The following is a 72,089-nucleotide window of genomic DNA, read 5'->3' on the forward strand; positions in this document are numbered from 1 at the left end:
TCAGTTCAAGCCCCATGGGTAACCCCCTCAAATAAAAACACCCCACTAAACCATTAGATGTGAACTTGTGTGGTTTGTGAAATGTTCCTCAAAGAATGGTGATATTGATGAAAGCACTCTAATTCTAATGACAGCATGTGGAATAGAGCTGTGTTGAGTTCTTCATAGGGTGCTCTGTGCTGAGTTTTGCACAGGGAGCTATGTGCTGAGTCTTTCACAGTGTGCAGTGTGTTGAGTCCTGCATTGAGTGCTGTGTGCTGAGTCTTTCACAGGATGCTGTGTGCTGAGACATGTGAAGAGTGTCATGTGCTGTGTCCTTCTCACGATGCATTCTTTCATTGGGTCCTTGTAAGAGCTACACCCTGAGATGATTATGCAGACAAGAATTTTGAGGCTCAGATATATCTCCATGGCGGGGACAAAATTATGTATTACTGAAGACCAGTGAGTTGTCTCCTGCAGACAATTGTTTTGTTTGTTTTGTCTCAGTCAAGGTCTAGGCAATGACCCTTACCTCTTGCACTCCACCACATGGAGCCATGGACCCACTTGCAGGAGAGTGCCATGACCTAGGGATCTATAACTGAGATCTGTCATCCTGCCTTCTCAGGAAGCTGATATCTGAGGATCTGGCTTTCAAACTATCCCAAACACAAAAGGTCCCATGAGACTATTATCTCCAATTGACCACTAAGAAACCTGAAGTGGAAGCTTGGTACTTTTGACTCATGCCTGTCATTCTAGGTACTCAGGAGGATGAGAGCTGAGGATCATGGTTCAAAGCTAGCCTGAGCAGGAACATCCTTGAGACACTTAGCTCCAATGGACCACCAGAAAACTTGAAGTGTCTCTGAGTCTCAATTGGTAGAGCACCAGACATGAGCTGAAGAGCACAGGGACAGTAACCAGGCCCAGACTTCAACTCCTACAACCGAAAACAACAACAAAAGACAGACACAAATAAACAAACCTGAAGTAGAGGGCTGGGAACGTGCCTTATGGATAGAGTGCTTTGCATATGTGAAACCCCAGGCTTGATTTCTCAGGACCACCTAGCTAGAAAATAGCCAGAAGTGGCTCTGTGGGTTAAGTGGGAGAAGGCTATACTTGTACAAGAAAAACTAGGTAAAGTTCTGAGTTCAAGCTCCAGGACTGGTGTATCCACTCACACACAGGGACACACACACAGGGACACACATACACACACACACACACACACACACACACACACACACACACACACACACACACACCCTAGAAATGAAACTGTGACAAAGAATTGTAAAGCACTGGGCATCTGCACTGAACACATTTCAGCACCCAGGCCCTGTGTTCAACTCCAAAACCTAGCCACCCAGGGCCCAACTAGGAGAGGTCAAAGGTTTCAAACCCTGATGAGCTTCACCAGGCCTAGATGACAGGAAGTTTGTGATATCTGACATGTGCTTGGATTTCCCAAGCTCCCGGAAACCGAGGAGAGGCATTATAGGACCATCATCGCCTGCAATGAAACATTTCATTAGGTTCAGTGCCTTAGTTGTCTGCCAGAAGGACTCCTGAATTATATTGAACAATGTATCTGGACACCGGAATATAGTCTCACAAAGACAGGATAAGTGCAGGGAACTTGGCCTGCCAAGGGAGGTGGCACAAATGAAGGCATCCTGTCAAAACAGAGAACTGGGGAGAAAGATAGCTTGGAGTACAAAGAGGCCTTTTTCTCCTGGCCTTCAGAGCCCACACACACTCATCTTCAGTAATTGGCCCAGATGGAGTTGTTTACTACACAGCTGTACAGGAGTGAAGCTTTTTGTCTGCCTGTTCAGACAATGGGTGAGACTTCTTCCCGCAGAATGGGGTGGGGAGAAACCCTCAGGCTATACTGGGAACATTGAGGGGAGCCCCTGAACATGCACTGTTTTGAAAGCACTCTCTGTGCTATGAAATCATTGTATTAAAAACAAATTTCCTAGTTTGGTGCCGTTCATCATAACTACTCTGGAGCTTCACATAAAGGAAAACATCCATACATACACAAAGACGTGGAGGTACAAGCCCTTGTTGAGGGGCAGATCCTGGGGTTGGATTATGAGCCTAGTCATTTTCCCTGATCTGCTTTTGCTTAAAGGTATTGCATTAACCTTCAGTCACAGCCCCAGATCTGGGCTTTTCTGCGATCTCTTAGAAATAACAGTGTCATGGACTTTCCAATGCTGGCTGGATTAAAACTAAGGTTCTCTACATCTCAGCCTCCTCAGGACCTGGGATTACAGTCAGCAGCCACTGGCACCTCCCTTTCTTTCCTTCTTCATTTTTTACTCTGGACAATTTGACTTCTTAACAGGGTCATTTCAATGCTTTGAATTTATAAGTTAACTACCCAATGTTCTTTATAGCTGCTTTATCTGAGAACGATTTTGTCTCCTCATCTTCTCCACTGGTCGCAGGTTTGCAGCCAAAAGTGAGAAATAAGTGTCCCAGGATTTGGGAGCAAATGTCCACAGGACATGCCAGTTCTGTCACTTAGCATTGAGCTGCAGTGAAATTACTGTCTCAGGATGAGTGGCTCAAAAGCTTGAGCGATCCTCATACAGTCTGCATAGCTCCTGCAATGACCTAATAATTATGAGTGTTTTTGTCCAACCTTAAGTATCTAGAACACACTAGAAGCATCTTCTTTTTTCTGTTTTTCTTTAGTACCTCTCAAGATTTAGACTAAAGGTTTGTGTGGAGAGGTTCCCAGACAAATCCCTGAGGAAAGCCGCTTGAATCCCCCTCAGGAGATCGCCATCCAAAGCTAGCCTGAGCAGGAAGTCTGTGAGCTTCTTTTCTCCACTAAACCACCAGAATACCAGAAGTGGAGCAGTGGTCCAGAGGGTAGAGTTCCAGCTTTGAGAGAGAAAGCTGAGCAGGAGATGCATGCCAGAATAAGCAGGAAAGCCTGGGAGGCACTTATGTCCAATTATCCACCAGATGGCTGGAAGTGGAGCTGTGGCAGTGGTAGGGCCTGAGCCTTGAGTAAAACAACAAAGAAAGGCAAAGGGCCCAGAGGTTAAGCTCTGGGATGACCCCAAAAATTCGAAGTGAGAACGCCAAGTTATGTATCAGTGCCTTACCTACTTATGTGTGTATTAGCTCCCTGAGTGCAAACAGATATATGCAATGCTTCTGCTTTTATTTACTGATTTATTTTTCAGATATGCTCATAGCAAATACTGCATCATTCTCTTCATTTCAGGCCCATCACTTTTCTCTTCCAGGGTTCCAGGCCTGTGTCCTTATATGATGCACACTTAGGCTCTCAGCAGGGTTTTTTGCATTTTATTATGAGGCCAAGGAAAGAATAATCACAAATCAGGCAGGGGAAGAGAAGATCAAGGTTCATAGTTATAACAGGTATTCAGAAAAATTAACTTGGGGACTTAAAATGGAATTATACTTATTTAAAAACTACCATTAAGAAAAAGATGAGGGGGCTGGGAATATGGATTAGTGAGAGAGTGTTTGCCTAGCATGCAAGAAGTCCTGGGTTTGATTCCTCAGTAGTACATACACAGAAAAAGCCAGAATTGGTGCTGTGTCTCAAGTATTAGAGTGCTAGAGACAGTGCCCAGGCCTTGAGTTCAACCAAAGAACTGGCAAAGAGATAGGTAGGTAGGTAGGTAGGTAGGTAGGTAGGTAGGTAGGTAGGTAGATAGGTAGGTAGGTATGTAGGGTGGTAGGTAGGTAGGTAAGTAGGTAGGTAGGTAGAAAGATAGATAGACAGACAGACAGACAGACGGACGGACGGACGGACGGACGGACGGACGGACGGACGGACGGACGGACGGACGGACAGACAGACAGACAGACAGACAGACAGACAGATAGATAGATAGATAGATAGATAGATAGATAGATAGATAGATAGATAGATAGATAGATAGATAGATAGATTGATTGATGGATGTATACAAAGCTGATAGCTGAAACTGGTCTTGGATGTCAGGAGGGAACAAGGGAATAATTAGCAGTCATGAGGCCTTCTGCAGTGTGCCAGGATACCAGCATCGCCTTCACACAACCACAGAGCAGGAAGACTGTCTCTGTCCCACTTCTCAGGCAGCTGAGGGCCCCAGAGCCAAGAGGGAAGAGCCAGGTTTTAACTAAGGTGCTTGGAGGCAGAAGAGAAACAGCCCTGCCTCTCCTTGGACCAGGGATTGGCATTAATGACATGCAGAATGAAAGGAGGAGAATGGACTCGCCAAGGTAGAAGAAAGGCATTCAAATCTAACAGATGGAGAGTGAAAAACCCACTCCTTAAGACCAGAGATCAGGGTTTGCAACTCTATTCCTCCCCCCCACACACACACACATACACACTAAACTGGCTCTCTATTGGTAACCAAAAAATAGCTTGAGGCTCCCTTCACCTGAGGGAGGAAGGTTAATTAGTCATTGTTTGAAGAGGCTGAGAAAAGCCTGACCTTGGTGTAACTCTAACAAGTGTTTCAAGTTTCCCCACTCCTCCCCCCCTGCCATTGCTGGCTGTGACTGGAATTAATGAAGTGGTTTTGCAGCTTACTTCCCTGTTGAGTGTGTACATTCTGCCTCCTAATCCTGCAGGCCTGGGTCTCTTCACCTAGCATGGCTTTTGCAACTGTTTTCTGTCCTTTAAAAACAGTGTTACAATGGAGTTCTTTCTGCTAAGAGGGCTAGGGCTTGGATCCTGAGAACTTCATTTGAACCCAGGATGGGTCAATAATGTTTCTTTCCTGCTTCTATAGCTCAAGAACTCTAAGAATATTTAGAGTGCAAGTAACTTCTCATTACCAAGGAAAGCTCAGGAAGCTCTTGAACATCTAACCTTCCAGAAGTGGAAGTCAGAGTGTTACAGACTTTTCTACTCCGGATGGCTTCACCCTGTAATCCTGAGACCTCAGTCTCCTAAACTAGGTGGATGGGCATGAGCTACTGGTGCTCTGTTAGTTTCAGAACTGTAATGACACTGTCAATACAAGTTACCTACTTATCACAAAGGGCTTGGGGAGCATATTAACACTTTCAACATTGTACCTTTCAGAACCTTGTTGCACACAAGGTTTAGAACCTTGTTGCACACAAGGTTTTAATGCTAGAGTCGGAGAGGCTGGGCATATGGATTTGCTAAACTTGAACCTTGAGCTCTGACTCCAATTCTAGTATACATCAGTGTTCATTTTCCAGAGAATATTCTCTTAATTAGCAAATAGGAAAAGTATTTTGATTAACCTTCATTTTTTCCAGGTGTATGTCTTGAACTCAAGCCTGGCACGGTCCCTGAGCCCTTCAGCTCAAGGCAAACAGTTCTACTTGAGCCACAGTGCCACGAGGGGTCTTTTGGTGGTTCATTGGAGAAAAGAGTCTAACAGGCTTTCCTTTACAAGCCTTTCTTTGAACTGTGGTTTTCAGCTCTCACTCTCCTGAGAAGCTAGGTTTCAAGATGTGAGCCATCATCAACTGGCCTATTGTTTTTGACAGAATGTCCTGGGGCTTGATCTTAAGGTCTGGGTACTGTCTCTGAGCTTCTTTTTCTCAAGACTTGAGCTCTACCAGTCGAGCCACTCCAAAGCTTCTGGGTTTTTCTGAGTATGTGGCACTGAGGATTCAAACCATGACATTCATGCATGCTGAGCAAGCTTCTTACCACTAAGTCACATTTCTAGCCCCACCCTTACAATTTTATCCCTCAACTTGCCTAACCTCAAGAAAAGGCCTCTGATTACAAATCATCTAAGGAAATCCCCATAGGAAGGTGTCCAAAGATAAAGAAGAAAAAGCTCATCTGTGGGAGAGACTCTAAACATGTGAAGACTGTGAAATTTATGTCAAAGTATCATGTTTCAACACTTAATAAAGTATTAATGTAAATGAGTCAATGTCCTAAATTATTGTGAATAATTTTATAATAGATGTAAAACATGCACTAAATATTATGTGTATAATAATACTAAATATAATAAATAAATGAATCAAATAAAAAATAAAATACAAAATCAATAATAAAAATCATAATATGTAATAAACATACATATGTAAGTATATATCCTATATTACACATGTATAGAAATATTTTTTCCATTTAGGCCCTTCATTTGAGCCCTGGGAACACTAGCCTGAATTTCTTCTCCTCAAGGACAGTGAACTTCGCCTTCACCCTTGGTGCAAATGAGTTACCTGGATGGTGAGATCAAATCACAGCAATGGCAGAAATACTAGCCCCATTTCCAAGACAGTGGCTTAATTTTTTAATGAATGCAGTTATGTTCATTCAGTTCCGTACAGAACATTAAAAAAAAGCAGTGTAGAATTTTGTACAGCTATACACACATCCTTCCCTTACCCCAAAGTGCTTCTCTGAGCACTACATTGTTTCTTTTTTTGTGCGTTTTTAATTGTAAAAACATTGTACACAGGGATCACAGTTACATGAACAAGGTAATGAGTACATTTTCTATTGAGTATTGTTGCCTCCACCTTTGTTTTCCCTCTATCATCCCTTCCTTCCCATCTCCACAAGTACTCCCCCTGCCGAACACAGTAACTTAATTTTTTTTTTTTTTGGCTTGACACAGGGTTTGAACTCAAGTACTGGCAACTCTGCACCTTCCCTCACATGGCTACAAATTTACCAAGATCCTTCCCAGGATATCGAAGAAAACTGACAGAAATTCCAAACCAAAGAGTTTTATTTCTTTTTAACTTAGATCAATAATTAGTTAATTTTTAATTTATTCTTTATTTTTCCTACCACGGGGCTTGAATTCAGGTCATGGCAACTCTGACTCAGCTTCCATCACCCTAGGCTGGGTGCAGCCTCAGGACCCATAGCCGATCCTGTGATCCTAGACCCTGAGGGCTAGTAGGAAGAAAAAAATAGTAGGATACCACAAAAAGTGGCGAGCTTCAGAGGGCTGGGGGTTTTACGTTTTTTTCTTTGCACCGTGGGTCTGAATGACAAGGCTGCAAAGTGGACATGAGCTGCCATTGCTGAAGGTTGGCGTGCTATCAGGGAACCATTAGCCAACCTATCAACATAGGCCCGGGTTTCAAATCCCAGTCCTGACACCTACCATTGGCAGCAGATCACAAGAGACTCATTCCTATGCATAAGAATAACAATTGAAAGAGTAGTTTGTGCATTGATCTAGTCTGAAATTTTATGCAATAATCTTAGGGCGTTGATTCATTATAATTGATATTATATGCATGAAAAGAATAATATTCCTTCAATGGTGGTATAATAAATGCCTAAGAGTTGGTAAGAACGTAGTAGGTGTCATTCAATCATAGAAAGATGGCTCTAGCGCTATTTACCAATATATATTTAATTGTATACCACCATCTGCCTATCCATGTATCACTGTTTGGGCCAAACCTGGGGCTGGATCTCAGCACCTGGGAACCACCTGACAGCTTTATTGGCTACAGGATGCTGTGCTCAATCTTATCCAAGCATGACTTGGGCCTGCTAGGCCCTGAGTTCAGATCCCAGGACTTCCAAAAATTTAATCTTGGAGTAAGAAGCCAAGTGTGACACATGTTTTCCTTTTCTGGGAAATTCCTGTGTGTCCGGCATGATGGAGAACATATCTACAAATCTGGATGCTATGTGATATGATGTAAACAATGTAATAAATGATAGAAGTGTTATCAGAGTCAATAAAAAATGGTAAATAAATGAATAAAACAAGACATAAAATGAATAACCACACCAAACACAATATGGACTGAATATCTGTATGGAAGTATAAATCCTATCTTTAAAATATATATAAGGAATATGTTTTCGAAGACTGAGGCTTGAATTCAAGCCTAGGGAACAGGCCTGACTTTCTTGTCTTCAAGCATGGTCAGAGTCTCCTTTCCCAACAATGCTGCATATTTACTCAGACTCTGAGTTCAAATCCCAGGCCTGGCAGAAAAAAATGGCACGAATTACAAACCAGGGAGCTAAATATTTTTTTAATTGCAGGCTATTGGGGAAGCCATAGTCCCACACGGCAACATAGGCCTAGATTTCGAATCACACACATTTCACTTCCAGATGGAGAGAGATCCAAAATGACTAGCTCCCATCCATAGGAATAACGATGGAATATTTTCAATGTCAGAGTTCAATGAGTTACATGTGAATGATACTTGTATAAAATTAGGCAACATGATTTCAGTAGGCTGATTGGTTTTATTTAATATATTATGAGGCATTAAAAGAATACTATATCTTAGAGGGACACAATAATTTCAGGACACTGATTTACTTAAAGATTTATTAAGGATGAAAATAATAACATTAATTACATGGAGGCATAATAAATACCCCAGAATTTGTATGAATGTAGTCTATAAAACTGAATAATGGATAGACATATCTGGCACTCTATAAAGACATATACATATTTATTAGCATGCTACCATCTGTGTGACAATCTGTTCTTGTTTTGTCAACCCCTGGGGCTCGAACTCAGGTCCTGGGAACTGCCCCAGGATGGCATGCAGACACTCACCCATTCATGAATTTGGCTCTGTAGTCCATGAGTTCAGATGCCAGCACTCGCAAACAATGAATCATGGAATAAGAAGCTGATGGTGACACATTTTTTCCTTTTCTGTGAAAGTCCTGGGTGTCAGGTATAAAGTGGAAGACATATGCAGACCTATATCTTATGTAATCAATGTTCTATGTACCATAAAATAAATGGTCAATACATGAATTAAACAAAAATAAAATGAATAACTTCACAGAATGTGATATGGAGTCAACCTATGTATGTAAATATAAATCATATATTTAAAATGTACATGAATAGGATGTTTTCTAGTACTGAGGATCGATATCAGGTCTAAAGAAAAGACTTGAATTTCTTGATTTCAAGAAGGTGAGCTTCCCACACCGTGGAACAGAGTTACCCAGACCATGAGTTCCAATTCCAGTCCTGGCAGAAAAAAATGGCATCTCTAAACTATGTGATGCCAATTCTTAGGTATTTCATTATGCCTCCATTTAATGAATGTGATTGTTTAAATGCTTCATTAAGTATTGAATAAAATCATTCAGTGTCCTATAATAAAATTGTGTATAATTTTGCCCTAGAATCCTTCAAGAACTTCCCATTCAATCATGACATACATCACATTCCATTGGTATTCATATGGATAGGTATTCATATGGAAAAGATTGAGTTTCTCACTTCTCTGAAGAAGAAAGAAGGATGGCCAATAGACACATGAAGAAATGCTCAACCTCCCTAGCCATAAAAGAAATGCAAATCAAAACAACATTGAGATACCACCTTACCCCAGTTAGAATGGCTATAATCAAGAACTCTAACAACAACAGATGTTGGAGGGGATGTGGACAGAAGGGAACCTTACTTCATTGTTGGTGGGAGTCTAAACTTGTTCAACCACTTTGGAAAGCAGTATGGAGGTTCCTGAAAAGACTTCACATAGAGCTCCCCTACGACCCAGCAATCCCACTTTTGGGCATTTACCCAAATGTTTACAAACAAGACCACACTAAAGCTACCAGCACAACTATGGTTATTGCAGCATTATTTACCATAGCTAAGATATGGAACCAACCCAGATGCCCCTCAGTAGATGAATGGATCAAGAAAATGTGGTATATATACACAATGGAATTCTATGCCTCCATCAGAAAGAATGACACTGCCCCATTTGTTAGGAAATGGAAAAACTTGGAAAAAATTATATTAAGTGAAGTAAGCCAGGCCCAAAGAAACATAGGTCCCATGGTTTCCCTTATTTGCAATATCTAGTATATGTATGAGTCAAGCGGAAAAGGTCAGATAATGTGATGTTAGGAAAATGAACCCTTAGATACGTATTTTAATGCTTTTTTATTTCATGCATTTGTTTCTAATGCATTTATAAGATTATCTCTTTGTTGCTTTGTATGTCCCTCCCCCACAGTATAATCCCTGCTATCACTATATTTGATGTCAGTATAAATTGTGGAGGAGATGGGGAAAAACAAGTCGTTTAAGGATACAGATGGACCTGTTGCAACAATTAGAAGTACAAGGTTATGTCGAAAACGAGCTTTACAACGTTGGTGCGGGGGGGGGGGGGCGGGGGAGGGGGGAGGATTGGGTGGTGGGGAGGTAGGGGGGAGGTAGGGAAGGGATGTGAACGGTAAACAAAGGAGGAGGCTGCAATGCTTGGTAAGAAATGTGTGCATTATCCTGCCCATGTAATTGTAACCCCTCTGTACAGTATGTTCACAAAAAAAAATAAAATTAAATTAAAAAAAAAAAAGATTGAGTTTCTTAGGATCTCCTGCCATTTGGAGGTGGCAGGACAAGAATGTGAACTGCAGGCTCCAGCTCCCACCACTTCAACAGAGGATAGAGAACTCACCGGTCTGTGCCAGAATATCAGAAGACCAATGATTAGGCAGGCACCAGTGGTTCTCAGCAGTCCTCCATGATACTTCCAAGTCTGTGAAAGAGGATTATGGTCAAAGTCACCCTAGGCAGGAAAGTGTTAAGAGCCCTGTCCAACTTCAGAGCCAACAAAGTCAGAAGTAGAGCAGTGTGGCTCCAGTGGTAGAGGGCTAGCCTTGAGCAAAAGCAGTTCACAGACCGTGCCCAGTTCCTGAGTTTAAGGTCCGGGACTGGCAACAAACAGAAATACACAACAATCTGTGCAGCCATCTGGCTAAAGCAGGTCACCCTCTTGTCCCCAACTGAATTGGACAGAATTCCCTGGGAAAGCGGCTGGAGGAGCTGCTGTCATTTGACTGCGCCCATGCTGCCTGCATCACAGTATTCTGGCCACAGCTCCATTCTTTCCTGGTTCTTTCTGACAAATGGGATACAAGAATGGTGGACACACCCACATTCTGTGCTCCCTGGTAGCACTGGGATTCCCTGTTGGTTGACACCATTTCCAGCAATTGAGGAAGGTAGAGGTGGCTGAGTGTTGAGCAAGAGTCTAGAGGCAACTTTGGACTAGAATAGGGGAATTGATGTCCTAGTCAGTGAGGGGGAGAAGAGAGGATTTCCCAGATCCTGGGAACATGGACAGCCCATCTTTCCCATCCCAGTGCTCAGATGACTGAAACAACGTGACTCCTTGAGAGAGCTGCAGGCAAGAAACTACTGCCAGAACACCATCAGAAGAATCCTCCCAACAGACCTGCCACATTTAAGAAAACGAAGAACATGATAAAGGGAGGGATCTCTAAGACAAACACCACTGGGGAGTGTGATTCAACGGAGGGTCTGGCCAAATGTGATGCTGACCGCGGGCCTCCCCTGCCTTTGGACACAATCATAGCCACCAGGGTGCAGAGTGTCAAGGGTCCCCATACCACCAAGCATCTGCTAGAACCAAGGAGGTGCTAGCGATACGTGGTGCCCACCCGGGACTGCAGCAAAGAAGATACCAGATGCTCTGTGCCAAGATCCAACCACTGAAGCAGGAAAAGATTGCAGGATCCATTGGAGAAAGACAGGGAGAAGATAGCCAAGGTGCATGAAGCACCAAAAACAGAGCTAGAGATCTACAAGCCACCCATACAGTGGTTGGCTTTGGCAGAAAGCGATTTACAGTCTGCACCAGCCTATGTGCAGCAGGTGGCCAATGACAGAGAAATGGAGCACGAAGCTCTCAGCAGCTGCCTACAGGCCACAGGCACGTGTCAGAGCTGGAGATGGCAGATTCAGCAGTCATTGCTGCACAGAAGGAGACCAAAATGTTCTTTGAACAGCTGAATGATATTACCTTTCAGCTCGAGGAAAAGACCAGAAGTTTCAATGACCTGGAGGAAGTGAACACAGACTTGCAGGAGAAGCTGGAAGTGCTCTGGACACAGAAAAGCAACATGAAGAAGAGAATCTGTAATTTCCAACAAGCGCTGGTGAGGCGTGAGTTACTGAAGAGATGACTGGACAACCTGTTCTGGCAGGTGACCACAGCGAATCTGGAGAGAGACACCTACAGAGAGGACTTGAGCATTGAGTGTGGAAGGAGGAGTCCCAGTGGCTGACTGAGCAGGTGAACCAACTTATAGAGGAGAAGGAATGAGGGGCAAGGCAGGTTCTGGACCTATAGAATGAGCTAGAGGAACTGAGAAGGAAGCTCGCAGAGCCATGGTCCCCCGTGGGACCATCTCAGATGGAGCTGCAGAAGTAGGCCCAGGCCTACCACACGCAGATGGAGTTGAAAAACCTGGAGGAACAACTTCACATCCAGATCCAGGAAAACCAGAAGCTCCATCTCCAGAATGCGGAGCAGCAGGAACAATTGCCGAGACTGGAGTAGAAGGCCAAAGATTTGCAGGAGATGACTGAGACCCAGCATCCTGGGCTCAGAGCAGCAGGTGAAAAAGCATCTGTTGGAAAGGCGGGACTGCCCAGAGGAGACAATAGAGGAATGGAGAGAGGTAGCTGAGAGAGAGAGAGCCAAGTGGCTTGGGAACTGATGGAGCAGCAGGAGCAGTCTCTGGCCCAGCTGCAGGAGCTCAAAGCCACCTGTGCGTAGCACATAGCCTCCAATAAGTGGCTGAGCTCTGAGAAGGAGGCCCTGCAGCAGCACCTGCAGAGGCAGACCCAGCTGCTGGAACAGCTGAAGCATGTACAGGGCCCGACCAACTGGGGGGACCAGGTGGTGCCTCAAAGTGGCAGGAAACAAAACAATCCCTGGCACGTGGTGTTTTTCAAATAAGCCAGTTCCTTGTACTCCAGACGTTAACAGAGTTAACTTGCAAATGAACATGGATGTGCATTTGGGCGATGGAAATATTCTACTGATACAGGTGTAAATTAGATTTTTGGGGGTAGATTGTAGTTCTTTAACTAAGAGCTGGTTGATGTCCCTGAGCTTTTTCTCTCAAGGCTACCCCTCTACTATTTTGAGTCACAGTTCCAATTCTGATTTCTTGTTGGTTGTTTGGAGATAAAAGGCTCATGGGCTTTCTTGTCCAGGATGGATTCAACCCATGGTCTTCATATCTCAGCCTCCCAAGTAATCAGGATTCCAGGCATAAGCTGTTGATGTTTTTTTAAATAATTTAGTAAATTTTACAGTCACAGAAGTTATAAATTATCATTATAACCTGTGTAATAGATGTGTGTATGTATATATCAATGCATACACATAGAAATATTTTAATGTATTTTTGTATCTACAGTAGATTTATGAACAATGATCCTTCGTTGTAAAATAAAATGGAAATAAAAGTTAATAAGGAGCAAAACAAAGGAATTGTCACATGTTTCTTGTTAAATGGAATATGAATTGATATAATCAGTTTGGAAAAACCATCTTTACTTTAAAAATATGGATAATGGCTATTAATTCCTATCCATTTATTTGCCCATATAGTACATCCTCACATATGAGTTTCAAAATTAAACCACACTTTTTGCTTTTGTATTTAACTTACCTGTTATAATTTAGGGGATAGATGAAGTATCCAATAAAGATAAAAATAATAATAAGCGAGGCTATGAGTTAGAGATGAAAATGATTTTAAATATGATAATAGCTAATTAAATTGCAATTTTCTTATTTTACTCTATTGTCATGTCCCTCATTCCCACATTTGGAAACTACATAGAAGGTTCTCAATAAAAAATATATTGAAAGAATATGGGCACGGTGTGGTTTTAGCTTATTGAGAGCTGTAGCGGGTAATGTGTTTTTGAGGACTTGCAAAACGTTGTGCTGGAGATGAAGGGAGGGATGTGTTTATTCTGGAAAACTGGCTAGAGGATTGTTCCCAGAAAGATAGTGATGAATTCTTCCAAAAGGTTACAGTAAAATCACATTCACAATCATGTTCACTGCAGCACTGTTCACCATAGCCAAGTTATGGAAACAGTCCAGATGCCCTTTGGAGAAGGGATGGTTGGAGAAAGTGTGGCATATATACACAATTGGATTGCACCCATCCCTTATGAATACCATTACATTATTTGCAAAGAAACGGATGGATTTAATAATATATTAAGTAAACGAAGAGAGAGGAAGACACACAAAGGACCCATGGTCTGTTGCATATTTGGAAGCTAGAATTTTATGCAAGTTTGCACAACAGTATTAACCAAAGCATGCTATATTTAGAGGAGTATTTAAAGGTGTAATTTCTTGTAAAATTGAACTTTTAATCCAACAAAATGAATGCAAGGAAACTATCACTTGGAAGATGTGAGGGGAAGTCAAAGGGAAGGAATAAAGAGATTTATGGAGGAAGAGAGTGAAGGCACAATATACAATGCAGATAGTATGAAACTAGAAAAAATGAAAGTGGGGTGACGTTTGGAAGGGTGTGGGAAAGTGGGAGGTGAAGGGTAAACAAAGGAGGAGGCTGCAATGCTTGGTAAGAAATGTATGCATTATCCTGCCCATGTAATTGTAACCCCTCTGTACAGTATGTTCTCAAATAAAATAAAATAAAATTTAAAAAAAAAATAAAAAAAAAGATCCAGTGTACTTAAAACAAGGTCCGGAAAGATGGTGGAGGTGAAGCTGGAGGCTAAAAAAGCTCTCGCATAGAAAGCAGTTTTAGAGTTCCAGTGAACAGTCCTAAGCCAGAGAATCACACCAAGTGCGCCATCACAGGACAGAGTGTTAGGCCAGAGAGGGAAAATCCAGGCAAGGAGACAGATCTGAGCACTTGCCAGCAGCTGCCGCTGTGGCGGCAGTGGTGGCATCGGCAGCCGTAGCCTCCATACCTGCAAAACAGAGATTCTGGGACGAAGGAGCCAGATGCGGCGGGCGAGCAGATTCTACTCAACACCAGCAAGAACCGAAAAGGAGCAGACATCTTCATCCTGCAGTTCGCAGACCAGAGACGAACCAGGAACCAACACTCAGCATGAGTAGAAGCCTAACGTCTTCACTCCTTCTAAGGGAGCAGAGGAGGGAAGGCCATTCCCCCCCCCCACCCCAAGACTGGAAATTTCTATCTTGGATACTGACAAAGCTTGGATGAGCTGCTAGCTCCAACTCAGGCCTTGAAAGAAAATTAGAGTCATTTAGCAGGTCATAAGAACCTAAGCTGACCTGCCAGACTCAGCTCCACCCAGGGAAAAGTCACCGACCTCAAGCGCCAGCCCGAGGAGTGGCTTTCTTCACTGGGTAATCAGAGAGAGAGGCTGCCCCTCCTTTTAGCAGCCTTGACAATCAATTGAAATTCAGTAAACATAAACCCTGAAAGTGGCTCCAGGCTGGGCTCTGTGAGTTTCTCACAAACTAGCCCCCAGGAAAAGCTTCTGTTTGCTAAAAGGCCTCAACTTTACCCAGAAACTAGCCTTATCACAGCATCTCTAAACTTGAGGAAAAAGCCATCTCCCTCTTTTGTGATACTCAAAGCAGATCTCCCTCCCAATGAACTAACCTAGGAGGAGGATCGCAAAATCCTGGGTAAAGCAGAGCATTTTTCTGCCTGTTCACACAAACTGACAAGAAACCAAACAAGACACAGGAAAACCAAACACCACAAGCAGACCAGAGACTCCTAGAAGAGGCTGGTTAACGACACAAGGGAGATACAGATTGTTCCCACCCTCCTAAAAAAAATCAAAGAAGTTTTTTTTCCTTTATTTTGTACCTGTTAGAAAAATTTTTTTTCTAAAACTTTTTAAAAATTTTTAATTTTTACCTAGTAACTTTTTTCCTCTTATAATTTTTATTTTAGAGGTGTATGTGTGTGTGCGTTTTTCTTTCTTTTATTCTTTTTAAAATTATTTTTGTTTTTTGTTTAGCTCTAGTGAACTTCTGATCTTTTTTTCTTTCTTTCTTATCCTTTTCACCTTTTCTTCTCTTTCTTTCTTCTTTATGTGACTTAATTGTTGTTCTGCACATCCTCAGATACACCCATAGTCGATTATTAGACCGTATCCCCCATTGTGTACACACTTATTCCACAAATTTATTACTCAATTCAAAACCTCTTAGACTTAAATTCCTTAATAGCAGTACTGCCTCTTTATACCTAGATAATATTTCAAGTATTTTTATTTTTAAGTTTTTCACATCTCATTGATATCCCTCCCGTTCTCTCATTATATCCACGATCTTCTCTGAATATTTTGTTTTCGGAGAGCTTGAGAATACTCAAAGAGAAAGGCAGAATGGCGTGAGCAGGCTGAGAACACTCAAAGAGAACTACAGGAATGGCATGAACTTGAGGAAGCTAAGCAAAGAGTAACACAGGAATTGAGAGAGCAGGAAGAGAAAACACAAAGATCACTAAAGGCATTCATGGAATCCATTAACAAAGAGCAAAAGAAAGTCAGGGAGACCACAAGGGGATTGCTGAATGGAACCTAACAGAAGGAATGGGAGACCAACGAAACCATAACCAATCAACTAAGTGATTTGAGAATAAACACTGAACACCAAATTAAGGAAGTAAAAAACTAATACAAGATCTAAAACAAAGTTTCAACCAAGAATTTGGAGCCAGCAAAGCTGAGCAATTAGAAGGAAAAGAAATTAAAAACAAGTTAGAAAGTCTAGACAGCAGGTTAGGCCATGCAGAAGATCGAATCTCGGGGATTGAAGACAGCCTAGATATTATAGAGAAAGAACATACAACCATCCAAGACAAGTCCAAGAAATATGATAGATCTATCCAACACTTGGAAGACACCACGAAAAGGCCTAATCTAAGGATAATGGGTGTAGAGGAGCACCTAGAAACAGAAGTTAATGGTCTAGGAAATGTGTTAAACAGGATTCTAGCAGAGAACTTCCCAAACATGCAAAAAGATAGCCCTATTCAGATACAAGAAGCTTTTGGAACTCCAAATAGACCAGACCAGAGTAGGACATCCCACCATCACATTAAAATCCACACAGGATCAATTCACACCAAGGAAAAGATCCTTAAAGCTGTCAAGGAGAAAGGATTAATCATCTATAAAGGGAAACTAATTAGGATCACCTCAGATTTCTCAGCAGAGAAAATCAAAGCAAGAAGAGTGTGGAATGATGTATGCCATGCCCTAAAGACAATTATCAACCAAGAATACTGTACCCAGCTAAGTCTCCTTCATAATAGAAAGCCAAATAAAAACTTGTCATAGCAAAGAAAATTGAAACAATAAATCTCCACCAAACCAGCCGTACAAAAGATGCTTAAAGATGACCTACACATAGAAAACCAACAAGACCACAATAAAGGACAAGAAACTTCACCCAAACTGAGAATCCAAGAACTATAGGAAGAACCCAGTTTTCGCATCCCCAAAGAAGGTGGATCACAGACAGGAACTCCCAAGTAACTCTTAGTCCTATCTCTCAACATCAACTGACTTAATGCTCCAATTAAGCGACATAGACTCTCTAGTTTGATTAAAAAGCAAGATCCTTCTATCTGCTGCCTTCAAGGGTCACATCTTGCCCATAAAAATAAACACATTTTCAATGTTAAAGGCTGGAACAAAATCTACCAAGCAAATGGCCCCCATAAACAGGCAGGAGTTGCAATACTAATATCAGATAAAATAGACTTCAAATTAAAGTTTGTGAGAAGAGATAAAGAAGGTAGCTACATATTAATTAAGGGATTTCTCCTTCAGGAGGATATTACAATTCTAAATATCTATTCACCAAACAATGGAGCACCCAAATTTATCCAAGAAACACTACTTTCCCTCAAATACCATATTGACCCAAAGACATTAATTGTTGGGGATTTTAATATACCACTCTCCCCACTAGATAGATCAACTCGGCAAAAACTCAACAGAGAAACCGCAAATCTAAACAACTGCATAGATCAACTAGATTTAACAGACATCCACCGAATATTTCACCCAGCAGCATCAGAATACACGTTTTTCTCAGCAGCACATGGAATATTTTCTAAAATACACCACATTTTAGGCCATAAATCAAACTTGTCCAAATTAAGAAACATTGAATATATACCTTGCATTCTCTCTGACCACAAACGAATAACATTAAAACTCAACAACAAAAGCCACTAAAGAAAGTCCGGTAACATATGGAGGCTGAACAACACAGAGCTGAATCACTATTAGAAAGAGATCAGAATCAGGATTAAAAAGAGATTAGAAAGGAAATTCAAATGCTCATGCTAGTCAACAAAAACGAGCACACAAATTACCAGCTCCTCTGGGACATAGCAAAGACAGTACTCAGAGGCAAGTTTATAGCTCTGAGCTCCTACATCAACAAATTGGAGAGATCTGAAACCAACAATTTAATGATTCATCTGAACCTCCTTGAAAAAGTGCAGCAAGATAAAACCCAATCCAGTAGACGGAAAGAAATAATTAAAATTAAATAAGAATTAAATGAATTAGAATGAAAAAACTATAGAAAGAATCAACAAGACAAAGAGTTAGTTCTTTGAAAAAATTAACAAAATTGAAAGACTTTTAGCAAATCTTATCAGAAAAAGAAGAGAACACACCCAAATAAATAAACTCAGAGATGAGAATGGAAACATCATCTTGGAAACAACCAAGATTCAGAACATTATGAGGGAATACTTCTCAAAACTTTATGCTAATAAGTTTGAGAACTTCACAGAAATGGACCTTTTCCTAGCAAATATTGACATGCCAAAACTAAACCAAGAAGAGTTAAACTACCTTAATAGGCCCTTATCAAGCATTGAAACAGAAACAGCAATAAGAGACCTCCTATTTGAGAAAAGTCCAAGACCAGATGGTTTTACAGCAGAATTCTACAAGGCCTGCAAAGCAGAGTTCACACAAATACTCCTCCAACTCTTCAATGAAATTGAAAGAGAAAGTTCACTACCGAACACATTCTATGAAGCCATCATAACCCTCATCCAAAACCAGGCAGGGACTCATCAAAGAAAGACAACTATAGACCCATTTCTTTGATGAACATTGATGCAAAACCTCTCAACAAAATTTTGGCCAATCGACTTCAACAATTCATCCAAAAAATCATATATCATAATCAAACAAGATTCATTTCAGGAATGCAAAGCTAGTTCATTATACGCAAATCAATTAATATTATTCATCACATCAACAGGAGCAAGGATAAGATCCACATGGTTATCTCAATAGATGTAAAAAAAAGCATTTGACAAGAACCAACACCCATTTATGAGGAAGGTTTTGGAAAATTTAGGAATCCATGGTACATTCCTCAATACAATAAAGGCTGTATATGACTAATCTACAGCCAGCATTATACTTAATGGTGAAAAACTAAAGCCATTTACTTTTAACATTTACTTTTAACATTTACTTTTAACTCAGGAACAAGACAAGGATACCCACTCCCTCAACTCCTCTTCAATCTAGCATTAGAATGCCTAGCTACAGCAATAAGACAAGATGCAAACATAAAAGGAATCCAAAGAGGGAAAGAATAAATAAAACTCTCCCTCTTTGCAGATGATATGATATTGTATTTAAAGAATCCCATAGACTCCACTCCCAAATTACTCAAGCTGATTCAAAACTTTGGCAAAATAGCAGGGTATAAAATTAACCCTCAAAAATCAATGGCTTTTCTGTATACCAACGATGCGAAAAGTGTGGCTGAAATTAGGAAAGCAACTCCATTTGTAATAGCCCAACAAAAAATAAAATACCTAGGAATTAACCAAAGAAGTGATGGTCCTCTATGATGAAAACGTTAAAAACTTGAAAAGGGAAATCAAAACAGAACTTAGAAAATGGCAAAAACTCCCATGCTCCTGGATCGGAAGGATCAACATCGTGAAAATGGCAATACTTCCCAAGGCTATCTACAAATTCAACGCGATACCTATCAAAATTCAAACTAACTCATTCATCAAGGAAATAGAAGAGGCAATCCAAAAATTCATATGGAACAACAAAAGACTCTGAATAGCAAAAACACTCTTCAACAAAAAGAATACTGCTGGAGGAATATCAATACCAAATTTCAAACTATGCTATAAAGCCATAGTAATCAAAACAGCTTGGTACTGGCACAAGGATAGACCTAAGGAACAATGGAATAGAATTGAATTCCCAGAAATGAACCTACAGACATATAGCCATCTAATCTTCGATAAGGGAGCTAAAAAAATAGAATGGAAGAAAGGCAGCCTCTTCAGTAAATGTTGCTGGAAAAATTGTTTGACTACTTGTAGAAAACTAAAGCTAGATCCTTATATATCACCCTGCACCCGAATCAACTCCAAATGCATCAAAGACCTTGGAGTCAAAACAGACACTCTGAAAATATTACAGGATGGAGTAGGAGAAACCCTGGGTCTCCTTGGCGCAGGCCGAATTATTCTTAATAGAGATCCAGAAACACAACAAATTAAAGAAAGGTTGGGCAAATGGGATTGCAGGAAGTTGCAGAGCTTCTGAATGGCAAAGGACATAGCTAGCAAGATCAATAGAAAGCCCACGGATTGACAGATCTTCACTAGCCATAAAACGGCCAAGGGTCTCATATCTAAAATATACTTGGAACTCAAAAAATTAAATCCCCCAAGAACAAATCCTCAAGGAAACAACTGCTCAATAAATTAATCGGCTAAAGACTTAAAGAGAAACTTCTCTGAAGAAGAAAGAAGGATGGCCAATAGACACATGAAGAAATGCTCAATCTCCCTCGTCATAATAGAAATGCAAATCAAAACAACATTAAGATACCACCTCACACTAGTTAGATTGGCAAAAATCAAGAACTCTAATAACAACAGATGCTGGAGGGGATGTGGACAGAAGGGAATCTTACTTCATTGTTGGTGTGAGCGTAAACTTGTTCAACCACTTTGGAAAGTAGTATGGAGGTTCCTCAAAAGACTCCACATAGAGCTCCCCTATGACCCAGCAATCCCACTTTTGGGCATTTACCCAAATGTTTACAAATAAGACCACACTAAAGCTACCAGCACAACTATGTTTATTGCTGCATTATTTACTCTTGCTAAGATATGGAACCAATCCAGATGCCAATCAGTAGATGAATGGATCAAGAAAATGTGGTATATATACACAATGGAATTCTATGCCTCCATCAGAAAGAATGATATTACCCCATTTGTTAGGAAATGGAATGGAAAACTTATATTAAGAGAAGTAAGCCAAGGACAAGGAAACATAGATCCCATGGTTTCCCTATTTTCAATATCTAGTATATGTATGAGTCAAGCAGAAAAGTTCAGATAAGGTAATGTTAGGAAAATGAACCCTAAGATGTCTATTCAAATGTTTTTTTTTCTTTCATGAATTTGTTCCTAACGCATTTGTAAGATTATTTCTTTGTTGCTTTGTATGTCCCTCCCCCTCTGTATCACTTCTGATTTCACTGTATTTGATGTTGGTATAATTTGTGGAGGAGAAGGGGAAAACAAGTCGTTTAAATAAGGTTACAGGTGGACCCGTTGTCATGTCGAAAACGAACTTTACAACTTTGGTGGGGGGACGGAGGCTGGGAAGGGATGTGAAGGGGAAACAAAGAGGAGGCTACAATGCTTGATAAGAAACGTACTAATTATCTTGCCCATTTAATTGTAACCCCTCTGTACAGTATTTTCACAATAAAAAATAAATAAAAATTTAAGAAATAAATAAATATGTTAGAAACAAAAAAAGATCCAATGTACTTATAGTCTGATTTGTTGCATGGAAATTCCATTATACATCTATTTAAGTTAATAAAAATATAATTAAAAACCATGGAAACATCTGGTCTTAAACTGCATTCTCTCAAACCATGAGTCAATATAACAGTTTCCTTCTCAGAAACTTTCTTTGCAGGTCTTTTCCTCATAATGACAGGAAACTGACCAACATAATATTAATACTCCAAACTGCATATCATAAAGATAAAAAATATAAAAATCACATTAAAAATGTTAGAATTCATCACATGATAAAATAACAGGTAGAATCAAATGCTGATTGATTGTTTTTCCAAGTATTTACCTATGGTATCTAATTTAATCCTCACAATAATCCCATAAAGTGGAACTACTTCCATTTTTAATGCTCAGATGATGATATTGAAGTTTTCAGAGTTGGAATTAGTAGTACAACATTGCACACATGGTAAGTTTTTGCCTGATGCCCATCTCCCACTGTATCAAATAACTTCATTCTATTTAATGACTAAAATACCAGCACTTAATCTACTAATTCTAGGAAAATTTCCCAGAATTATTGTGTACACTCTAATAATATTTCGCTTTGTACACTCTAATAATATTTCACTTTATATTTGTTAGAAAATAGATAACTGTAATATGAAAATTCCAAGTTCTTAATTAATTTATACCTCCCTGGTGAAAGGAATTGCTAAACTATAACATTCTTGCTCTCTAACTCAAAATAGTAGAAACCATATTCTATCCCATGGCTCAACATGCACTGCCTAGTAACCCTATCTCTGTTTAATATAGTCTTACTGAAAGAATGACCTGCCCAATTCCTGATGGAAACAGACTGAAGGTCTTATGGACAAGTGATTTCCACATTGTAGCTCACCTAAATTGTTTACCATTATAAGTATTTTGATTGCTTTTTATAACCAACATTTTGAGAGAAATGTACTACTTTAAAATGTTATTAAAGCAAGACGTATAAAAAATCACCTTAGACACTAGATAAGTATTTTACTTTTCATATACCCAAAAATGCAGTCTGACCTATCATTGTTAGGAAAAAGAGGTTAAAAATCGCAGACACCAAGACCTAAGCATGAATTAAAGACTCTCCAACTTGTAAATATAAATGGTTTAAAAAGACATAAATACTACTGCGTTTAAAAAAATTCTTATGATACTGCAGTTTGAATTATAAACTATTAACTCTTGAAAATAAGCCATTTTCTTGGCATTAGGACACAAAACACAAGATTAATCCTAATCTTTTTAAAAGACCTTTATTTATACTAAAAATTCAATCTTATAACTACAAAGATTCTAAAAATAACTGAGTACAGAGACACAAAGGAAAAAATTTATCTGCATCATCTACATTCAAAGGACTGTGTTAATAGAAAAAAATTATATAAATAAATAATTAGCTTACCCAATTCACTTACATTCTTTTATTCTATTTCATTTAGATTCATAAAAACTGGCTTTTCATAAAATGATGCTTAAAAAGCCTATATGTCCACTTACGTTTTCATATCTTAACAATCTTTATTTCAGAAATGTCTTTAGCTCTATAGTTAATGAACTGAAATAATAATAAAATATCCAAAGTCTTTTCAGAAATTGCAAGACTCGCTTTGGGATGTTATTTATATTGGAAAACATATTCGAAAAGCCTTGTTTGTTAATGTTCCCACAGTTACTCCCACAAAAGGGCCATTAGTGAAGATCTCTTTGCATGTACAAAACAACTTCAAATACATCCACAATCTGGAGATGACACATGCTTTTTGTTTGTTTGTTTTTGAAAGGAATATCTAACAAGCATATCCACAATACTGATTTTCAGTCAATATGATGGGATATTCAAATATAATAAATATGAGGTTATCTCTTAGTGAGAATAGATATGATCTTACAAAGAAAGATTTTTTTCAACAGAAATCTGGAAAGAGTTTATCCACCTTGTGTTTCACAGTAATAACCAAAGAGTAATAACTGTATGTTTGTTGGTCAAACTCACTACAATTATATATCTTAAAAGTATAATCAATTTAAGAGGGCAAATACATATTTTGTACCGATAGTCATCTTACAGAAATAACTTACTACCTAATTATGTCTTTATCTTCTTACCTAACATATAATAAGAGCTGAAAGCAGTCTCTTTTATGTAACTTAATGCTGTAAATGCTTTTATTATGAAGATGTTATTTGACAAATAAAATATACAAAAGGGTGGTTCCACTGAAATGACATGACTGAACACTGATAAATAAAAACATTGCAACCCAGTTAACTCTTTGCGGACTCACCCTGTCCACATTGGCAAGCAACATTGCAACAGCACATGCAAACCTATACACATATACACATGTGCACATGTACATACACATATACATGCATGTTAAATTCAGGGTTTATTATACAAAAAGTTCAAATAAAATATTAGTGATTAGTACAAATGATAATTTGCCTTATTACAAAATGAGATACAATCCAATCACCACAGGTGTTACATATTACCTGCCTCTCCACATGTAACCACTTAATTTATTTTATTAATTAATTAATTTATTTGTTTGGTAATAATAATAGGGCTTGAACTCAGGGCCTGGCTCTGTCTCAGAATTTAGTTTTTATTTAGTTTTCTCAAGGCTAGCATTTTACTGCTTGTACCACAGCTCCATTTCTAGCTTTTGCTGGTTACTTTCAAAACAGAATCTAATGGACTTTTTTTTTTTGCTTGGTCTGGTTTCAAATCACAATCCTCATAGTTCATCTTTCTAATTAGCTAGGATTAATAACATGAGCCACCAGTGTGGCTTCTACTTTTTCCTCTATATTTATCTAATGCACATACTTACATAGTAATTTAAAACTGAGTATAGAACCAAGATGTACAGTGATGATATTGTCCTATCAGAAATTCAAGTTATTAATTTAAATTTCTTCTTGAGTCCATTCACAAAATGACATGATATAGTATAAGAGAACTCACGATTGAACATATGAGCTTTAAGAGATTTCTAATAGATCCATTACTTATTGTTACCCAAATTAGAACAAAATGTATAATGCAGTAGTAAAATAGAAGTCCTTTGCATGACTATTTAAATTCCATGTTTTTTTAAGACACTTTGTTTTCATCTAAAAAAGTAGAACTGTCTATCGTCTTCAATGATTTTGATGATTGAAGGTGCTTAATGAGAAGTCAAAATGTATTAGTAGTCCTTTGCTATCAATTAAATCTTACTTTTTCTTCTTGGAGAATATAATGATCAAAGCAATAGTTGAGAATCGGCAAGCAATAGTTCAGAATCATGCTTCCCGTGCAAGGGGATCACCAGTAAGTAATCCTTGACACTATCTTCCACAAAGCTTTGTCACAGATATAATCGGCCTGCCCTCTCTAGCTGCTTTCCTCGCTCGGACCTATTCCTTCAAGGTACAGGAAAAGTGTGATTCAACTGATTTCAGTCAGATCTGTTACTAGAATTATCAAGGATTTAGATTCTTGTCTGTAATTTGGTCAAATCTATGTCTCTTTATGTAGGCTACTAAAAATGTATTTACTAATTTCAAGTAAATACATAAATTCTATTTTCATCTTTTTAAAAAATAAAATTCTGTTTGCTCTATAAATTGATCAGAGGCATGGATTTTGTGGCTAGCTAGATCACTGCACATCTCTCTGTCTCTCACTTCATCTCTCTTTCATGGTTCTCATAGATAATATGACTGCTCCACAATTATCCTAATTTATTTTGCTTTTATATTTTTGGTTGCATCATTTCACTTTCTACTCTGCCATTTCCCATATTTTTTATATAGAAAGCATTATTTGTTTTTTCTTTTTTTTTTTTGGTCAGTCGTGGGGCCTGAACTCTGAGCCTGGGCACTGTCCCTCAGCTCTTCAGCTGAAGGCTAGCACTCTACCACTTAAACGTCAGCCCCACTTCTGGATTTTTCTGCCTATGTGGTGCTGAGAAATCGAACCCAGGGGCTCATACATGCATGGCAAGCACTCTACCACTAAGCCACCTTCTGTTTTCTCATTCCTAGAAGAAGCTGCACATGAAAACATCACTGATTCTCATTTTCAGTCTGTACATTTGAATATGGAGGAACGTCTTTCCTCTGCTCTCCATCAATTCCCTACTTTCCAGTTAGAATGACTTAGAATAATAAAAATGGAAAAAGAGTAAATAAATAATAATGAAAAAACAGATACACAAAATTCATTGTATTTTTCTCACCAGTTCAACCAATGTGAACTATTGGGGCAATACATAGACACCTTATTCCCACTGGCACTTTAAGTCTCTAGTTAAGCAATTCTGATGAAGATGAGGAACAAAATGAAAAAGTGACGAATGGTATCAATTGCAAGAAAAAAAATGGAGTAGAATCCAAGCAAATTTCTTCTTTGGGCTGCTGAAAATAATCGGCTTACTAGAGTGTGGAGACTACTTTCATAAAGGCCACTCATGTGAATACTAGGGATGATGATGAATATACCCCTCTTCATCGAGAAGCCTTCAGTGGACACTTAGATATTGTCCATGAGTTGGTGGCTCAAGCAGCAGATATTCATGCAATAAATGTGAATGGCTGGAAACCCCTGCACAGTGCTTATTCTTGGAATAATACCAGTGTGGTTTTTTCTTACTTCATCATGATGCAGATACCAATGCCCAAAGTAAAGGCCTCTTGTCTCCCTTGCATTGTGCTGCTGGGAATAGAGATAGCAAAGATACACTGGATCTCCTTCTGTTCAACCATTACATCAAACCAGGTCTGAAGAACAACTTGGAAAAAACTGCCTTTGATATTAACAAAAGGATAAGTATGTATCACTATCTCTTTGAAGTTGTGGAAGGCTGTACAAATTGTTCTCTTAAATCATAATGGTTCAGTTAAGTATCTTTTTTTTCTTGTTTTTTGTTGAGTTTTTTTTTTTAATTGTGAAAATACCATACAAAGGTTTTACAATTACATAGGCAAGGTAATGAGTACATTTCTTTTTTTTTTTTTTTTTGTCGGTCATGGGGCTTGAACTCTGGGCCTGGGTGTTGTCCCTCAGCTCTTCAGCTCAAGGCGAGCGCTCTACCACTTGAGCTACAGCACCACTCCCGGTTTTCTGGTGGTTTATTGGAGATAGGAGTCTCACGGTCTCTCCTTCCCGGGCTGGCTTTGAACCGCGATCCTCAGATCTCAGCCTCCTGAGTAGCTAGGATTACAGGCATGAGCCACCAACGCCCGGCTTGTGAGTATATTTCTTATCAAACATGTTGCCTCCTCCTTTATCTCCCCTTCCCATCCCTTCCCATCTCCCCCCCCCCACTCCCTTCCCCCCTCACTGCCCCTCCCCCACCAAAGTTGTAAAGTTCGTTTTTCGACATGATGTCTTTTACATCTCATTGTTACAATGGAAACAATTTGTTTTTCCCCTTCCCCTCCACAAATCATACCAACATAAAATACAATGAAAGCAGGGATTATACTGTGGGGGAGGGACACACAAAACAACAAAGAAATCATCTTATAAATATGTTAGAAACAATCGCAAGAAAAAAAAATTGAATCCTTATATTAGGGTTCATTTCGCCAAACATCAACTTATCTGACCATTTTGGCTTGTCTCAGACATATACTAGTTATTGCAAATATTGGAAAACATGGGACCAATGTTTCTTTGGGCCTGGCTTACTTCACCTAATATAATTTTTTCCAAGTCTTTCCATTTCCTAACAAATAGGGCAATGTAATTCTTTCTCATGGAGGTATAGAATTCCATTCCATAGAATTCTATTTTCTTAATCCATTCATTTACTGACGGGCATCAAACAAGACCATACTAAAGCTACCAGAACAAATATGTTTATTGCAGCATTATTTAGCATAGCTAAGAGTTAAGTTTCTTAAACTTCAAAATGCCAGTCCATTCTTTGTGTCCATACAAAATACACAACCCAAGTAACAGCAATATCTTACTCTAAAAATTCCGTGCAATTTTTCCAAATGAATTGCCTGACTTTGATGTTGAAATGTATTTGAGTTGTTTGTATACATCCATAATGATTTCTGCAGAGTTTGTGATTTTTTTAATCAGAAATAATTTGAACTCATCTGTTGAAATGAGTAGTACAGAAACTAAAGATATTTCTGTTTATTGCCTGAAAAAGTATTTTTTAAAATATTCTATATTCTGTGTTTGAATAATATCCATAATCTATTTCATTCTCTCCTAGGTATACTTTGAATTGAGCATTGTTTCATAATATATATATATATATATATTCATTAATAAATGTGTCCTTTCAGATTGCATTCTATATAGAAAATTTAAGATTCCTTTTTTTCTAGGTCCTTATAGTAGTATATTTCTTAAGGATAAAATGACAATGTTAACTAATTTCAAATGTTTTGTAAAGGTTATTCTATGTAAAGGCCTTTCTAAGGTGAAGATTTAATACACTGATATCAAACTAACATTTAATTCTAACACATGCATGCATTGTTACACGTGTAATTTTGTATTCAACATTTTAATAACTTTTTATTTCTTGCATCTGAAGAATGAAAACTATGGAATATTTCACAAATTTTCATATTATCCTTGTGCAAGTGCCATGTTAATCTGTGTATTGTTGTAATTTGAGTATATGTGCTGCTGAATCATGTAGTATCTTCTAAATTTAAGTAGCTAATGATGCAATTCTTTATACAGGCTTATATCATTGGGTGCCTATTTATAACAAGGAAACCTTATTGTTCCTAACAATACTATTGATCTTATTTCCCTAAAATAATGTGTATAGTGGGAAAAAATTATATTGTTCGGTTGATTGCTCACATTTCATTTTTTGTCAATGACAATTTTAAGTCTTTTTCATTTTAGATTTAATCATACTTTGAAGCACTTATAGCTAGATCCTAAGGTAATGGCTTTTTTAAGTACTTATTTATGCAACTGAGTTAGCTTTGTGGAGCTAATGGATTCAAAGTAAGCCTTGCTTAAGAGCTACTTCTAAACTTCTGCAGCTGACATTTTCCCAAATGAGGTCTTACTGGCACAAATGTCTACCTGACCCTTTATCCTTCTTCCATGTAGGAACAGACCAACCAGAATATCCTATCTTGACAGCATAGTTTATCTTACTGGAACAAAACTAATTTTAGTTACAAGGGATCATAGAAAGATGCACAGTTCATACAGAACTGTTCAGACTAGAAGGTATTTTATCAAAATATCATTGTTTATTATACTTAACATTTCAAAAGTAGCTAAAGCCAAGAAGGTGAAAAAATTGTTCATATGCACGATTACCTAATTTCTGGCCTGTCTACCTTCCAACCAGGCAGGAACTTACACTACTGACTTTCTATCACCAAATATTTCCATATCTCCAGAAGTCCATATGTTTCTCTGCTTTATAAGGCCTTACATTGGTAATGTTTTAATCACAGTGTTTCCTCTTGCCTCCACGCTGTAAATCTACAAATGGTAAAGCTTTAGGTCTATCTCTATCAAACACTGAACTAGAGATAATGCAATAATTCTTTAAGCATTGTCTTTGATACCCTAACCATCACAACAGAACAATGCAAAACATGTGCCCTTTTTTATTATGTATAGTTATATATTTTATATTTATATGTGATGATTTTATATTTCACACAGTGAAACTTATTAGAATTAATTGATACTTTGAAAAATAAATTGATAATTATTTATTCCAATGAAGAGAATTGGAATATAAATAATTAGGTTTACAATACATATTTGAATATAAAAAGTATCAATGTAATGTCTTCAGTATAAACTTGTGATGCATTCTAAGTGTTCTTGTTCTTCTGAATTCACATGGTAAAAAAAATGTTTTCCTCTAATCTATAAGGGATTTTACTCTGTTGCTCTGTTTATTGTTTAAACTCGCGGGTTCCAAACTGTTTTTCTCCACATTTTTGAAGCATTCCTATTGATCATACCAAATTTTGCTGATACTATGTCTGAAAGATATAATTCTTCTGCAAGACCCATGGGTCCTAGGATCCCAGATCCCAGTTACCCGCATCATCAGATAACAGCGTCAAGACTTCTTACCTAGACCCATGCAACATGCCAACAGAAAGTTATTGAAGAGCCATGTCAATTTCTCATTTCCTATAATATTTCAAGCCCCAATTCCTTGAGAAGCAGAAATTAGCAGTAAACAATAGTGAAATGCAAGGCAACTTAAAATGAAGGATGAGGTCACAAAATCTGAGAGAAAGTACTGTAATTCCAACTTTCAATTTACAGATGACCAGCCCATTTCCGTGAACAAGATCACAAAGTGTCACAAGATTATTTTTAATACCCCTCTCCTAGTGATTAATGAAAGATTCCAGTCCAGCATAAGTGGGCCAGAAAAATAGCTCCTGGAAGGATAGATCCACAATTGGTCTATCAAGGCGAGGAAAACTTGACTTAGAAATCAAATGTAATTCAGAAAATAACATTAATTGAGAAGATCCTTAGTGCTTCAAAACACTGGTACGTCAGTAAAACTTGGTTCTGTGGTATAAAAATGTTGTCATTCTCATAACATTTAATCTCCAGCAAGTGAATTCTTTTTCAAACAATCTTTGAAAAATCACATTCACAAGCCAAGTGCTAGTGGCTCACGCATGTTATTCTAGTTACTCAGGAGGCTGAGATCTGAGGATCACGGTTCAAAACCAGCCCAGGCAATAAAGTCTGTGAGACTCTTATCTCCAATAAAACATTCGAATATCGGAAGTGGCGTGTGGCTCAAGCAGTAGAGTACTCGCCTTGAGCTGAAGAGAACAGGAACAGCGCCCAAGCCCAGAGTTCAAGACCCACGACACTAATGTCAATCAGGTACAACCATTCATTAAAGTGTAGAAATAGTACCACCCACCATTTGTGTTGTTCATTTGATGCCTTCCAAAATTTGTTAAATATATCATCCTCCCATATGTCAAACCCAAACGTTAGCTAATAAAGTAAATTTCATCACTTAATAAGGTACCTTTTAAAAAGTCACAAATAGATGCCTTATATGTTGTTTATGTTTTCCCTATCTGTCTAACATAGTAAGTCTTGAATATGGGTACTTGTCAGAGGTGGGACAAACATAAAATCTGACTTCTATTTTTTATCATATTCTTCTATAATAGTAAATTTTAATTTTCTTTTTTCCAAAACTTATTGGTAGTAGAAAATATTATCCCATGTAAAATAAAATAATCACACACAATTGTACAAAGCCATTTATAAAAATTGGTACTTAGGAATACATTCTAAACCATTTTTAAACTTTCTTGTTGACTATAGATTAATCTTCCAAATAGATGAGAATAAAATCATATCTAGGTGGTTCACGTCTCCAGTCTTGCAAATTATTATTGCAGATGAATGAATTATGGAAATATAAGCTGACATCAGTTCAAGTATATGCAGGATTGAAACTCCATAGAATGTACATAAACCTTTCAAGTACTAACAGACAGTTTAAACAAAATGACTATCAGGAAGTTGAAACCAGAGAGGAATAATAGTAAAGACATAGAATGAATGAAAAATGATCAAGGGGCAAGTACAGCTAGAATACTCAATGTTCACATGTGATAAAGGAAGTGGTAAATTTGAAATAAATCTTGGAGGAGAGGTTGGTTGAGAATGATAGAATGAGTGAATCTAATCCAAGAGCATTGGACAATCAGATGGACATATTTAATTGTAACACACTTGCACAACCTTTTGAAATTCAGTTAAAAAACACACACAAATTACAACCAAACAGCAATCTCTGGAGAGTATGAATTTGATCTCTCAAAATTTTAAGCAGTTAATGAAGGGTAAAGCAAACAAAACTATTCAAAGAGGGCAGTTTGGGGTAGGGGAGAAATTTGAACAGATTTAAATAGCTTGTCTAAGGTTATATTTGCTGCAAATATTATCTTTCTTCTGTGAGTTCTCTGTCTGAACTGGATACTCCAGTCCTGAGCCACACTTGATAGCTTGTGAAGATAGAATGGAAGAAACAAGATCAAGAACCCATTACTCCATTGGAGAGAAAACAATCTTCTATGTTTTCTTTCATCTCCCTTCACTACTCTTTCTTCATACTTTTAAGTCAATTGATTTTGAGTTATATATTTCCTTCTTTGTTCTGGAAAAGTAAATGATGAAAGTAATTCACCAAATATTATTTGTCATTTTTTTTTATCATGCTGTTTACTTGTTCAAGTGAGTCCATTAAACTTCACCTCTGCATTTGGTTGCCAGGAAAATCCAACTTTGATGTTAATCAGGACAAGCTCCAATGTAAAACTTTGTCTCCATAAAAACAAGTCCAAGAAACTGTGATCACAAATATTTTTATATCCTTTTTTTCTTTTTTCTTTTACCTTGAAAGTCTTCTTGTGTCTAAAGTGCCCACAAAAAAAGTACTCCACCAGTTTTTGATTCAATCACTTCTAACCTCAAAGATATATTTTGCTAACAAGATACTTAGAGGAAACCAAAGAATCCTCCACTTTTATCTTCTCTCTTAAGACTCTCTTTAGATACCATATCAGGAACAGTGAAATTATTCTTTGCAAAATTATTTCAATAGATTATTTTTTTCTCTTCATCTTGCTTTTGCTCAACAAGATGTATGGAGAAGAATAGAATTAAATCACCCAAAGCTTGGATGACAGTGTCTGATAAAAAGGACAATGCTTCTATGTCCTACTTATATGTCCTCCTCTTAGCTCTTGTCTGATTTCCAATTAATCACAGCTTCTTGGCTTCAAGTCTAGTGAAGTTGAAGGACTATAAGGCCTCCTCCACTGCTACATCTTCATGGTTTCTCCTTTAAAACTCTTTTAAGTTGCCTCATTTGGATGTGGAATTTATTTTCAGGTTTTCATTCAATCTATTCTGCATTGTAGTGAGCCAAATAGGCTCTGTAAAATCACTTTAGGTAGCAAAAATATTAAGACAATCTATATCAAAAAGTTTTGGCCTCCCTCCACTGCTGGAGCCAATTTGCTTAGCTAGTGTTTCTAAGAACACTGTTTTCTTTTCTTTCTTTTTTTTTGAGGGGAGTGGTACGGTTGCAGGGCTGGAACTCTGGGCCTGGGTGCTGTTCCTCAGCTCTTCAGCTCAAGGCTAGCGCTGTACAATTGAGCCACAGTGCCACTTCCGGCATTTTTTTTTTTTTGCTTATGTGGTGCTGAGGAATGAAACCCAGTGTTCTAAAAACACTGTTTTCTTTTCTTTCTTTTTTTTGGGGGGGGGGGGGTTACAGTCACGGGGCCAGAACTCTGGGCCTGGATGCTGTCCCTCAGCTCTTCAGCTCAAGGCAAGCGCTATACCACTGAGCCACCTTTCCAGCCCACAACACTGTTTTTTTTTTTTTTTACCTTTTCCATTTGCTCATTTCTTTTCTGAACCCAAAACTTTTTGGCTTATTTAATAAGTGAAGTCTTCACTATCTCATGTTAATAAGGATATTATATTTTGTGAGCTACTAAGAAATGTGAAATCATTGGTTTCAAGTATCCAATCAGATTTTTTTCTGTGGTTCAGTGCTTCAAGTGCAAAGACATTGTGGAAAGTACTACAAACAGAAAAGTGTAAACCCAATACCTTCTTTCATTGTTGAGGGCATTGTCTCCCTAAATATTTGGACCCAAATTATCTTTTTCAGAGAATTACTGTTTGGTAATTAAAGTCAATTCACAAATTTTGATGTCTTTTTTTTTAAGAACTTTGAATTTAAATTCCACTACAACCTTGTTTCACACAGTAAGAGTAGATTTCCTGGGTAAGAACAATTCTCAAGGGAACCTACAGGATTTATAGAAAGGTTTCTGAGGTTTGTTTGTTTAGTGTGAAAATGAACCATCTTCACTCACATTGCTCCCTCTCCATTAAGTCTCCATGCATTTCTTTGCATGAAAGCCTAATTTCCCAGGTAATTTTTAATTTTCATAATAGGCCACGTTGTTAAAAAGTTTGAACAATTAAAATTTACCTGTCATATTTTTAAAACATTTTTGAAATACCTTTAGCAGAACCGCGAATTCACCAATCTTATTTCCACCTTTACCATCAAAAACAGTTAACATGTTGTTTTCACAATATAGTGAACATGCAACTATTATTTTCCAGTGGCTTTGTTATGTATATATATATATATATATATATATATATATATATATATATATATATATATATATATATATATATATGACCACATAATAAAAATGAACTCCAAGATATGGACTCAGAGATTTTTATTTGCAGTTGTTGTTTTTAATGTATTATGTGACTTCTATTTTCTTTAGATGTTTCCCCTATGGTTTATCACTTGCTGTATTAGATTTTGGTACCCTGTGTTGTGTATACATTTACCTTCATTAGGGAAGGGAAGAGGAACATCACAATGGTGACACAAATGACAAAGAGCAAACCAATACAATAGCAATACTCACAAGACAATATGTTGGAAATATAAACTACAACTTGTAAGGGGTACTGAGGTGAAGGAAAACTGAGAAAAATGAGGGAGGGTTTAACAAGATTGAAAAGTTATGTTTTCACTACCTTACAATTACTGTAACCCGACTGTACATTACTTTGACAATAGAATTAAATTAAAAAATAAGCTGCATAAAATAAAATTTCACTCTATTGCTATAGTTAATATTCTTTATATAATAATTTTTTAAATCAATACTATTTGGCATCTAATTTGATTTAATTACCCTTTCTTTATCAGAAGGTCATCAACTTGAATGTTATTCAACTAGACAATATCTTCACAATATACTTGCTTATCTTGAAAAAAATAAATTTAATACTTTCACACACAGAAAACCGAAAACAGTTTAATTCTATGGAAACCCATAACTTTTAAAATTAAATAAGTTGTTAGGACAGAATATATGTGTTCTTCAAAATTCCTATGACTAGTAACTACTCATTTTCAAATTCTGAACATTCCATACCTGAGAGATTCAAAACAGTACTTGTTTTAATGTTATGTAATTCTGCAATAGATGCAGTTTCCAATGGGGTATTACAGATTTAGAAGTCAACAGAAAAATAGCCACATTCTGGTAGAGGATAAAACTATGAAGCATCGTAATAATTCTCCAAAAATAAGCAATCTCAAGCTTTATGCCATAAAGTCATCCTAGCCCAACAGTTTCCAACTTGTAAGTTGCACTTTAAAATCTCATTATTTACATCATGAATAGCTTTTCTCTACTGTGAAAAAATACTACACCTTTGGTACTGTGATGCCCTCCTCATTCTTCAAAGAACACCACAATAAACTCTGTTGCATCAGTTTTCCCCCAGTGGTATTCTTGAGATCAGAACACTTGCAAATATTATTTATATTTATACTTTTTTAACTATCATAGATATTCAGGATACTAAGATCAGATGATTATGGTTCAAAGCCCATCCAGGCAGGAAGGTTCCTTAGATTCTTATCTCCAATACACTTCTCAGAAAAATCCAGACACAAGTGGCACTGAGGTTTCAGGGGTAGGGCAGGAGCCTTGAGCTCAGAGACAGTGTCCAGTCCCAGAGTACAAGCTCTAGGACAAACCAATAAAACAAAAACAAAAATAAAAATCAACCCAAACCTAGCATTTTTTTCTCGTTGTATACAGAGGCCGTAACTAAGGAAATTGCTTCCTGTGTTACATATAAGTAGAAGAAAGAAGATGTCAGACAATTATTCTCTTCATACCATGCTATACCAAACCCTCAAAAAATGCTCTTTTTCTAAATTCATAAATTGATGTCATCCATTTGTTGGCAACTCTGTCTAGATTATTCACATTATTATTTTATACATGAACTGTTGGAATTATCTATAAATTAAGTTCTAATTGTAACTCTCTTGAAAGAATATTCTATGCAAATAGAATGACAGAATCTTTTGTGAATTTGTCAATTAAAACCTCTACTTAAAAAGAATTTTGTAGTATCCTATAGAATATGGAATTACAAACAAAACAAAACTATTTATTTTTAATCTAAATTCTCGTTTATCAAGGTCCACAAAGTTCTACATTAGAAGAAGTTTGCTATTTCTCCAGGCTTAACATTTGTAAACATTCATCATTTCTTTGGCATCCAACAGAATGACGCTTACTTATTTTTCAAAATTTGGATGGGAATCATGAGCTATTTTGCGTCTAGGAATGTTCTGTAATGAAGAGAGCAATTAAAACACAAGTGAGGATTATATATGAGTTGCATTTCAATAGGAAACGACTTCTCAAAACAAGACAAAATTAGACCAAACTTCCAACTGTGTATTCCTTTCTTGTAATTTGGTTTGTTTTACTGAGACAAAATTATACTACCTGGTCCAGGGAATGTTTCACTATGTAATTCCACTCTCTAATCTCCTGTCTTAGTCTGAGTGCTAGATTTCCACGCTTGTATCATATTGCCCTGCCATAGTTTGTTGGTTTATTTAATCTAGAAACACACAAGCAATTCTGAACTTCTCTGATGATCTTATCAATTGACTGCTCAGACTGTTTATATACTATTTTCAAAGATGTTCTAACATTTGACACAGAATATGAACATTTCCAGATGCACCTGCAGGGGTCTCTGATTCATTCCTCCATGGATCTGATCCCTTTAATAATGATTACTTGACTTTCTTACTATCTCTGGTCCCTACCTATGTAATAGTGTCAAACTTTTTTGAAGAAAGTTCACTTGAGGACTTTTTAATATTAAAATTTATCTCTTGATTCTAGTCTTACTCCGGACATATTTTCTATTGTTTTCTAACTTTTCTATATATTCTGAGAATTGTTTCATTTGTGTAGTTGTGTGTGCACATATAAGTGCCTCTGTGTGTATGTGTTTGTTTGTATGTATGTATGCAAAAGCCACAAGCTCTTATTCAACAATCTTGCTCATGACTGGTATTCCATCACTTGAACCGTTCTCCCAAAGCAGCTTTGGCTGGTTAATTATAGATAGTGTCTCAAACACTGTTCTGCCCAGGCTGGATACAAACTGAACTTCTCAGACTTCTTTACATTCTTAGGTTTTATTTTTCCAGAAGTATCACCTTTTAAACTACAAACATTTTTGTGAGTGTGAAGTCTAATCTCTAGCCTAGATTTTTAACTCAAGAATTCATATAAAGATAGATGAACATACACATTACATATACTGAGTGTACACTGTTAGAAATGTGATCTTAAGCTGGTTGGCGGTGAGATCTGAGGATTGAGGTTCAAAGCCTGGCCGGGTAGGAAAGTCCCGGAGACTTTTCTCCAATTAACTACCAGAAAACTGGAAGTAGCCACTGTGGCTCAAGTGGTAAAGCACTAGCCTGGAGCTGAAGAGCAGAGGGACAGTGCCCAGGGTTCAAGTGCCATGACCAACAACAATATATATGTATATATATATATATATATATATATATATGCATATATATGAAAAGGAAATAAAAAGAAATATGATCTTTTCCACCAGGTTCATTGCTAGTATAATCCTGTTCTCTCAAGATAGACTTTTTTTCCAGTTATGTCCATTCTCTTATATCTGCCTAGCATGGAACCAGAATCATTCTTCTATTCTACTTTTTACAAATTTGCATGATTAGAAAGTGTGATTTAGAAAGGGAGTGGCCTCATACTTCATGTTCCACTTAGAAGAAATGCTTCTCTATATCACTTCTATAAATCTACATACTGGACTTAGCATTATTGTTTCAATGTTGTCTTATTTTTAGAATCTTCTATATTGTATTGAACCCTTAATCACAGAACTCCTCATTCTCCTATTATTGCTTTTGTTTCTCTTACTGTTAACTCTTGTACTTTTGGAAAATAATGCACAGCACATATACTCACAGAAAAATGATCTGAGAATCCTGTTCCCATTTAAAATTCACCTTAATTTACAGAGCACTTATGAACGTTGAACTCAATGTACTCATGGATAATTTATAAGTAATTTAAATTTCATATTTTCTCTTTACTAAGTTGTCTCTGAAACACTGTTACATGATGTCCAAAGGTATCCTTGTTCTATTTCAATGAAGTCAGCAAACATTCATTATACCTCAAGCAGCACCATAGATTGTTATTGGAAGTAATGATTACTGCATGTGGAAACTGATCCCAGGAGAGGAATTGAACCTAGAGGTGTGACAAAGTTCAAGTTAACTTGGGCTTTCCTTTTTACTGTACAAGAAAAGGATCCAAGGCTTGAAGGAAACTCTGTCCCTGACTTTTCGAGTGTGTTTTTTACTCATATAAAACTTGTCTGTAAAGTACTGGTTGAGAGAACTACAAAAGGAAATAATATGCCATTTGAAGGCCAGCATAGAACAAAAAGAAATAACATTGTTTTAAGTGTTCTACTGCAAAGAAAAAAAAAACATGGAGATTTTAAAGTGCTTTATGGATGGATATTTCACTCCTGAATGATTCTCTTGTTGTAGGATTCAGTTATCCATTCCTTTAGTCTGGTCCTGAGTTCTCCATAGCAATAAATATTCCAAAAAAGCAGGATCCAGTGAGTATAATCAGCAATATCAGGCTCTTCTCAGACCAGTACTCCTTTAAGAAGGGTCCCAAAGAAATACCTGGGTTTTTTTTTTTGTTTGCTTGTTTATTCAGTTTGTGCTGGTTCTGGGGCTTGATCCCAGAGGCTGAACTGTGTCCTTGAATAGATGTCTTCCTGCCCACCTGCCCCCAGAGTTAGTACCCTACCGCTTGAGCCAAAACCCCACTTCTGGCCTTTTTGGTCGTGAATTAGACATAAGAGGTTGACAGACTCTCCTGCCTGGGTTTGCTTTGAACTGAGATAGTAAGAAAGCCAAGTGATGGGCTGGGAAGGTGGCTCAGTAGTAGAGTGCTTGCCATGCATGCATGAGGTCCTGAGTTCGATTCCTAAGCACTACATAAGCAGAAAAAAACGGAAATGGTGCTGTGGCTCAAGTGGTAGAGCACTTGCCTTGAGTTGAAGAGCTTAGGGACAGTGCACAGGCCAAGAGTTCAGGCACCATGACTGGCCAAAAATAAAGCCAAGTGACATCAACTATATCAAGACTTCTGTTTTGAACCAAGAAGTAGTAGATGAAGTTTATTATAAAACTAATATTTGACAATTTTTAAAAGAAAAGAATATGTCCAGCCCAGATGCCATAACTTAAATAACTCAGCAAAAGTAGGTGCACTGAAGCATTTTGGAATTATTTTTTCTGCTTCGGGAGATTACTATTGACCTTGTCCTTCCTTTTGGGGAAACTTAAATCATATTTGCACTTTTTCTTGGTCGTGGGCTTGAACTCTGATCCTGGGCTCTGTCCCTCAGGTATTCAGCTCGAGCTCAGCGTGCTACCATTTTAGCTACAGCACCACTTCTTGGGTTTTGGTGGTTAATTGAATATAAGAGTCTCATGGACTTTCCTGAGCAGGCTGGCTTTGAACCGCAATCCTGTGGTCTCAACCTCCTGAGTAGATAGGATTACAGGCTTAAGCCACCAGCACCCAGCTCATATTCCATTTATTGCACTTAATGACACTAGAATGGGAGTTTGAATCTAATGATGACATTACAGCTTTTCAGAAAAATTGAGGTAGCAATAAGTTCTCCTATTCCATTTTGTTACCTTAATGACTCATGAGCTATGGGACCCTTACATTAGCATCCTCTGCCATCTGTGTAGGTGTATTTACTATCAGGAAAGACAGATTTTTAGAAAGCAAAACAGATGAGGTATGAATGAACAGCATAGGAGGTGATACATTTATCACACAGAGATTAAGAACTAGATTAAGAGATTTAGAATGCTAAAGACAATGAGGAATAAGCCTAGTTGATAACTAGTTCTTCAATAACCAAAAATTGTTCCCTAGAATGGTTTCTGGTACGTTAGTTACTATCAGTTGTTCCTTCCATCTGGAGTTATTCCTTCTCTTGTCCCAACTGAAAATTTGCCTGTGCCTTTTTGGTGCCATGACTGACCAAAAAGATTTCCAAATCTCGCTTAGACTACTGTTCTCATTGTGATTAGCAGTGACCACTCAAAGCCTGGAATCTTTGAATTTCCAGAATTAATCTTCCTGGCATTAGTTGCTGTGACCTAATGAACAAAACTTTTTTTTTCAACACAGCATTCTAATATAGATAAAGTACATGAATTAGGGAGTATTGTCAGGTATTAGTATGGAAGGAGCAATTATATATTCCAAGTATGGATTATTTACTTTTCATTTACTAACTAAATATTTTTTGTTGTTTTTTCAGGTTGTTTTTTGCCAGTTCTATAGTCCTGGGTCTTAAACTCAGGGCTAGGGAATTATTCCTGAGCTTTTTTTTCTCTCATGGCTAGCACTCTACCACTTGAGACACAGCACCATTTCCAGTGTTTCTTTTTCTGTTTATATGGTACAGAGGAATTGAACCCAGGTTTCCATGCATGGTAGGCAATCACCATACCATAAAGCCACATTCCCAGAGCTCTAAATGACTTTCTTAAGATGGCATTCCATTTTCATTCTGTAACTATGTATCATAATTTTGGCCAGTTGCTAGAAAAGAACATAGAAAACAATACTAAGTCCAATAAGATTGGATAGACAATGAATAACTGTCACGGTCTAGCCAGGGCACAGATGGGATTACCTCATGGGGCTGGTTCAACAGGCTGAGCAGGACAGTTCCTGACCCACAGCCCACCTCCAGAATGAGAGGGCCAACTTGGGTTCCAGCCTAATGGGGACAATGGGCCACCCATTCAACCAGTTCCTGTGAGAGAGAGAGAGAGAGAGAGAGAGAGAGAGAGAGAGAATTACACTTAAGCTGGTTGCTGGTGGCTCAGGATTATAATCCTAACTAAAACAAGAGGCTGAGATATGATGAACGTGGTTCATAGCCAGCCCAGGCAAGAACGTCCATGAGACTCTTATCTGCAAAGAACCACCAGAAAACTGGAAGTGGCACTGTGGCTCAAGCCGTAGAGTGCTAGTCTTGAGGTGAGGAGCTGGGGGACAGCACCCAGACCCAGAGTTCAAGCCCCACGACTGACAAGAAGTGGACTTTCCACCACAAGAAGTGGACTGAATATCACACATTCTCCTAGGGACCATGGCAGAGAAGTCAGGCTGAGCTTCCTGTCAACTGGAGGTCATGAGTTGGTCACCTGGCTTCTCTGTGCCTCACTTTCCCCAGCTACAAAACTGAACACAGTGAAGGATCTCCTTCCTCGTGGGAATAGGGTAAGGATGAAAGAGAACCATATTTTGTTTCATAATCCCATATATGTCACACGACTAATAAAAGACCCTATCTGAGCCCTTTCTGGGTTATCTTCCTGTCATATGCCCACAGAATTGCCAAGAACCGTATCTGACAGCAGCTCCCTCTGTGCCTGGCCCTGCTCTAGAAATCCCCCTGTATTGATCCCTTGTTTCCTCACAACTGTCTTGGGAGGAGACTGAGGTACAATGGTGGAGGCCCAACCCAGAGCTCTACAGCTGCTGTAGAATAAGAGTTTGGGACAATCATCTAAACCGATGACTGAGCATGGCGCTATATGTATACCATCCTAACTTAGGAGAACCGGGCCTGGTGGTTCATGCCTGTCACAGATATGAGGACCACGATCCAGCCCAGCCTGAGCACATATTGAGTCTCTATCTTGGAAATGCCCAAGACAGAAATGCTTGGCTTGCATGGTCGGAGACCTGACTGGCAAGCCGAGGGCCTTGTGTTCAAACCTTAATACACCAAAAAGAACCAGAGTTCCGGTGCCAGAGGCTCATGTGTATAATCCTAGCTACTCAGGAAGCTGAGATCTGGAGATCACAGCACAAGATTTAAAATAGGTTTGGCCTCACCCATCAGACGCCATGATGAGAAAACCCGGAGTCTGACTTATGCTGGTGCACTCCATACTAGCAGGGCTCACATCCTTACTAAGTGCTGGCCATGATCTCTGTCCCGCTGGGAAGCCAACCTCTGCAAGCCCCACCCCCAGGTCCTCCCATGCTCCCACTGCCACCAACCTACCAAAGGAGTAGACGGCTCCAGGGCACACAGGTCCCTTGGTCTTGTAATTTAATGTTGCTGAGTCCCCTTCAAGTGTCTCACACTTCCAGGCCACCAGACCTCAGCCACAAAGCCCATGCATCCCCCAAATATAGCAGGCAGAAGTTACCCAAGGACTCAGCCTCCTTATTACAACCCACTTCTACGTGCATGCACACACACACACACACACACACACACACACACACACACACACACCACACACAAATCCAGACTAGTGACAGAAGACTCGTCCACGTAGCACCTGCAATTTTCCAAATGATCACTCACCTGAGCACAGGCAGGCTGTACAAAGAGGAAAATGATCTCTCTCTCTCTCTCTCCCTCTCTCATGCACACACACAGACACAGACACACACACACACACACACACACACACACACATACAGATTCTAAGTAGTGCCTCTCCAGAGTTTGTTGGTTCCTCATCTGGAACAATGTACAAGCTGGAGCACGGGGGTTCCCTTGGAGGTATCAGGGGCTCCCACCCAAGGGGAGCACCACTCTAATGATGCAGCACCACCCTGCCTATCCCGTTCTCCTGGGCCAGACCCTTGACTCCCCATTCACCAAAACCCTAAGCCAGGATGCTGGGTGAAGGTGTCCTGAGACAAGTGGCTCCTCAGAGCCAGGAGAGGAAACAAGCAGGGGGTAATGCTGACCACAGAGGTGTGTCTGACCCGAGGTGAGGGCGGTGTTGCGGATATGGATGGGGTCCTAAAGGCTACATACATGGACTTACTCCCTACTTCCAGCCTACATGCTTCAGGGCCACATGGCGCATTCTTGGGAAGGACAAGGAGACCAGATGGACGGGGAGCACCAACAGAAGCTGGCAGAGCTGGGAAATGTGATCACTCTGTGAGAACTGTTGACAGGTGAGGGAGGGAAAAGGCTGGGAGTATGTGTATGTGTGTGTGGAGGTTCCTCCCAGATATTCACATTCTGCTCTGACGCCCAGTACCCTCACTTCCCTACTGGGCTCTTCTGGGACCCTCTCTTCAGGTGAAAGGGTGACCGAGCACAGAGGACAAGGGCTCACACAGCAAGAGAGACCTATCTTCTGCATCCAACATGCTCAACTCCTAGAAAAAAGGAAAAGACCCGAGAAGGCAAGCGTGGAAGTGCTGCTCCCCACCTCTGAATAAAGCCACCAGGTTCCCCCCAGGGAGAGGAAGGGTGCAGATGCATGGCTGTGTGGCTCCCACTGCTCCAGGCCAGGGGTTCTGTGGAGCCCTCTCCTCACCCATCCCTGCATCTCCCTGTTTCCTGGGACACTGGTGGCTAGGAATGGGGGTGGGATCCCAGGGTCAACACCCACTCCCACCCCTACCCCTGGGACACATTTGTGGCAGAGCCCTGGCCACACTGTAGGGCACGGGGAAGGCAGAGTCTCGTCGGGAGGGGGGGATCGCATGGTGAGGGGGTCACAGGGTATGGGCCCAGGAGGAGTCTACTCACATGTGCTGCTGGGAGAAGCTGTTGGCAGCAGCTTTGGGTGGCTTCGAGTAGCTAAGGCAGTAGCATGGCAAATACTTGGTCCTGGAGCAGAGGACAGGGGGACCTGAAACAGGTCGGGGTCACAAGCCTGCCTGTAGTGTGTCATCGCCTGAGGACTCCAAGAGGTGCCATGGGTCCAAGTTTGAAATAGGGCACAGTGCGAAATGCAGAAGTGGACCGGGGCGTGGGCAGGTGCATGGCAGGGCTGAGCAAGGCCTCTTCTCCTAAGCCTTGAATCTCTTGCTTACCATTCAGCCACCTCTACCTTCCTCAACTCTTGGTAGTGGTGTCAACCATCAGAGGGAATCCCAGTGCTACCAGGCATCATGAAATTTGGGCGTGACCACCATTCTTATATTCCATTGGTGAGAAAGAACCATGAAAAAATGGGGGTGTGGCTGGAATCCTGTGATGCAGGCAGAATGGGCAGAGTCAAGATGACAGTGGCTCCCCCAGCCCTTTTCCTAGGGAACTCTGTCCAATTCAGTTGGGGACAAGAGGGTGATCTGCTTTAGCCAGATGGCTGCACAGATTGTTTTTGTTGCCAGTCCCGGACCTTAAACTCAGGATCTGACCCAGTCTGTGAGCTGCTTTTGCTCAAGACTAGCCATCTACCACTGGAGCCACACAGCTCTACTTCTGACATTGTTGCCACTGGAGTTGGACAGAGGTCTCAAGGACTTTCCTGCCTAGGGTAACTTTGACCATGATCCTTCTATCACAGCCTTGTATCAAGTAGGAATGCTGAGAGCCACTGGTGACTGCCTAATCATTGGTCTTGCTGATGTTCTGGCACAGACCGGTGAGTTCCCTATCCTCGGGTTGAAGGGGTGGGAGCTGAAGCCCACAGTTGGAATCCTAGTCCTGCCACTTCAAAATGGCAGGAGAACCTAAGAAACTCATTCTTATCCATATGGTTACCAATGGAATGTGATCAATGTCAAGATTGAATAAGTAGTTCTTGAATGATTCTAGGATCAAATTATACACAATTATATCCTAGGACACTGATCGATTTTAGTTAATACTTCATTAAGCATTTAAACAATCACATTCATTAAATGAAGGCAGAATAAAATACCTAAGAATTAGACCTCACATAGTATAAAGGTGCAATTTTTTCTGCCAGAATTGGGATTTGAACTCATTGAGTAACTCTATTGCACTGTGTGAGAAGGGGAAGCTCACCTCCTTGAAGTCAAGAAATTCAAGTCTGTTCCTTAGATCTGAATTGGATCCCCAGCACTAAAAAGCATCCTATACATGTACATTTTAAATATATGATTTATATTCATATACATATGTTCACTCAATATTACACTCAGTATAGTTATTCTTTTTTTGTTTTCTTGAATTGACCATTTACTTTATTGACTATTATGACACATAGGACATTGATTACATAGGTTATAGGTCTGAATATGTATTCCACTTCATACCTGACACCCAGGACTTTCACAGAAAAGGAAAACGTGTCACCATCCGCTTTTTAGTCCATGATTCATTGTTTGTCAATGCTGGCATCTGAACTCGTGGCCTACAAGGCCAAATTCCTGAATGTGTGAGTGTCAATATTCCATCCTGGGGCTGACAGGCAGTTCCCAGGACCTGAGATTGAGCCCCAGGGGTTGACAAAATATGAACAGATTGACATGTAGATGGCAGTACACTAATAAATATATATGTTTATAGAGTGCCAGAGATGTCTATACATTATTCAGTTATATAGACTACATTCCTACCAATTCTTGGGTATTTATTATGTCTCCATTTAATTAGTGTTATGGTTTTCATCCTTAATAAACTATTAATGAAATCAGTGTCCTGAAATTATTGTGCTCCTGTAATAGTATTCTTTTAATGCTTTATAAATATTAAATTAAATCAATCAGCCTCCTGAATTCATTCTAATTTTATAGGAGCATCATTCATGATCAAGTCATTCAACCGTGACATTGATAACATTCCTATGGATGGGAGCGAGTCTCTTAGTATCTACTGCCATTGGTACATGTCAGGACGGGGATTTGAAATCAAGGCCTATGTTGCCACATGGTCCTATGGTTTCCCAGATAGTCCGCCAGCTTTCAGCAATGTAAGGTAAAATACCCTTTGCAACAGTGTCATTCGGACCCAGGAGGGTCACCTCACAAAGGAAGAAAACATAAAAAGGCCATCTTGCTACATTTTTCCTGTGAATTTTTTTCCCTGCAAGGCCTAGGGATCTAGGATCCCAGGATCAGCTGTGGGTCCAGTGGCTGCACCTCAGCGTAGGGTGATGGAGGCTGAGGCAGAGTTGCCACGACCTGAGTTCAAGCCCCACTCTGGGGAAAATAAAAAAATTAGCTCCCTGGCTTGCAATTCCCACCATTTATTCTGCCAGGCTTTGGATTTGAACTCAGGATCTGGGTAAATCCCCAGCACTGTGGATGAAGGGGAAGCTAACCATAATTTAAGATAAGAACTTCAGGCCTGTTCACTAGGCCTGAATTCAAGCGCCAGCCTTGGAAAAGGTACTATTTATATAGATTATAAAGATAGGATTTGTACTTAACTATAGGTGTTCAGTCCATACATGTTTGGTGTGGTTGTTCCTTGTATTTATTGTTGTATTCATTTATTTACTATTGATTTTACTGACTATGATGACACCCATTCCGTTTATTACATTGATGACATGCTCTCACATTGCATCTAGATTTGTAGACGTGTTCTCCATCATGCCTGACACCCAGCACTCTGAGAAAAGGAAAACAAGTTTCACACTCAGCTTCTTACTCCATGATCCAATTGTGGGTAGTGCTGGAAGCTGAACTGAGGGTCTAACAGGACTAATTGGCAAATAGGTCAATGTGAACACACCATCCTGTGAGCAACTAAGGAGGTAGGCCATTCCCAAGATATGACATTGATCCCCAGGGTGGGCCACGATAGTTATAAATTCATTATTTAAACATAGGATCTATATTTACATATATGTGTGGACAGAATCTCGTGTTTGGTCTACTTCTAATTTTGTGTCTTATCCATGGAGGTATTGTGCATTTTACTGAGTATGGTGGCAGATATAACAGTGTTTACATGGATGACAACCTATTGCCATGTCTATAGGGTTTCCTATGCATTCTCCATCCTAGCTGAGACCCAGGACATTTGCAAGACAGGAAAATAGGTGAATCGATTGGCTTCTCACCTCAGGATTTATGTTTTGGCTGTGTTGGGATTTGAACTCAGAGCCTAGCATGCCCAATTGAGGAAAGAGCCAAGGTGATGACACAGGTCTGTGAGCAATGGAGATAGGGCATACCCAGGACCTTACATCGAGTCCCAGGTAGGGCCAGATAGTCATAAATTCATAATTTAAACATAGCATTTATATTTACATACATGTGTGGGCAGCCTCTTGCATTCAGTGCACTGCTTCTCCTTATTTTGTTCCTAATTCATAGAGGTATTACATATTTTATTGGTGACAGGCATGTTGACATGGAAGACAACCTGTTCCCATGGTTATAGGGTTGCCTATGCATTCATTCTCCATCCTAGTTGAGACCCAGGACTTTCACAGGAGAGGAAAACATTTGCAACGACTGGCTTGTGACAACAGGATGAAACTTTTGTCAGTGCTGGAATGTGAATTCAGGTCTGGGTAGCTATGTTGAACTGTGGTTGAAGGGGAAGCTCACCATCCTTGAACACTAGAATGTCAGGCCTGTTCCCGGGCCTGATTTGAAGCCCCAGCATTGGACAAAATAACAAGCCCACCTATTTTAAACATAGGATCTCTCTTTACCTACAGGTGTGGTATGTAACTTTGCGCTCAGTGTAGTTATTCTTTTTATTTTCTGTCTTATTCATGGATGTATTGTATATTTTATTGAGTATGATGACAGATATAACTGTGCTGACATGGATCACAATCTACTCCCATGACTATAGGGTTGTCAATATAGTATTCTCCATCTGTGCTGAGACCCAGGACTTTCACAGGACAGGAAAACAGATGGATCAATTGGCTTCTGACATCAGGGTGAATCTTTTGGCAGTGCTGGGATTTGAACTCAAGGCCTAGCAGGCCCAATTTGTGAATGGGACATGGTGAGCACACCAGCCTGTGAGCCAATAAGGAGCTTGACCATTCCCAGGACCTGAGATCGAGCCCCACAGGGTGGGGGGCAATATAGTCATAAATTCCCAATTTAAACAGAAGACGTCTATTTCCATACATGGGTGGGCATGCACGTTGCGTTCTGTGTAGTCATTCTCATTATTTTCCCTTATTCATTGATGTGTTGTGTATTTTCTTGAGTATAGGATGCCAAATATAACTATGTTGACCGGGATGACAACCTATTCCCATAAGTAGAGAGTTGCCTATGCATTCTCCATTCTAGCTGAGACCCAGAACATGCACAGCACAGAAAAAAAGGTGCAAAGACTGGCTTCTCACACCAGGGTGAATTGTTGGCAGTGCTGGGATTTGAACTTGGGGCTTAGGAGGCCAAACTGGTTAATGGTTCCACTTGAGCACACCAGCCTGTGAGCCACAAAGGAACTGGGCTGTTCCCAGGAACTGAGATCGAGACCCAGGGAGGCCACAATAGACATCAATGCATCATTGAAATATGGGATGTATATTCACATCTGTGTGTGGACTGCATCAATCATTTAGTGTAGCTATTCTCTATTTTGTATGCTATTCATGGATGTTGTGGGTATTTTCTTGAGTATATGATGACAGGCACCATTGGGCTGACATGGATGACAACCAATTCCCATGGCCATAGGGTTGCCCATGCATTCTCCATCCTAGCTGATACCCAAAACTTGCACAAGAAAGGAAAACAGGTGCAGCGATTGGCTTCTGATATCCGGATGAAACTTTTGGCAGTGCTGGGGTCTGAAATCAGGGTCCAGCAGGCCCAATAGGTGAATGGGTCCACGTGAGCACAACAGCCTGTGAGCCACTAAGGATCTAGCCTGTTCCCAGGAACTGAGATCCAGCCCTCAGGTGGGGGGGGGGGTGGGGGGAAGATGCACAGCAGTCATCCATTCATAAGCTGAAGGTAGTATGCTAATAAGTACATATTTGTATACAGTAGGAGAGATGGCCACCTGTGATGGAATTGAATCTACTGTGTGACTACCGATTCTTGGATCTTTCCTGATGCCTCCATTTCATGACTGATGATTGTCATGCTTCATCAAATCTTCAATGCAAAAAAGCAATACCCCATGATTCTTGCCTATCATTTCCTACTCCCATCATGCATGAACTACTGATTCAAGGATGACATCAATCGCATTCCATGACTCTTCCTAGGTCCAGAAACTAGTGTCTCAGGATCTCCCTCCATACCATCTTAGTATGGTGGCTGAATTCAAGCCTCAGGCCTGGAAAACATACTCCTTATAGACATTTTAAAGATAGCATTTAAACTTCCATACAGATGTTCAGTCCATATCATGTTTGGTGTGGTAAGGTTTATACTTCCATATAGATATTCAGTCCATACCATGTTTTGTATGGTTATTCATTTTATTTCTTGTTTTATTCATTTATTTACCGTTTATTATATTGACTCTGATGACACCTATAACATTTATTATATTCTTTATATCCTATCACATAGCATCTAGATTTTTTGATGTGTTCTCCATCATGCCTGAAATGCAGGACTCTCCCAGAAAAGAAAAACATGGGTCACACTCAGCTTTTTAATCCAAGATTAAACTTTTGGAAGTGCTAGATCTGAACTCAGGGCCTACCAGGCCCAATTCATGAATGGGTGAATGTGAGCCAGGCAGCCTCTCACCAATGAATCTGTTAGGTGGTTCCCAGGTGCTGAGATCGAGCCCCATGTTTGGCCAAAACAGTGATACATGGATAGGCAAACGGTGATATACAAATAAATGCATATTGGAAAAAATGCCAGAGCCGACTATCTATTAATGAATGGCATCTACTACGTTCCTACCAACTCTTAGATGTTTATTATACTTCCATTGAAGGAATATTATTCTTTTCATACTTAATAAACTATTAGTTAAGATCAATCAGCATCCTAGGATTATTAAATCCAATTTTAGACTAAACCAATGCACGAATTACTCTTTCAATCAGTATTCCTATGCATAAAACGAGTTTCTTGGGATCTCCCCAACTAGTAGGTGTCAGGACAGGGATCTAAACCTGGGGCCTATGTTGACGGGTGGACACCTGGATGCTCTGATAGCCTGCCAGCCTTCAGCAATGGAAGGTCAGGTCCACTTTTCATCTGTGTCATTCAGAACCAGGATGATAACCCTGGAAAGAAAAAAATTATAACCACCCCCAGCCCTCTGCAATTCACTACTTTTTGCATAGTCCCACTTTTTTTTTCTTCCTGCAAGCCCTCTTGACCTGGGATCCCAGGATTAGCTATGGGTCCAGAGGCTGCAGCCCAGCCTAGGGATATCAAAGCTTAGGCAGTGTTGTCATGATCTGAGTTCAAGCCCTGTGGTTGGCAAAAAAGAATAAATAAATAAATAATTTAACTAAATTAAAGAAATAAAGCTCCCTGGTTTGGAATTTCTGCCAGTTTTATTTCCTAACCTGGGATTTGAACTCAGAGTCTTGGTAAATCCATACCAATGTGAGGGAAGGTGCAGAGTCACCACTACTTGAGTTCAATCCCTGTTCCAAGCCAAAACTAAAACATTAAGTCACTGATCTTGGCAGGGGGAGGTAGTTGTGGAGATGGGAAGAAAGGGATAGTAGGGGGAAAACAAAGGAGGAGGAAACAATGCTCAATAGGAAATGTACTCATTACTTTGCTCATATAACTGAAACCCCCTGTACATCATTTTTTACAATAAACATCATAAAAAATAAACAATGTGGTTCTCAGAGAAGCACTTTGGGGGTAAGGGAAAGATTTTTGAATAGCTGTACAAAATTCTACACTGCTTTTTAAAAAAAAAAAAAGTTCAGTATGGAACTGAATAAACATTACTACTTTCATTAAAAAAAAAGTAAGTCTCTGTCTTGGAAATGGGGCCAATATTTCTGCTATTGCTGGGATCTGATCTCACATTTCTGGTAACTCTTTTTTTTATTTTAATTTTTATTTTTTTGTGAACATATTGTACAGAGGGGTTACAATTACATGGGCAAGATAATGAGTACATTTCTTATCAAGCATTGCAGCCTCCTCCTTTGCTTACCCTTCACATCCCTTCCCAGCCTCTGGTAACTCTTTTGCACCACGGTGAAGGCAAAGTTCACTGTCCTTGAGGAAAAGAGATTCAGGCTAGAGTTCCCAGGGCCTGCAGTAAGGCCTACAATGGAAAAATATTTATATACATATGTAAAATATGATATATGCTTACATATGTATGTTTACTACATATTATGATTAGTGTCATTGATTTTTTAATATATTTTATTTTTTATTTTATTCATTATTCATTGTTTAATGTATTTAGTATTATTATATACATAATATGTATTATGTTTTGTACATCTATTGTAAAATTATACACAAAATTTAAGACATTGAATCATTTTTCATTAATAATTTATTAAGTGTTGAAACATGATACATAATTAAACCGAGGCATTTGTCACAGTCATCACATGTTTAGAGTCTGTCCCAAGTATGAGCTTTGCCTTATTCATCTTTGGAAAACTTCCTATAGGGATTGCTTTAGATTATTTATACTCAGAGGCCTTCTTTTAAGGATAGGCAAGTTGAGGGATAAAATAGTAAGAGTGAAGCTGGGAATGTGGCTTAGGGGTAGAGAGCTTGATCAGCATGCATGAATGCCAGGGTTTGAATCCTCAGTGCCACATACTCAGAAAAAGCCAGAAGCTGTGGAATGGCTCAGGGGGTGGAGTGCTAGCCTTGAGAAAAAGAAGCTCAGAGACAGTACACAGGCCCTACATTCAAGCCCCAGCACTGGCAAAAGCAATAGGTCAGATGCCTGTGGCTCACACATAGAACCCTAGCTTCTCACGAGGCTGAGATCTCAAGACCACAGTTCAAAGAAAGCCTAGGCAAGGAAAGCCTGTTAGACTCTTATCTCCAATGAACCACCAAAAGACCCCATGTGGTGTTGTGGCTCAAGTGGTAGAGTGTTCACCTTGAGCTGAAGGGTTTAGGGATAGTGTCCAGGCTTGAGTTCTAGACACACAACTGGAAAAAAAGTGAGGGTTAATCAAAGTACTTTTCCTATTTGTTAATTATGAGAACATTTTCTGGAAAATGAATGCTGGTGTACACCAGAATTGAAGTCAGAGCTCAATGTTCTAGTACAGATCCATGAGACCAGCCTGACTCTAGCATAACCTTGTGTGCTACAGCATTCTGAAAGGTCCTATGTTGAAAGGCTTAATATGCTCCCCAAGCCCTTTGTGATGAGGAGTTGACTTGTCTTTTCAATGTCATTACAGTTCTGAACCTAGCAGAGCACCAGAAGCTCACGCTTGTCACCCTAGCTTAGGAGGCTGAGGTCTGAGGATCTCAGGGTGAAGCCAGCCAGGGCAGGAAAGTCTATGACACTCCACTTCACCACAGACAAAGCAGAAAGGGACTCATGGCAGAGTGTTAGCCTTGAACCAAAGGAGCCCAGGGACAGAGCCTAGATCCACAATTCAAGCCCAAAGACCTGCAAAACATTTAAAGCAAAGGAGAGAAAAAGAAGGAAAAATCCAGCAACTCCCTTTGGGTTTGATCAATCTATTTCTATCTTGGAAGCTCCTGAGCAGCTAGCAGGACAAGCACCAAAGAAGAACATGGACTAGGAGAGCAGGCCGAGTTCAAGGTTCAAGTGTAGCAGATCCATCTGCCTAGCCACTCACGTGAAGATTGTAATCATCTTTTGTCCTCCAGTGGACTTCTGAAAGGTCACATGTTCAAGAACTTCCAGGGTTTCGCTTGGTGTTGAGAAGTTACTTGCACTCTAAATGTTCTTCTCAAGCTATAGAAGCAGGAAAGAAACATAATTGACCCATATTGGGTATAAATGAAGTTCTCAGGATCCAAGACCTAGCCCTGCTAGCAGGAAGAACTCCAATGTAACTCTGCATTTGAAAACTGATTAAAAAAAACAAGCTAGGTGCAGAGACCTAGGCCTGCAGGATTAGGAGGCTGAATGTAAACACTAAACAAGGAAGTGAGCTGCAAAATCACTTCATTAATTCCAGGCACAACCAGCAATTGGGGGAAACCTGAAACATTTGTTAGAGTTACAACAGGGTCAGGCTTTTCTCAGCCTCTACAAACAATGACTAATTAACCTTCCTCCCTCAGGTGAAGGGAGCCTCAGGCTATCTTAAGATTACCAATAGAGAGCCAGTTTAGTTGGGGAGACGGGAGGAACAGAATAGAAAAAGCCTGCTCTCTGGTCTTAGGGACAGGGTTCTTTACACTCCATCTGTCAGATTTGAAGGCCATTCTTCTACCTCTGCCAGTCCATTCTCCTTGGGGAGAGGGGAGGAACAGAATAGAAAAAGCCTGCTCTCTGGTCTTAGGGACCTGGTTTTTTACACTCCATCTGTCAGATTTGAAGGCCATTCTTCTACCTCTGCCAGTCCATTCTCCTTCCTTCATTCTCCACATCATTAATGTCAATCCCTAGTCCAAGGAGAGGCAGGGCCCTTTTTCTTCTGCCTCTAAGCACCTTAGTTAGAACCTGGCTCTGCCTTCTTGACTCTGGGGCCCTCCACTGCCTGAGAAGTGGGACAGAGACAGTCTTCCTGCTCTGTGGTTATGTGAAGGCGATGCTGGTGGACTGGCACACTGCAGAAGGCCTCATGACTGGGACGTGTTCCCTTCTTTCCTATTGACATCGAAGACCAGATTCATCTTTCTTTCTTTCTTTCTTTCTTTCTTTCTTTCTTTCTTTCTTTCTTTCTTTCTTTCTTTCTTTCTTTCTTTCTTTCTTTTCTTTCTTTCTCTCTCTCTCTCTTTCTTTCTTTCTTTCTTTCTTTCTTCCTTCCTTCCTTCCTTCCTTCTTTCCTTCCTTTCCTTTCTTTCTTTCCTTTCTTTCTTTCTTTCTTTCTTTCTTTCTTTCTTTCTTTCTTTCTTTCTTTCTTTCTTTCTTTCTTTCTTTCTTTCTTTCTTTCTTTCTTTCTTTCTTTCTTCTTCTTACCTAGCTACCTGATTTCTCTTTGCCAGTTCTTCGGCTGAACTCAAGGCCTGGGCACTGTCTCTAGCAGTCTGTTACTTAATCACAGCACCAATTCTGGCTTTTTCTGTGTATGTGCTACTGAGGAATCAAACCCAGGGCTTCTTGCATGTTAGGCAAACACTCTCTCACTAATCCATATTCCCAGCCCCTAATCTTTTTCTTAATGGTAGATTTTACATAAGTAGGCTACCATTTTTCGTCCCCAAGTTTATTTTTCTGAATACATGTTATAACTATGAACCCTGACCTTCTCTTCCCCTGCCTGATTTGTGACTGTTCCTGCATTGGCCTCATAATAAAATATAAATAAAGGCTGCTGAGAGCTTAAGTGTGCATCATTTAAGGATGCAGGACTGAAACCCAGGAAGAGAAAAGCAATGGGCCAGAAATGAGGAGAATGATGAAGTGTGCTCAATGACCATATCTAAAAAATAAATCAGTAAGTAAAAGCAGAAGCATTGCATATGGTCTGTTTGCACTCAGGGAAGTAATATACACACATGAGTAGGTAGGGCACTGATACATAACTTGGCCTTCTCTTTTTGAATTTTTTGTGAGCATCCCAGGGCTTAAACACAGGGCCCAATGCATTCTTCAGCTGTTTTGCTCAAGGCTGAGGCTCTACCACCACCAAAGCTCCACTTCCAGACATCTGGTCGATAATTGGACATAAGCACCTCCCAGGCTTTCCTGAAAGTTCTGACCTGTATCTCCTGCTCGGCTTTCTCTCTCAGAGCTGGAGCTTTACCCTCTTGGCCACTGCTCCACTTCTGGTTTCCTGGTGGTTTATTGGAGATGAGAGGCTCACAGACTTTCCTGCTCATGCTGGCTTTGAACGGCGATCTCCTGAGGAGGATTTAAGTGGCTTTCCTTAGGGATTCGCCACGGAGTCGCTCCACACAAACCTTTAGTCTAAATCTCGAGAGGTACTAGAGAAAAACAGAAACAAGAAGATGCTTCTAGTGTGTTCTATACTTAACGTTGTAGACAAAAAACATTAATAAATATTAGGTCATTTTATAGACAAAAGGAGCAATGCAGACAGTATGAAGATCTCCCCAGCTTTCAGTCCTCTCATCCTGAGACAGTAAATTCACTGCAGCTCAATGCTAAGTGACAGAACTTGCATGTCCTGTGGACAATTGCTCCCAAATCCTGTGACACTCATTTCTCACGTTTGTCTTCAAACCTGTGACCAGAGGGGAAAATGAAGAGAGAAAATCATTCTCAGAGAAAGCTGCTATAAAGAACATTGGATAGTTTACTTATAAATTCAAACCATTGGAATGACCCTGTTAAGAAGTCAGATTGTCCAGAGTAAAAAATGAAGAAGAAAAGAAAGGCAGGTGCCAGTGGCTGCTGACTGTAATTGCAGTGCCTCAAGAGGCTAAGATGGAGAGAATCTTAGTTTCAATCCAGCCAGTGTAGGAAAGTTCATGACACTGTTATATCTATGAGATCAGAGAAAAACCCAGAAATGGGGCTGTGACCCAGTTTTAATGCGCTACCTCTGAGCAAAAGGAGCTCAGGGACAATGGCTAGGGTAAACGTCCAACCCCAGGACCTGCACCCCCCAAAAAAAACATGAGACCGTGTTGCTCCATGTCTTTGTGTATGGATGGATGTATTCCTATAGGTGAATCTCTAGAGTAGCTATTATGAATGGCACCAAGCTAGGAAATTTGTATTCAATACAATGATTTCATAGCACAGAGAGGGCTTTCAAGGCATTGCATGTTCCAGGGCTCCCCTCATTGTTCCCAATGTAGCCTGAGGGTTTGTCTGCATCCTAGGACTGTTGGAAGAAGTCTCTCTCATTGTCTGGACAGGCAGATTAAAGGCCACTCTCCTGTACAGCTGTGTAATAAGCAACTCCATCTGGGCCAACTAGTGAGGATGAGTGTGGGCAGGCTCTGAAGGTCAGGAGAAAAAGGCCTCTTTGTATCCCAAGCTCTCTCTCTCCCCAGTGCTCTGTTTTGACAGGAAGCCTTCATTTGTGCCACTTCCCTTGGCAGACCAAGTTCCCTGCCCTTATCCTGCCTTTGTGAGACTATATTACGGTGTTCAGATACACCACTCAATCTAATTCAGGAGTCCTTCTGGCAGACAACTAGGGCACTGAACCTAATGAAATGTTTCATTGCCGGCGATGATGGGCCTATGATGCCTCTCCTAGGTTTCTGGAAGCTTGGGAAATCCAAACACATGTCAGATATCACAAAGCTTCCTGTCATCTAGGGCTGGTGAAGCTCATCAGGTTTTGAAACCTTTGACCTCTCCTAGTTGGGCCATGGGTCCAGTGCTTTACCATTTGGTGTCACAGCTTCACTTCTGGTCTGTGTGTGTGTGTGTGTGTGTGTGTGTGTGTGTGTGTGTGTGCATGCGTGTGTGTGTGTCCATGTGCATGTGTGCATACACCAGTCTTGGAGATTGAACTCAGGACCTGAGCAGTATACCTAGTTTCTTTTGTGAAAGGATATCTGTTGCCCACTTGTGCCACAAAGCCACTTCATGCTTTTTTCTAGTGATGTGGTACTGAGAAATCAAGCCTAGGGCTTCATACATGCAAAGCACTCTACCCCTAAGGCACATTCCCAGCCCTCTACTTCAGGTTTGTCAGTTTGTTTCTGTCTTTTTCTTGTTGTTGTTGTTGTTGTCTGTTGTAGAATTTAAAGTCTGGACCTGGGTGTTGTCCCTGAGCTCTTCAGCTCTAGTCTTGTGCTCTACCACTTTAGCCACAGAGCCACTTCTGGTTTCCTGGTGGTTCATTGGAGTTAAGTGTCTCAAGGACTTTCCTGCCCAGACTAGCTTTGGACCACGATCCTCAGATCTCATCATCCTGAGTAGCTAGGGTGACAGGCATGAGACACAAGCACCAAGCTTCCACTTAAGGTTTCTTAGTGGTCAATTGGAGATAATAGTCTCATGGGACCTCTTGTGTCTGGGATAGTTTTGAACCCAGATCTTCAGATCTCAGCTTCCTGAGTTGGCAGGATGACAGACCCTCAGCTATAGACCCCTATGCTGTGACACTCTGCTGCAAGGGGATCCCTGACTCCACGTGGTGGTGGGCTATCCGTGAGCCCAGAGGTAAAGGTCAGCACCTAGGTCCCGAGTTCATGGTTCATGACTGAGAATAAAACAGAACAAAACAATTGTCTGCATGAAACAACTCATCAGTCTTCAGTAATACATAATTTTGTCTCTGTCATGGGGACACATCTGAACCTACGTATTCTTTTTGTAATCAAACTTCTTTTTTTTTCTTTATTGTGAAAATACCATACAGAGGGGCTACAATTACATCGGCAAAGTTTTGAGTACATTGCTTATCAAACATTGTTGCCTCCTCCTTTTTTTCCCTTCCATCCCGTTCCCCTCCCACCCCCCCACCAAAGTTGTAAAGTTCATTTTTAGACATAATGAATTGTACATCTTATTGTGGAAATGGGTCCACCTGTATCCTTATTTAAAAGATTTGCTTTTTCCCTTCCCCTCCACAAATTATATCAACATCAAAAACAGTGAAAACAAGAATTATACTGTGGGGGAGGGACCTACAAAGCAACAAATAAATCATCTTATAAATATGTTAGAAACAATCCCATTAAAGAAAACACATTTGAATCCTTATGTTGGGGTTCATTTCGCCTAACAGCAATGTATCTGACATTTTCTGCTTGTCTCAGGCATATACTAGTGATTGCAAATAAGGGAAACCATGGGACCTATGTTTCTTTGGGCCTGTCTTACTTCACTTAATATAATTTTTCCAAGTCTTTCCATTTCTTAACAAATGGGGCAATGTCATTTTTTCTTATGGAGGCATAGAATTCATATATATTATATATGTGTGTGTGTGTGTGTGTGTGTGTGTGTGTGTCACATTTTTTGTCTGCAAAATCATCTCAAATGTGGAGCTCTTACAAGGACCAGATGAATGAATGTACAATCTGAAGGACATAGCACATGACACTCTTTGCATGACTCAGCACACAGCACCGAATGCAGTAATCAGCACACTGAACCCTGTAAAGGACTCAGCACATCGTGAGAAGGACACAGCACATGACACTCTTCACATGACTCAGCACACAGCATCCTGTGAAAGACTCAGCACACAGCACTCAATGCAGGACTCAACACACTGCACACTGTGAAAGACTCAGAACATAGCTCCCTATGCAAGACTCAGCACAGAACACCCTATGAAGGGCTCAGCACATAGCTCTATTCCACAAATTTTCATTAGAATTAGGGTGGTTTCATCACTAATAACATTTGCTCAAGGCTAGAGATCTACTACTTTGAGCCACATTTCCAAGAATCTCACAGACTTCCTGCCAGGGCTAGGTTTTAAAGACCCCAAGCAGCCAGGATGATGGGGGTAAACCAGCAGCGTCTGGTTCGGTGCAGCTGGGTTGCAGCGGTTTACATCTGGCTAAGTCAGGTTAGGTGGCAGCTGTCAGCACCAGACTCCTAGCTTGCTCTGTGATGATGTATTTGAAGTCCTCTCCTTATATCATTGCAGTTAGAACATTCTACCTTGTTTTGGTGGCAGTCCTGGGGCTTGAGTAAGAGCTTAGAAAATGTCCCTAAGCGTTGGTGCTCCAGGCTAGCACTCAATTGATTGAAAAACATCAGAACTTCTGGATTTTCTGTTTATGTGGCACTGAGGAATCCAACCCAGGGCTTCGTGCTTACTAGGACAGCACTCAACCACCGAGCCCCAGGAGTGAAGGAGGTATAAATAGAGCTTCCTTATATAAATATTATATACACAAAAAGAGAGATGTCTGTATGTTATTGAATTATAGATAATATCACTACCAATTATTAGATATTCAACTATGTCTCCATTTAATGATGTGTCCCAATTGAACAATTAATAAAGCATTAATGAATAATTACTCAATACCCTGTTATTGTTTATCATATATGTACATACATCCATACATATAAGTATATATTTTATAGAATGAGACAAATTAAATTTTGCATCATGTGTTACTACCAATTATTAGGTATTTAATTATGTCTCCATGTAATATTTATTCTTTTAATGCTCAATAAAATATTAATTAAACTTAATCCAAGTCCTATAATTATTGCGTCTAATTTTATCCCAGAATGATTCACTACTAATTCAATCTGTTTTTCACTTATTGTGGTGACAATTTTTCCACCTATGACATTTATTACCTTTATGACAACCTATTACATAGCATATAGATTTTCATACAATTTATACATCCTACCTCACCGAGCACTTTCAAAGAAAAGGAACACGTATCACGCTCGGCTTCTCACTTCAAGATTACATTTTTGGCAGTGCTCGGAGCTAAACTCAGAGCCTAGAAGGTTCAGTTCATGAATGGGTGACTGCAAGCACAGCGGCCTCTAGACAATTCAGCCAACAGGCCAGTTCCGAGACCCTGAGATCGAGCCCCTGTATGTTGACTCCATATTGCGCTTAGTGTAGTTATACATTTTATTTTTTGTTTTATTCATTTCTTAACCATTTATTTTATTGACTGTTATTACACATGAAATATTTACTACATTTATTACATAGGATATTGATTTTGCTATATATGAAACTTCACACCTGACACACAGGCCTTTCACAGAAAAGGAAAATATATGTCACCATAGGCTTCTTACTCCATCATTCAATTTTTGTGAGTGCTGGCATATGAACTCACAGCCTACAAGGCCTAATTCATGAATGGATGAGTGTCAGTACACCAGCCTGGGACATGTACAGGTGATAAGCAGTTCCTAGCACCTGAGATTGAGCCCCAGGGGTTGACAAAACAAGAACAGATTGACATACAGATGGTAGTACACAAAAAATATAGATCTTTAAAGACTGCCAGAGATGTCTATACATTCTTCATATATATCAACTACATTCCTACCAATTTTGGGGTATTTATTATGCCTCCATATAATTAATGTTATTGTTTTCATCCTTAATGAAATATTAATTAAATCAACCACAATCCCAAAACTACTGCGACCATGTAATTAATAGTATTCTTTTAATGTGTCAAAAAATATTCATTAAAATCCATCAGCCTCCTAAAATCACTCTGTTTAATTTTATAGTAGTATCATTCAGGAACAACTAATTCAACCTTGACATTCATAACTTTGCATCGGTATTTCTATGAATATGAACCAGACTCTTAGGATCTCCTTCCTTTGGTAGAGGTCAGGACCGGGCTTCAATCACAGGGCCTATGTGGTCTTGTTGACCTATGGCTTCCCTGGTATCCTGCCAGCCTTCAGCAATGACAGGTTACAAACACTTTTCAGCCATGTCATTCAGACCCAGTATGGTCACCTTGCAAAGAAAACAAATGTAAAACCGACAGCCATTTGCAAGTTGCCCGATTTGTTTTTGTTTTGTTTTGTTTTTGTAAAGATAACAACAGAGAGGTTACAATGACATGGGCAAGATAACGAGTACATTTCTTATCAAGCATTGTTGTCTCCTTCTTTGTTCCCCTTCCCATCTCTTCCCATACCTCCCCCCCACCTGATCCTCCCCCACCCCACCAAAGTTGTAAACTTCATTTTTTGACATAATGACTTGTACAACTCATTGTTGAATGGGTCTACCTGTATCCCTATTTAAATCCCTATTTGTTTTTTCCCTTCCCCTCCACAAATTATACCACTATCAAATACAGTGAGAGCACGGATTATACCGTGGGGGAGGAACATACAATGCAACATAGAATATGTTAGAGACAATTGAATGAAATAAAAAAAAATTGAATACTTATCTTGGGGTTCATTTCCCTAACATCAACTTATCTGATCTTTTCTGCGTGACTTAGACATATACTAGTTATTGCAAATAAGGGAAACCTTATTTGTGTCATTTTATTTATTTTTATTCCTGTCAGTCTTTGGGGCCCAGGAACCCAGATTTGGCTGTGGGTCCAGTGGCTTCAACCCAGCCTGGAGTGAGCGAAGATGAGGCAGAGTTGCCATGATCTGAGTACAAGCCCTGTGCTTGACAAAATATAAATAAATAAATATATTAAAAATATTTTAAAAATATGAGGCTCCTTAGCTTGGAATTCACACCATTTTTTCTGCGAGGCCTGTGGTTTGAACTCAGGGTCTGGGTAAATGTGCAGCAATGTGGGGGAAGGAGAAGCTCACTGTGCTGGAAGACAAGAAAGTCAGGCCTGTTCCCATGGCCTGAATTCAAGTCCTAGAACTTGGAAAAAATAATATTGGTATACATTTTAAATACATGATTTATATTTACATACACAGGTTTACTGCATATTTTGGTTCATGTAGTTACTGATTGTATTTTGTGTTTTACTTATTTCTTATGTATTTTAGTGTGTATGATTACATTTATAATATATTTTACATCCTATTACATAGGACATAGATTTGCCTATGTATTATCCATCATTCTTGACACCCAGGACTTTCACTGATTATGAAAACAAGTGGGACAATTAGCTTCTTTCACCAGGATTAAGTTTTTGGCAGTTCTGGGATTTGAACTCCGGGCCTAGAAGACCCACTTATTGAATGGGTCAATTTTAACACACTAGTCTAATGTAAGTGAAGTTGGAAGGCAAATTTGAGGACCTGAGATCAAGCCCTAGGAGTGGCCAATATATAAACAGATAGATGTTTAGATTGCAGAGTGTGTGTTTGTATTTACATATGTATATTCATCTATAAATAAATGTATACCGAGAGAGATAGACATTTATGTAAATTCTAGTGCATAACTCTGTATATAGTGATGTCTATATCTTATTTTTATGTATTTTATTACTACCAATTATTTGGTCTAAAATTATGCCTCCATTAATTAATCATGGTAGAAGACTTAATAAAATATTAATTCAATTAATCAATGACCTATATTTATTGTGTACAATCTTATACTACATTGACTAGCTAATTAGTAATTCAATTAGTACATGCCAAACATTCTATTAGTCTTCCTTTAAATAGGAATGAATTTCCTAGGATCTTCAGTCATGGTAGGTAGCAGTCCCAGGATTGAACTCAGGGCCTTGGTGTCTGGGTTGGGCTCAGGCTTCACTGACAGCCTCCAAACTTCGGCCATGAAAAGTCATGTACAATTTTCAAGCTGAGTCATTGAGACCCAGGATGGTCACAGTGCCAAGGAAACAAAGGTAAACTGTGTAAAACTTCCTGTTTTTTTCCTCCTCCATTTTTGTTGGTTTGATGTTTTTTTTTGTTTGTTTAGTTTTTTGCCAGTGCTGGGAGTTAAACTCAGGTGCTAGGATCCCTGGATCATCTGTAGGTGTAAATGCTGCACCCCAGCCGAGGGTAATCATGTTTTAAGACACAATAAAGTGGTTCCTTTAGCAAAAGGAGCTCAGGGATAATGTCTAGGCTCACAGTTCAAGCTTCAGGAGCTGCCACACAAAAAGCAGCCATTAAGACCGTGTGTCTGTGTATGTATGTATGTATTTCTATAGGTGAACATCCAGAGTCGCTATGAAGAAAGGAACCTAGCTAGGAAATTTGCTTTGAATAGAATGATTTCATAGCACAGAGGGTGCTTTCAAGACAGTGCATGTTTCAGGGGCTCCCTTCACTCTTTCCAGTGTAGCCTGTGGGTTTCTGCACACCCCAGGCTGCTGGAGGAAGTCTGCCTCATTGTTGGAGCAGGCAGAAAAAAGCCTCACTCCTGTACAGATGTGTAACAAACAATGCATGCTGAGCAATTAGTGAGGATGAGTGTGGGCAGGCTCTGAAGGCCAGGAGAAAAAGGATTCATTGTACCCCAAACTCTCTCTCTCCCAGTGCTCTGTTTTGACAGGAAGCCTTCATTTGTGCCACCTCCCGTGGCCGGCCAATTTCCCTGCACTCATCCTGTCTTAGTTAGACTATGTTTCATTGATGAAACAAACTGCTACAATTAATTCAAAAGACCTTCTGGCAGACAACTAGGGAGCTGAAACTTATGAAAAGATTCCTAACTGGCAAAGATGCCTCCCTAGGTTTCCCGGAGCTTGTTAAATCTAAGCACTTGTGCAAAATCACAACGCTTCCTATCATCTAGGGCTGGTGAAGCTCATCAGGTATTGAAACCTTTGTCCTCACTGAGTTGGGCCATGGGTGGGTAGATTTCAGGTTGAACACAGGGCCAGGGTGCTGACCACGACCTCAGAGGAGAGGCTTTTTGCTTTACCATTTGGTGTCACAGCTTCATTTCTGGTGTCTGTGTGTGTGTGTGCATGTGTGTGTGTGTGTGTGTGTGTGTGTGTGTGTGTGTGTGTGTGTGTGTCCTTGTGCATTCACCAGCCCTGGAGCTTGAACTCAGGACCTGAGCATTGTACCTGAGTTTCTCCTATACAAGGACAGCACACTACAACTTGAGCCACAGAGTAACTTCATGCTTTTTTTTTTCCTAGGGATGTGGTACTGAGGATTAAACCCAGGGTTTCATACATGCAAAGCACTCTACCCCTAAGACACATTCCCAGCACTCCACTTCAGGTTTCTTTCTTTTCTTGTAAGTTGGAGGAGTTGAAGTCTGGGCCTGGGTGCTGTCTCTGAGCTCTTCAGCTCAAGTCTAGCACTCTACCACTTGAGCTACAGTGCCCCTTCAGGCTTTCTGGTGTTTCATTGGAGATAACCATCTCAAGGAATCTCCTGCCCAGGCTGGATTTGTACTGAGATCCTCAGCTCTCAGGCTCCTGAGTAGCTAGGATGAGAGGTGCGAGTCACTGGTGCCCAGCTTCCACTTTGTTTCTAAGTGGTGAAGAGGAGATAATAGTCTCATGGGATCTTTTTTTCTGGGATAGTTTGGAACCCAGATTCTTAGCTTCCTGAGCAGGCAGGATGATAGACCTCAGCTAAATACACCTAAGCTGTGACACTTTGCTGCAAGGTGGTCTTTAGCTCCGCGTGGTAGAGTGCTAGCCATGAGCCCAAGAGGAATGCCAGTGCCTAGGCTCTGGGTTGATGGTTCATGATGGAGAAAACTAAACCAAAACAATTGACAGCAGGAGACAAGTCACTAGTGTTCAGCACATACATAAATTTGGCCCTCCCTTGAGGACATATCTGAGCTTCAACTTTCTCATCTGCACAGTCATCTTACTTGTGGAGCTCTAACAAGAACTAGATGAAAGAATACACCCCGTGAAGGACTCAGCACATACACCCTGTGAAGGACAAGGCACACAGCCACAGCACCCCATGAAGGAATCAGTACCCTGTGAAGGACTCAGCACCCAGCAACCCAGGAAGGACTCATCACATATCTGTATCCCACAAGCTGTCATTAGAATTAGGGTGCTTTCATCAGTATCACCATTCTTTCAGAAAAACACCACAAACAACAAAAGTTCACATCTAATTGTTTAGAGGAGTGGTTAATGGAGAGGAGGGTCTTCAGCCTCGGAGATTGAACTCATAGGTTGGGGGTACTGTCCTAAGACCTTTTCCTCAAGGCTAGAGCTTTACCACATTGAGCCACAGCTCAGAGTCTTGCAGACTTCTGGCCAGGACTGAGTATTTAAACCACCAGTGTCAAATCTCATCCATGAGCAGCTAGGGGTGAGCCAGCAGCGTCTGGTTCCATGGAGTTGGTTTGCAGCAGTTGACCTCTGGCTAAGTCAGTTTAGATGGCAGCCATCAGCTTCATTCTCCCAGCTTGCTCTGTCATGAGGTATTTGAAGTCCTGGCATTCTATAGTTGCAGTCATAACTTTCTAACTTGTTTTTGGTGCTTCAGTGACTGCACCACTTCCAGCTTTTTCTTTGCATGTGATAGTGTGGAAATGAACCTAGGGCTTCATACATACTAGGCAAGCACTCTACCACTAAGCCCCAGGAGTGACAAGTGTAGAAATAGATATGGTTTGTTTTATATATATACATATATATACATATAATGTATAAAACAAGAGAAAGATGTCTGCATATTATTAAGTTATATATACTATTTTTTTTTACCAAATATCAATAATTATTTCTTCCTTTATTTAGGTATCATGTTTGAATTCACAATAAAGTATTAATTGAAAATTAGTCAGTGTACTATGATTATTGTGTATAATTTTATAATATAATCATATGCTAACTACTAATGAAGTTGTTACTTTTACAACATTCCATTCATATGGATGTCTATCGGAATGCATTTCTTAGGGTCTCCTGACATTTGTACATGGCGGGAATTTGAACCCCGGACCTAGGTTGCTGGTTTTGGCTATGGATTCCCTGATAGCCCACCAAACTTTAGCAGTGCAAAGTCACAAACACTTTCCGGGTCCTGTCATTTAGATCCAGGATGGTCACAATGCAAAGGAAAAAAAACAATATAAAACCACCTTCTGGAATATCCAAGTTTTATCTTTCTCCTTTCCCACCCCTCTGTGTTTTTTTTTTTTTTTTGTCGGTTGTGGAGCAGAAGTCTGAGTCTGTGTGCTCTCCCTCAACTCTTCATCTCAAGGCTATCGTTCTACCACTTGAGCCATAGCAGCACTTCTGGCTTTTTTCTGCTTATGTGGTGCTGAGGTATCGAACACAGGGCCTTATGCATGCAAGGTAAGCACTCTACTATTGAGCCACCTTCCCAACCCTTCATCTTTTTTTGCCATTCCCAAGATTTGAACTCAGGTCTTAGGATCTCAGGATGAGCTGTGGGGCCAGAGGCTGTACCCCAGCCTAGGGTGATCAAGGCTGAGACAGAGTTGCCATGAGCTGCGTACAAGACCTGGGCCTGGCCAAAAAAATTCAAGGCCCTGGCTTGGAATTTGCACCATGTTTTTGGCAGGCCTGGGATTTGAACTCAGGGTCTGAGTAACTCTGTGGTACTGTGGGGTAGGGGAAGCTCACAGTCTTTGAAGATAAGAATTTCAGACCAGTTTCAAGGGGCTGAATTCAAGCCCCATCATTGGAAAAATAATATTCATAAATGAGATCTTTTTACATACATGTGTTTACTCCATATGACATTTATTACCCTTCTTCATTTATTGATTATTTTATTTAGCAGTATTACATATATAAAATTTTTTACATTTACTATATCTTATCACATGGATATATTTGCATATGGATTATACATTATACTGAGACACAAGACTTTTACAGAGAAGGAAAAAAATGTGTCAAACGGGCTTCTTACTCCACATATAAACTTTTGGCAATTCTGGGATTTGAACTCACAGCCCACAATGCCCAATTCATGAATGCTCAGTTGTACAACAAAAGCCTTTGGAAAACTGAGCTGCCAGCCAGTTCTGAGGACCTGTGATTAAGCCATAGTATTGGGCTATATATATATAAAAATAGATTGATTGATAGATAGAGACAGATATAGATATGGAAAGATTTAGATGGATAGATAGAAAGATAGATAGATAGATAGGTAGGTAGGTAGGTAGATAGATAGATAGATAGATAGATAGATAGATAGATAGATAGATAGATAGATAGATAGATAGATAGATAGATAGATAGATAGATAGATAGATAGATAGATAGATAGATAGATAGATAGATAGATAGATAGATAGATAGATAGATAGATAGATAGATAGATAGATAGACAGATAGATGGATGGACAGATAGATGGATGGATAGATAGATGGATGGATAGATAGATAGATGGATAGATAGATGGATAGATAGATGGATAGATAGATAGATAGATAGATAGATAGATAGATAGATAGATAGATAGATAGATAGATAGATAGATAGATAGATAGATAGATAGATAGATAGATAGATAGATAGATAGATAGATAGATAGATAGATGTGTATTTTGCTATATGTATGAGAGAGAGACAATGTGAGGAAATTAAATTATATATATTATAAATTACTAGTTATTAAATTAGGTCTCCATTTAGTGAAGTATCATGGTTGAATACTTATTAAAGTATTAATGTAAAAGAAGTCAGTACTCTTTAATTAGGAGAATCAAACCAGAATGTTAGAATGGAAGACATAATCCAATAATGTTTGTGTGGCATTCTATGAGAATCATGAACTGTCAATTTAATTGTTATTTTATAAATTCCATTAAGCACTCCCATGGATAGGAATAATTTCTCAAGATCTTCCATTTGTAGGTGGCAGTCCTGGCATTCGATCTCCATGCTTGGGTAGTTTACATTAAAATGCAAACCATTAGAATGATACTGTGAAGATTTCATTCAGATTGTCACAAGGAAAAATAGAACAACAAGAAGAAAAGAAAGCCGGGTGTCAGAGGCTCCTGTCTGTAATCCTAGCTCTTCAGGAGGCTGAGAGTTAGAGAATGCTAATTTGAATTCAGTAGGTACAGGCAAGTTCAGGACACTCTTATTTGTAAGGGATCACAGGAATTACAAAAATAGCATGACTGGGGCTGTGGCTCAAGAGCAGAGCACTACCCTTGAGCAAAAGGAGCTCGGGGACAGTGCCTAGGCTCATATTATAACCCACAGACTTGCAAAAAGCAAAAACAAAAAACAGTAACTCCATGTCTACCCATGTATGTATGCATGTATTTCTATGGCTGAAGATCCAGAGTCTCTATTTTGAAAGGCACTCAGCTAGGAAATTTGCTTTGAATAGAACGCCTTCATAGCACAGAGAGTGCTTTCAAGACAGTGCAAGTTCCAGGGTTATCCTCACTGTTCCCAGTGTAGCCTGAGGGTTTCTGAGCACCCCAGGCTACTAGAGGAAGTCTGCTCATTGTTGGAACAGGAAGACAAAAGGCCTCAATCCTGTATAACAAACAACTCCATTTGGGCCAATTAGTGAGGATGGGTGTGGGCAGGCCCTGGAGTCCAGGAGAAAAAGGCCTCTTTGTATCCAAAACTATCTCTTTCCCCAGTGCTCTGTTTGGACAGGAAGCCTTCATTTGTGCCACCTCCTGTGGCAAGCGAAGTTCCCATCACTTATCCTGTCTTTGTAGGACTATGTTCCAGTGTTGAAATAACATGCTACAATTAATCCAACGATCCTTCTGGCAGACAACTAGAGAGCTGAACCGAATTAAAAGATTCCTAATTGGCAAAGGTGCATCCCTAGGTTTCCATAAGCTTGCTAAATCTAAGCACATGGGTAATATCACAATGCTTCCTATCATCTAGGGCTGGTGAAGTTCATCAGGTTTTGAAACATTCGACCTCTGCTAGTTGAGCCCTGGATGGCTAGGTTTGGGGGTTGAACACAGGGCCTGGGTGCTGTCCATGAGCTCAGAACAGAAGCTCAGTGCTTTACCACAATTTAGTGTCACTGCTTCACTTCTGGTATCTTTGTGTGTGTGTGTGTGTGTGTGTGTGTGTGTGTGCGTGCACACTCACAGTTGTCCTGGAACTTGAATTCAGGACCTAAGTACTGTACCTGAGTTTCTCCTGTACAAGGATAGCACTCTACCACTTGAGCCACAGGGCCATTTCAGGCTTCTTTTTAGTGATGTGTTACTGAGGAATCAAAACCCAAGGATTCATACATGCAAAGCTCTCTAACCCCTCCTCTTCAGGTTTCTTTCTTTCTTTTCTTGTATGTTGGAGGAGTTGAAGTATAGGCCTGGGCACTGTCCTTGAGCTCTTCAGCCAAAGCCAAGTGCTCTACCATTTGAGTTACAGCACTTCTTCAGGTTTTTGTTGGGTTGCTGGAGAGTAGCGTCCATCTCAAAAATTTCCTGCCCAGGCTGTTTAGGACCATGATCCTCAACTCTCAGGCTCCTGAGTAGCTAGGATGACAGGTGTGAGTAAATGGTGCCCAGCTTCCACTTCAACTTTCTAAGTGGTGTATAGGAGACAATATTCTCATGAGACCCTTTGTGTCTGGGGTAGTTTGAAACCCAGATCCTCAGATCTCAGCTTCTTGAGTAGGCAAGGTGACAGACCTCAGCTACACACACCTAGATCATAACACTCTGTTGCAAGAGGGTCCTTGGCTCCACGTGGTAGGGCATAAGCCATGAGCCAACAGGGAAGGGTCAGTGCCTATGCCCTGAGTTCAAGGTTCAAGACCGAGAAAAATAAACAATTGTCTGCAGGAGGCAACTCACTAGATTTGAGTACATACATCATTTTGGCCCTGACATGAGGACATATCTGAGCCTCAAGTTTCTCATCTGCACTATCATCTTACTTGTCGAGCTCTTACAAGGACCAGATGAAAGAATGAACCCCGTGAAGGACTCAGCACACAACACCTCATGAAGTGAAAGACCCCAGCCCGTGCTTGCCCACTAGGTACCCCAAGAAAATTGCTGCCCCTTACCCTGCATACCTAAGGGGGTGGTGGGGCAGGATAAGTGCAGGCCGCTAACCAGGAAACGAAACCTCGAGCCTCTGAGTCACCGCCTGCAGACCCTAGCCTGACCCTAGTACATGCCTTAAAGCCAGACATTCCTAGAAAATAGCCGACCCACCTGTCCCTTCCTGTAAAACTTAACCCTAATGGCAGGGTAGGGCAGAATGTAATAAATCACTTGTCAAAATTAGGGAACAAACAGTTTCGGTGCATAACGACCCGCACAGACTTGTCCGGGCAAGTACCGACACGTCAGCTTTCCCCCCAACCCCACCTACCCCATCTGGCTAGCTTAACCTGACCAATCCTCACCCTGAGCGTAATTTGAAATTAACCAATCATCCCCCTGTAACCACGCATCTCGCTTCTGTAACCTCGCTTCTGCTGTCCATAAAAAGAGGGTGCTTTCAAGCACTCGGCGCGCAAGTCTCCCGATAGACTTTGTCGCCCCGGGTACCCGTGTAACCGGTTCTCAGACACTTGACTCGAACCTTGTGGATCTCGTGGTTAAGTGCACCTGGGAGCCGAGGCATGCCCGAATAAACCTCTTGCTGATTGCATCCGCACAAGTGGTCTCGTTGTTCCTTGGGGAAGGGTCTCTTCAGACTGAAGGACACCCCAAGCCTTCGGGGGTCTTTCATGTGGGGGCTCGTCCGGGATAGAGACCCCCACCCAGGGACCACCGACCCATTTTCGGGAGGTAAGCTGGCCAGCATCTGTGTGTCGTCTGTGTGCTGTCTGTAAGTTGTCTGAAGTCTTGTGTGGCCAATTTCTGTGCGCTTGCGAATCTGGTGAGTTCGGCCGTTCTCGTCTGTATCAGGCGGACCCGTGGAGGAGCTGACGAGCTCGTACTCCCGACCGCGGTCCCCAGGAGACGTCTTGGGGGCTTCTGCGAGCCTGAAAAAGTGGCTCATCAGGGTGGCCTGAAAAAGTGGCCCGTCAGGGAACCCAGTCCTCTTGGACGCGTGGTTCATCAGGGGAGACGAGAGATCCGGACTCTCAATAAAGTCTCCATCAGGTTTTGCTTTCAGTTTGTTAGCAAAAACGCGCAGCGAAGCTAAATGTTCTAAGTGTTGTCAGTATTGTTTTTGTGTTTGTTAAAATCTAAGCATGGGACAGACTGTCACAACCCCCCTTAGCCTTACTTTACAGCACTGGAAGGACAGCCTGAGCCTAGATTGTCAGGTTTTAGGAACTTGCTTGTTTGTCAATTATGAAATTGCCACTGACCACCTGTGAGTGGCCCCAGTTAGATTTCAGCCTTGGGCCTTGGCTCAGGGGGTCTGAGCGTGGGGGAGAACCTGCCAGTCTGAGGGGACGGCCGCTAGGGATTTTTCTTTTCCCTTGCCCCAGATGACTGGGAATTCTCCTCCGCCTTGGAAGGCCCCTGGGTCAACGTCTGCAGGAATCTAAAAAAAAAAAAAAAAAAAAAAAATCCTCCGGAGGTAAATAGGGGGTTTGAGTCCCCATTCACTGAGACTTCATTTTGTCTCTGTGGCCACTTGGTTGTATTGTTAACTTTAGTGTGTGTGTTTTATGTTTTCTGGGGTAGGGAAGTTCTGGGTGAGTGTGGCAGGCTCAATCAGCAGACTCTGGATTCAGCTTGCTGAGTGAGAACAGCACAGAGTTCCAGTAGGGATAAACTGGGGCTCATTAGTCCCCAACTCAGCCTTCAGTTCTTGTCTAGTTCTGTTTTAGAATTGGTACCAGTTTTAAATGTGGATCCTTGGTTTTTGTGTTTATCTGTGTTTTTGTTATTTATTTAAACATCTCTGGGGGAATAAAAGTTCCAGCTGGGCTGGGTCACAGACCCGCTACGCCCACCCTCCCTGTGAGGCATGGAAGGTTACTGGGCTAGTTTGGTTCCCTTCAAGCCTCAGGCTGCATTTTTCTCCTTGTGCAGGCTGCTAGCAGGGAGGGTGTAAAAGGCTGTGTGTCTGGTTTGGACTTTTTCAACTAGTCCTGACAATGTAAAAATCTGGACAGTTTAGTTTTAGGTGACCCCCTCCCCCAGCCCTCCTCCTACAGAAGGGATTCAAAAGACTAATTAGTAAATCGCCTTGCTAGATAAGCAAGCTCTGGGAAAATAAAGCCCAACAAAGGTACCTAGTTAAAAAGAAATACTGTCTTAAATTTTTGTTTAAGAACTTTAAAAGGTGTACGTACGACTGATTTTGATTTTTGCGCGCTTTAAGATCTGTGTGAGTGCTTTGTGTGTGTCTGTGAACATGTTCAAAGATAAGAATTGTCAGCATGCTGTAACAATTGGGTGAGTTTAAATTTAAAATTCAAAAGGTTATGAGGTTTGGACATTACCAAAGATTTTAAAAATCTTCACATTGTTTTAAATGGCTTTGTAAAGATTCTTTAACTTGCAAATTAGAAAATCTGGTATTTTAAAAGACTAATGTTTTCAAATGCATAAGACTGTTTATTCTGTAATCAAATTATCTGGCTTAACAAAAATGCATTGGCAGTTTGAGATCTAATTCCCTTCGCTAAAATTTGGAGATAAATATTAAAAATTTAAATGTAAAGGTTAGTTTAACACTGTCAAAGATGTTACCTGTTCTGTCTGTCTAAAACTGTATTTCATTCGAGAACCAAGAGAAGAGATGGAGAAAAGAAACCAACAGAAGACCTATCTTTAGGGGTAAGGGGTGAACAAGCAGAAGTGCAGTTCAGCTGGCCATGCATGGTGGGACAGGCCCTGGGAAGAGTCCACGCAGGGTGAAAGAGGGTAAGCTGGCACAAACGCAGTTCATCTAACCCTAAAGAGTCAGATTGGGTGTGCCCATTCCATAGAAGGGGCCGAACGGCCCATCTTTGTTCTCTCTTTTCTCTGCAGTCAGACACTGAAAACATGATGGTTAAAATAAGTGATGTGATGACCTGATTAGTATTGCTAAAACTTCCCCTTGGATGTGTTAACATTAAAATTAGAAAGGCCTTAAAAAGAGGGCCAAAAGGTTATTTGTATAATGTGGCTTACTTTCAATTATGTTCTACAATTAGGATGTTTTTAAAAGTTATAGAGGTGTTAAGTCTAGCCTCGTGGTATAATGATGGTGACTGTAATTTTTGCATTAAGGAAAAATTGTCATTTAAGTTTAAAAATCTTAATGTGTGTCTGCTTTAAAACAAGCAACCAAGAGGCAATGAGTGACACTTGGCCTCAAGATTTCAAGGGATCTTTTCAAAACGCAAATGAAAACTAAAGTATGAAATATTAAAGGTGATTAATAAAAGGCTTTTAAAAAAATTAATTAAAAAATGGATTTTTGGATATAAAGTTTAAATGTAAAATTGTTCTTGACATTGGCCTCAATGTGCACAAAGGAAAAATTAAGATTATCAAAAGAATTGCTATTCTAGTTTGCTCTTATAGGTTTTTTTAAGTTTCCAGCAAG

The 72,089-nt window shown here is 40.0% G+C and overlaps 1 pseudogene; it reads right to left on the reverse strand.

The window, feature by feature from the left end:
* Positions 1-28,180: 28,180 nt before the first annotated feature.
* Positions 28,181-28,280, reverse strand: LOC122101047 (annotated as a pseudogene).
* Between the last annotated feature and the right edge of the window lie 43,809 nt (positions 28,281-72,089).

This window comes from Dipodomys spectabilis, unplaced genomic scaffold (assembly GCF_019054845.1).
Source record: "Dipodomys spectabilis isolate Male_0828 unplaced genomic scaffold, ASM1905484v1 ptg000620l, whole genome shotgun sequence".
NCBI lineage: Eukaryota > Metazoa > Chordata > Mammalia > Rodentia > Heteromyidae > Dipodomys > Dipodomys spectabilis.